Source organism: Eschrichtius robustus, chromosome 3 (assembly GCF_028021215.1).
Source record: "Eschrichtius robustus isolate mEscRob2 chromosome 3, mEscRob2.pri, whole genome shotgun sequence".
NCBI classification, from domain to species: domain Eukaryota; kingdom Metazoa; phylum Chordata; class Mammalia; order Artiodactyla; family Eschrichtiidae; genus Eschrichtius; species Eschrichtius robustus.
Window position 1 is genome coordinate 63,769,519 of NC_090826.1, and position 72,089 is coordinate 63,841,607.

A 72,089-nucleotide genomic window follows, 5' to 3' on the forward strand; every position below is an offset into this window, starting at 1 on the left:
AATATCTATACTAAATATAAAATTTTATCCAACATATTTTAAAATTAAACTTTTTTTTTAAAAGAAACATTCCTAAATTGAAGTGGATTAAAACTGAAATACAGAATTGTGAAAAATTCTCTCTCAGGGATTTTTTTTTAAACAATGTAATCCCTTTGAAGTCATACGAAGTTGCTAAAGGCAGACCAATAATTTCACTGAGAACTACTAGAAAATCTACACAATTTCTAAAAGCTAGCTCTCTAAAGTCATCAGTTATCTGCTGAAGCAATAAGGACTAGGATTGTTAACTTTTAAGAGATGAAATATTAGTTAAAATGTTGAACTGATGGGGTTCATTTTATTAGGTTGTATTCAGATTCTGTGAACACAGAAGACTGAGAATGTACACCTTGTCCAGACAGAGAAATGTTGTTGGGGATCAGCATATTTGGTGGTTCTGTGGGACTGGAGAGACAAAAAGTAGACACTTGAGGGGACAAACTAAGGAGACAGAGAAAAAAATCTGACATATAATGGCATTTCTTCTAAGAAGACTGACTTCTGATAAGTTGCAAAGGTCATCCAGTGGAGAAAAAACGTTTTTCAATAAATTACCCTGAATTGATGGGATATTCATATCTATCTTTAACGCAAAATGTGTCCTATATATAAAAGTAAAACCCTAAACTATAAATTATTTGAAAGAAAATATGGGAGAAAATATATGTGACCTTTGTTTAGGCAAAAATATCTTAGTTACAATGCTAAAAGTGTGATCTACAAAAGTACATATGGATAAACGTACTTCATCAAAATTAAAAACTTCTGCTCTTTGAAAGATACCATTAAGAAAATGTAAAAGAAAGCCACACACTGGGAGAAAATATTTCAAAATACATATCTTATAAAAAACATATTTAAAATTAAAAAGAACTATCAAAGCTCACTAAAAAGGATTAAAAAAGTAATTAATAAAAAGAGATAAAGATAAATAAAAAGAAAACGAGGAAATTAATTAAAAATAAGCAAAATATTTGAATGACACTTTACCATATAGACATACGGATGGCAAATAAGCCATTAAAAGATGTTCAACATTATTAGTCATTATGGAAATACAAACTAATTCTAAAGGAAATACTACTGAACACATATTAAAATAGGTAAAATTCAAATGACTTATGATATCAATTACTGATGAGGACATGAATAAACTGAAACTCTCATACACTACATGTAGAATGTAAAATAGATAATCCACTTTAGAAAACCAATTTCTTTTGTTTGACACCAGAAGTAATAATAATAAAGGAAAAAACAACCCAGACTACATTAAGATTATGATTCCTATTCACCTAAATATGTATTAAGAGAATAAAAATAAAGAAAGGCACATAAATAGTAGAAGATATTTGCAACACATACATCTGGTAAAGGAATTGTATTGAAAACATATGAAGAACTGCAAACATGTGAGCAAAAGATGGACAAATAGAAAAATGTAGTGATTTAAATTTCAATTTTATAACAAGGACATTTTAAAAAGCCAAAGAAAAGGGAGGGGGGCGTGAAAACATGCATTAATTCACTGGCTATCATGGAAAATCACAACCCAATACTGACATATACGCAGGCAGTGACAAAAGTGAAAAAGAAGGCGGTTATAACAAAGTTTTGGTGGGAACATTGAGAAACTAGAGCTCACATAAGATGTTGGTTGAGATAGAAATTTTTTTTTATAACTTTAGGGAAAACTCATTGTTTTTATTAAAACTGAAGATAATAACTCCTAGGTATATGCTTATCAGAAATGCATATGCATGTTCATTGAAAGAAACAAATGTTATCATAATGGTATGAAACTTGAAGCAACCCAAATATTAAACAGTATTAGAATGGATACATTTTGATATATTCATAAAATGGAAATAATGAGAATGAATATACAAAAATTAAAATGAATAAATCATTGCTATACACAACTGGATGGAAGAATCTCATTATAACATTAATGAATAAAAGAAGCCTGGCACAAAAGAGTTTGTATTATATGATTCATTAATATAAGGTTCAAAAATAGGAAGACCTAATCTATACTATACAGAATGTGATATGTGGAATTCTAAGATGACCTGCAAGGTTCATTCCAACTGGTGAATATGCATCCTTGATTGTGGATGCGATTTGTGAAAATGATTTGATTTCTCTCTTTTTTTTTTAATTTTTGAATTTTATTTAATTTATTTTTTTATACAGCAGGTTCTTATTAGTTATCCATTTTATACATATTAGTGTATACATGTCAATCCCAATCTCCCAATTCATCACATCACTACCACCACCACCCCCCCTGCCATTTTCTCCCCTGGGTGTCCATACATTTCTTCTTTTCATCTGTGTATCTATTTCTGCCCTGCAAACCAGTTCATCTGTACCATTTTTCTAGGTTCAACTTATATGCAGTAAAATATATTTGTTTTTCTCTTTCTGACTTACTTTACTCTGTATGACAGTCTCTAGATCCATCCACGTCTCTACAAATGAACCAACGTCATTCCTTTTTATGGCTGAATAACATTCCATTGTATATATGTACCACATCTTCTTTATCCATTCATCTGTCAATGGACACTTAGATTGCTTCCATGACCTGGCTATTGTAAGTAGTGCTGCAATGAGCATAGGGGTGCATGTGTTTTTTTGAATTATGGTTTTCTCTGGATATATGCCCAGTATTGGGATTGCTGGGTCATGTGGTAATTCTATTTTTAGTTTTTTAAGGAACCTCCATACTGTTCGGCATAGTGGCTGTATCAATTTACATTCCCATCAACAGTGCAAGAGGGTTCCCTTTTCTCCACACCCTCTCCAGCATTTGTTGTTTGTAGATTTTCTGATGATGCCCATTCTAACTGGTGTGAAGTGATACCTCATTGTACTTTTGATTTGCATTTCTCTAATAATTAATGATGATGAGCATCTTTTCATGTGCTTCTTGGCCATCTGTATGTCTTCGTTGGAGAAATGTCTATTTAGGTCTTCTGCCCATTTTTGGATTGGGTTGTTTGTTTTTTTAATATTGAGCTGCATGAGCTGTTTATATATTTTGGAGAATAATCTTTTGTCCATTGATTCATTTGCAAATATTTTCTCCCACTCTGAGGGTTGTCTTTTCGTCTTCTTTGTAGTTTGCTTTACAAAAGATTGTAAGTTTCATTAGGTCCCATTTGTCTATTTTTGTTTTTATCTGTATTATTCTAGGAGATGGATCAAAAAAGATCTTGCTGTGATTTTTTCAAAGAGTGTTCTTCGTATGTTTTCCTCTAAGAGATTTATGGTGTCCGGTCTTACATTTAGGTCTCTAATCCATTTTGAGTATATTTTTGTGTATGGTGTTATAGAGGGTTCTAATTTCATTCTTTTTCATGTAGCTGTCCAGATTTCCCAGCACCATTTATTGAAGAGACTGTCTTTTCTCCATTGTATATCCTTGCCTCCTTGGTAATAGATTAGTTTACCATAGGTGCATGGGTTTATCTCTAGGCTTTCTATCCTGTTCCATTGATCTATATTTCTGTTTTTGTGGCAGTAGCATATTGTCTGGACTATTGTAGCTTTGTAGTATAGTCTGAAGTCAGGGAGTCTGATTCCTCCAGCTCCGTTTTCTTCCCCTCAAGACTGCTTTGGCTATTCGGGGTCTTTTGTGTCTCTATACAAATTTTAAGATTTTGTGTTCTAGTTCTGTAAAAAACGCCATTGGTAGTTTGACAGGGATTACATTAAATCTGTAGATTGCTTGGGGTAGTATATTCATTTTCACAATATTGATTCTTCCAATCCAAGAACATGGTATATCTCTCCATCTGTTTATGTCATCTTTGATTTCTTTCATCAGTGTCTTATAGTTTTCTGAGTACAGGTCTTTTACCTCCTTAGGTAGGTTTATTCCTAGGTATTTTATTCTTTTTGTTGAAATGGTGAAAGGGATTGTTTCCTTAATTTCTCTTTCTGATCTTTCATTGTTAGTGTATAGGAATGCAAGAGATTTCTGTGTATTAGTTTTTTATCCTGCAACTTTACCAAATTCATTGATTAGCTCTAGTAGTTTTCTGGTGGCATCTTTAGGAAACTCTATGTATAGTACCATGTCATCTGCAAACAATGGCAGTCTTACTTCTTTTCCAATTTGTATTCCTTTTATTTCTTTTTCTTCTCTGATTGCCGTGGCTAGGACTTCCAAAACTATGTTGAATAATAGTGGCAAGAGAGGACATCCTTGTCTTGTTCCTGATGTTAGAGAGAATGCTTTCAGCTTTTAAACCATTGGGAATGATGTTTACTGTGGGTTTTTCATATATGGCTTTTATTATGTTGAGGTAGGTTCCCTCTATGCCCACTTTCTGGAGAGTTTTTATCATAAACGGGAGTTGAATTTTCTTGAAACCTTTTCCTGCATCTATTGAGATGATCATATGGTTTTTATTCTTCAATTTGTTAATATGGTGTATCACATTGATTGATTTGCATATATGGAAAAATCCTTGCATCCTTGGGATAAATCCCACTTGATCACGGTGTATGATCCTTTTAATGTGTTGTTGGATTCTGTTTGCTAGTATTTTGTTGAGGATTTTTGCATCTATCTTCATCAGTGATACTCATCTGCAATTTTCTTTTTTTGTAGTATCTTTGTCTGGTTTTGGTATCAGGGTGATGGTGGCCTCATAGAATGAGTTTGGGAGTGTTCCTTCCTCTCCAATTTTTTGGAAGAATCTGAGAAGGATGGGTGTTAACCATTCTATAAATATTTAATAGAATTCACCTGTGAAGCCATCAGGTCCTGGACTTTTGTTTGTTGGAAGATTTTTAATCACAGTTTCAATTTCATTACTTGTGATTGGTCTCTTCATATTTTCTCTTTCTTCCTGGTTCAGTCTTAGAAGGTTATAACTTTCTCAGAATTTGTCCATTTCTTCCAGGTTGTCCATTTTATTGTCATAGAGCTGCTTGTAGTAGTCTCTTAGGATGCTTTGTATTTCTGCGGTGTCTGTTGTAACTTCTCCTTTTTCATTTCTAATCTTATTGATTTGAGTCCTCTCCCTCTTTTTGTTGATGAGTCTGGATAAAAGTTTATCAATTTTATTTATCTTCTCAAAGACCCAGCTTTTAGTTTTATTGATCTTTGCTATTGTTTTCTTTGTTTTCATTTCATTTATTTCTGCTCTGATCTTTATGATTTCTTTCCTTCTACTAACTTTGGGTTTTGTTTGTTCTTCTTTCTCTAGTTTCTTTAGGTGTAAGGTTAGATTGTTTATTTGAGATGTTTCTTGTTTCTTGAGGTAGGCTTGTATTGCTATAAACTTCCCTTTTAGAACTCCTTTTGCTGCATCCCATAGGTTTTGGATCATCGTGTTTTCATTGTTATTTGTCTCTAGGTATTTTTTGACTTCCTCTTTAATTTCTTCAGTGATCTCTTGGTTATTTAATAACATATTGTTCAGCCTCCATGTGTGTGAGTTTTTTACGTTTCTTTCCCTGTAATTCATTTCTAAACTCATAGCGTTGTGGTCAGAAAAGATGCTTGATATGATTTCAATTTTCTTAAATTTACTGAGGCTTGATTTGTGGCCCAAGATGTGATCTATCCTGGAGAATATTCCATGTGCACTTGAGAAGAAAGTGTAATCTGCTGTTTTGGGATGGAGTGTCCTATAAATATCAATTAAATCTATTTGGTCTATTGTGTCATTTAAAGCTTGTGTTTCCTCATTAATTTTCTGTCTGGATGATCTGTCCATTGGTGTAAGTGAGGTGTTAAAGTCCCCCACTACTATTGTGTTACTGTTGATTTCCTCTTTTATAGCTGTTAGCAGTTGCCTTATGTATTGAGGTGCTCCTATGTTGGGTGCATATATATTTATAATTGTTGTAACTTCTTCTTGGGTTGATCCCTTCATCATTATGTAGTGTCCTTCCTTGTCTCTTGTAACAGACTTTATTTTAAAGTCTATTTTATCTGATATGAGTATTGCTACTCCAGCTTTCTTTTGATTTGCATTTGCATGGAATATCTTTTTCCATTCTCCTCACTTTCAGCCTGTGTGTGTCCCTAGGTCTGAAGTGGGTTTCTTATAGACAGCATATATATGGGTCTTGTTTTTGTATCCACTCAGCAAGCCTGTGTCTTTTCGTTTGAACATTTAATCCATTCACGTTTAAGGTAATTATCTATATGTATGTCCTATTACCATTTTCTTAATTGTTATGGTTTGTTTTTGTAGGTCCTTTTCTTCTCTTGTGTTTCCCACTTAGAGAAGTTCCTTTATCATTTGTTTTAAAGCTGGTTTGGTGGTGCTGAATTCTCTTAGCATTTGCTTGTCTGTAAAACTTTTTATTTATCTGTCGAATCTGAATGAGATCCTTGCCGGGTAAAGTAATCTTGGTTGTAGGGTCTTCCCTTTCATCCCTTTAAATATATCATGCTAATCACTTCTGGCCTGTAGAGTTTCTGCTGAGAAATCTGCTGTTAACCTTATAAGAGGTCCTTTGTATGTTATTTGTCGTTTTTACCTTGTTGCTTTCAATAATTTTTCTTTGTCTTTAATATTTGTCAATTTGATTACTATGTGTCTTGGCATGTTTCTCCTTGGGTTTATCCTGCCTGGGACTCTCTGCATTTCCTGGACTTGGGTAGCTATTTCCTTTCCCATATTAGGGAAGTTTTCAACTATAATCTCTTCAAATATTTTCTCGGGTCTTTTCTCTCTTCTCCTTCTGGGACTCCTATAATGTGAATGTTGTTGCATTTAATGTTGTCCCACAGGTCTCTTAGGCTGTCTTTATTTCTTTTCATTCTTTTTTCTTTATTCTGTTCCATGGTAGTGAATTCCAGCATTCTGTCTTCCAGGTCACTTATCCATTCTTCTGCCTCAGTTATTCTGCTATTGATTCCTTCTATCATATTTTTCATTTCAGTTATTGTATTGTTCATCTGTGTTTGTTTGTTCTTTATTTCTTCTAGGTGTTTGTTCTTTAATTCTTCTAGGTCTTTGTTAAACATTTCTTGCATCTTCTCTATCTTTGCCTCCATTCTTTTTCCGAGGCCCTGGCTCATCTTCACTATCATTATTCTTAATTATTTTTCTGGAAAGTTGCCTATCTCCACTTCATTTAGTTGTTTTTCTGGGGTTTCATCTTGTTCCTTCATCTGGTACAAAGTCCTCTGTCTTTTCATTTTGTCTATGTTTCTGTGAATTTGGTTTTCCTTCCACAGGCTGCAGAATTGTGGTTCTTCTTGCTTCTGCTGTCTGCCCTCTGGTGGATGAGGCTATCTACTTGATTTCTCTTTTCTGACTAGCTTACATTATATGGTAAATGTGAAAGCATTCTTTGGATTTAATTAAGGGCCTTAATTAGTTGAGTTTGAATTTATCAAATGGAAGGTTATACTGGGGGAACTTGACCAATCAGGTGAGCCTTTTAAAAAAAGATTCAAGGCTCTTGTAGCTTTGAAGGTAGAGAGATTCACTGCTGGCCTTAAAGTAGCAAGTAACCATTTTGTGAACTGCCTGTGGAGGGGATCATGGTACAAGGATCCAAGAGAGTTCTCTAGAAGGTGAGAATTATCCCTAGCTGAAAGCCAGTAAATAGTGACATGAATCCTACAACCACATGAAAGAGGACCCTGAGCCACAGATGAGATCACAGCCATGACCCACAACTTGACTGTAGCCTGGTGGGATTCTGAGCTAACTATACCCAAATCCCTGACCCATGGAGACTCTGAGATAATAAATTTCTGTTATTTAACACCAATATATCTATGGTAACTAGCTATGCAGAAATTTGAAAACAAACAAACAAACAAAACAACTAATACAAACATCCAGGACAATGGTTTCCCTTGGTGAGTGGGAGGTAATGACTGGAAATTGAATCTAGTGGAGCTTCTGGAATGCTGGTAATGTTCTATTTCATGATCTGGGTGTAGTATAAACGGGTATTGAGTTTGCAAAAATCCATCAAGCAAGGCACATGACATATACAATCTATAAGGTATGTTTCACTTCAAAACAAATTTTATGCAAAAAATAAAAACAAAAGCAAAACGGATATAGATATTTGTATGAATGGTGTTATTTTATATGCAAATTAAGTTTAATGCCTATTCAGTAATTCCTGAAATTTATTCTTAAGGGTTCCTAACATGGTTAAATTTCTCTTAATCTTTTCCTGAGTCTTTTCAATCCTGTCACATTTTTTTCTCTTTTTTCAATTCTGTCTTAATTTGTATTCCTTCCCTCCCCCACCCCAATATAAAGGGAATAAAATAAGTAAAAGAACTACAACTAAATTTTGGAATAGAATATTAACATTTTTATGTTTTAAAATACACTGGGTAATTTTTTTTTTTTTTTTGGTAAGCACAAATTAACACTAATGCATTTCCATGTCAACTTTGCCAGCTGTATTGATGCTGTTTGAAATAGCTCAAGGAAGCTTTACATGAAAGAGAGTTGCTTCATATTCTTGGCTCTGAATACGTTTGCTCAACCCCTTTTTGAATGCTTCATTAATAAGACATAGATTCTCCATTTTTCACATCTCACCACCTAGCCTTATATTTTTTCTACAAAATGTACTAAATTTTGTTTTCTATATAAGATATGACACATTCAGTGCTAGTGTTAATTTTCTAATATTGGTGTTTATCCCTTCTGCTTTCTCGTATTTCAAAAAGTGTGCTATGTTCTGGTAGGTGATATTTTTATACTATCTTAAGGTCCAAGATGATCACATATCTAAAATTTGAATAGACATTTTTTAGCCCTTGGCCTTTTAAGGCAATAATGCACATTAGCAATCAGTTGTCTATTTGGGCCACTTTGGCTATAGTGCAATTGAGATCAAAGCAATGGTAAGGAAGCTGCCTAAAAATATCCTCCCCCACTCACTGATTTGCATATTTCACCAGTTTTTGCTAACATATTTGGCAGGAAGACAGAGGAAGATTTTGAAAGAAAGGCCCAATTTAGATATGCACATTAGCAGATTTTAGTTTATCATATTACCAATGATATCTTTAATCTTGAGGATATTAGAACAAGGGGTTTAATAAAAATGGAAGATTAAACACACAGGTTCATAATCCTCCCTTTATTTCCAAAAAGCCAGAAGAATTTATAAAATATTTAAACATGTTTTAAAAATACTACGATGAGCTTGAAATCAAGAAAAAGAAAACCCAAAGCATCAGGAATGATATAATCTAGGGCGGGAGTTAAAGCTTGGTGGCTGTCAGTGGATTATGACTAAACACATATTTTGGTGCCGTGGTTTGGTATGCATAGGAGAGGAGTTAAGGCAAAAGACCCCTTGCACATCAGGGAGTCCAAATTATTTGAATCTAAGAATACGTAAAGTCCTACTCTAATTAGTGAACAGATAAAAAATGAATAGATAATGACCAGAATTATTGTTTGAAATGAGTCACCTGCCCTGATCCATGAGATTAGGTAAAAGTAATCAAATAACTAAGATTAGAAACTTTTGTTTGAAACAGGTTTTGAAAAAAAAACAGACGAGAGAAACCAATTTCACAAACTGTCACTAACAAAGCCGTTTGACATGGTTTTGCCATTTGGGACAAATCAATGGTCCAGAAAAGAGACCAGAGGAACAGTCCTGTAGATAGATTTATGTTACCCTGTGACAAAAGTAGCAGTGTACATTATTGTTATTATATTATTATTAACATTATGAATATTAATGTATGGTAATGGTACACCTGGCATTTCATTTTAAAAGGAGGAGAAATTTAACTACACACCTCTCAACATTGCAGAAATAAATCCCAAATGTGAGTTTTTAAATATATTAATAAAGATTGATAGGAAGCAGTGTATTTTATTTATAAGTGCAAATTAAATATAATATAGGAAACCATCTTGGTTGCTGGATACAATTTGTTTTCTTTAAAAATATATGAAGAAAAATCGAAAAGAAAATTTAATCAATATTCAATTAATATTTATTAAGCTCCTACTAAGAGATAGGCACAGAACTAGATACCGAGAATAAAGTATGGAAAAACATAAACCAAGTACCTGCCCTCATACTTACATATTATTAAAGGAAAAACAAAAGTTAGATTAAATTACTACACCACAAAATAACTTCTGTGTGGCAAAGGACATTAAAAACCAAATTCTTAAAACTCACAAAGATGATGTTAAGTTAAAGAAACCAGGTAAAATAGAATATATTCTGTACAATTTAATGAATATATATGTATATATGTAATATACACAACAAAAGAAATAATATATACATAATAAAATATATATAACAAAAGTGAGGAATTACATTAATTTGGCAAAATTAAGATTTTGATAATATAAAATATTCAAGAGTGTCAAAAAATAACATTCTCATACAGCCACTTTGTACAGTCACTCTGAAGCGTAATTTGGAATATTCAGGTCAGATTGTATGAAACTGACCATTTAAAAATTTCATATGATTCAACCCAAAACTATAAATTTTAAAATTTGCATACATTACAACTCAGAAATTCCACTTATGAATACACAACTTAGGAAAATTAACCTCCATTCATTCATGCAATGTGACTTTTACAAGGGTGCTTATCATTTTATTTTTTGGTAAAAGTAGGAATGGGGAATATTTAGAATGTACTTATATATGCCAAAATAATGTGGTATATTTGCAAAATTGGCTGCTATACCGCAATTTAAAAATAAATGAGAATTTCTCAAAAGCCACATGGAATAACCTAGACAAGTGGTATATAAATAGTTTCCATTTTTATTAATTAATTAAAATATTTAAAAAGACGCCATACTAAGAAATATCACTTATGGATACCTACATAAAAAAGTAAAATAATAGAATATATTATACATGTCAAAATAATGAAAGAGATTGCCTATAGGCAGATGGGAATGTGGGGGTTGGGAATTGTTAAAGCGTGCCTTAGATATATTAATAATGCTTCGTTTCTTATAAAAGAGCTGAGAGGTGAACACAATTAAAACTTAGCAGTTGTTACATCTGTATAGTGGGAACATGCTAAAAATGTATATATACAGGCTTGGCCTGTTAGCTCAGCTGGTTAAAAATGCATATATATATATATGTGTGTGTGTGTGTGTGTGTGTGTAGATAAATAGATATACAGATTATATATTTTTCTATATTTTCATATTACTTTAAAAGAAAGAAAGAAAAGGAAAAATTATCAAATTTCAATTTTGGTGGTTGGAGAGAATATAACAAAGAATGACTGACCGTTGGTTCATGGCTCATGGAGGAGGCTATCATTAAGGGGAATTTAAGGTAAACTGTCAATTTAACAAAAGCCTTTAAAGTTACAATTTTTGATGATAATGTAGAAAATGGCAGATTTCAGTGGAAGTATCAGATATCCAATTAAAGAAACTGTTGATTTTTGTATACCAGTGAAAGTCATTTATAACAAAACCTAGAGGAAAAATTTCCCCAAATCACAGGTGTATTGTGCTTAAGGATACACTGAAAGCTTGCTACTTTCTTATTTTATGAATTCTTTCGCACCAAATATTTGTGAAGCTACTTAGGCTCTCTTTATATAAGTCCATGATTACTGTTGATATGGCTGGTGTCTTCTGCTCCTTCTTCTTGCCTTGCAGTTTCAGTATGCGAAGCTCCACACCATTTTGAGATTATCAGGCAAAGACAACACCCAAGGGTATAGAGCAGAGACCAAGGAAGCTTGATCTTTGATGACACATTTGAATTGCTACACCCCTGGCTTAATCTCCTTAAAATTGTTTGTTATGTGAGAAAAAAATGTGTAAATATTTGCAGCTTTATTCATTACTGCTTCTAATCAATCACCTCACTGACAACATTGTGCCAGTGGGTATTTGTGGTTGGTGAGTTCCATCTTAGAGATCTCACCTGTCTTACATGTTATATAATATAAGCCTTTTCTAATATCCTAAAGCAAGTTAGTATGATCATTTGCAAGATGAACAAACTTGCTTTAACCTTGTCTTGGGAAAGACAGGAGGATATATCAATGCACATTGATTCGTAAGCAGGGAGGAAATCAACTACATTGTGTTATTGTAGTCATAGTATAATTGCAGAGTGGATGACCAGGTAAATGATATATAAATCCATGAGAAAGAGCATTTCAGAATATTACATAAATCTTTTGGGGTGACCTTGAACATGCACTGAATGGTACAATGAAAACTTTTTAGGTCTTGTCGGCTGGCCTGGTTTGTCTGACTTGAGCAGATTTATCAGCCTCAGCTTCTCATCTGTAAAATAAGGTAATAGCCTTATTTCACAAGGTACTACATGGAAAAAACATATATACATATAATATATTGATAGATATAAATATGATAGAAGTATTGTTATTTTTACTTAGCACCTAGTAAATATTTATACTGGCTTTTTTCCCTTCATAGAAAATCAGTTTATTTTAAGAGATAATTTAAAAATATGACTATTAAGCAGATTCATTGAAGAAATTCCCACTTCTCTCTAGTCAAATATATTTTAGTATTTCCATAAAGCAAACTCTTGTTAATCTCAGGTTCTTTATGGTAATAAACATAACAAAATTTTTTTGATTCCTTTTGCTCAGGATGTTATCCAGTGAAGGCACAGAACAACAAATGTAAGTAGCATTGGGTATGAAGAAAGTATTCATGAAGATTTACAAAAATTGTACTTAATTATTTGAAGTTAAACGAGAGATATGGAGACCAGCTTAAAGATATATTTTCATCTTATTCAATATCACTTAAAAGTACAACAAATATGCATGTATTCCAATGGTCAGTATATTTTAGAAGCCAACTACACATAACAGGCACTAGGTATAAAATAAGTATAGCTCAGGTTAAAGCCTCAAATTTTATTTAGTGAGTAGTCATAGGAGGTGAAATGTGGGGTAATAAAAATCACAGCTTGCTACCAGGATCCAAAGAAAATTAAGACCTATTAGAATACAGAGTGGTTATGGAAGACTGTAAGGAAGGTTGTATTTATTTGATTCTGAAGAATAGTTACTTTTTGGAAAGATAAGGTGAAATCAAGAGCAGTCTCTTTTCCTGATTTTATTTTCAAAGAAAGAGCCATTTACTTGTTGGTTCCTTCTAGAAGCCTTTTATTCACAGCATAGTTTGAAAATAATTATAACTTGCAGAAAAAACAAACAAACAAAAAAACACTTTCTCATGACCATTCTGCAAAACAAAAATGTTGTATTTTGTTAAAAGTTAAAAACAAAACAAATACACTCAACTGAGAATTTTTTGAGTGGCAGTTTGTTTCGTTGGTTAAGATGTAGGTCTGTGAGCTGACAGAACTAGTTTGAGTCCAGGCTCTATCACTTACTAGATATGAAACATTTTATTAGTTATGTAATCTCTGTGTATATCAGTTTTCTCATCTGTAACATGGGATTGTTTTAAGTGTTAAATGAGTTAATGATGTAATGCAGCACCTGGCACATGGTAAACAATAAATCTAAGTTTATGCTATTTTTCTAGTTATATCAGGAGAAAAAGCCTATTTATCATTTCATATCATTGCATTGCTTAATGTTTGTACTTTTAATTATTTGGGTACTAATATTTCTTGCTAAAAGTGTAATATGGGTAGCACATAATGTAAGCAAAGATTTAAGAGGAAACAATTCTAAATCCTCTTCAAAATGGTAAAGTTAGGGTTGAAACATATAAAACCAAATTTTGAATCACTAATACCTATAAGTACTGAATATCAGTTTTTGACTTCCTTCTTTGAAGAAATAAAATAAAAAAATCAAAGATGCCATTGTGACACAAATCAATATCTTCATATAAACAAATTTTCTTAGTAGTCATACTACACAAGAATACCCAAAAAATAGAACAAAAATATTGGTAGTTCCTTTAAAATATTTTTTTTAAATAAAGTTCTTTCTATTTTAGTGGTGATACACAGACAATTACATTGGGTCCACTGGAATAAGTCAAGATGCCATCATAAGTGAATTCTTTTTAGAACTTAGAATGTGTTTATTGCTATTTTCATGGAACCTATTTTGCTTAAGGCAAGATACCATTGTTCTTTTTGTACCTAGAATTGTTCTTGTACCTGGTAGTTGTTCAATGAATATTTGTAAAAGAATGAAAGTTCAAAGTAAATGATACTTTGAAAATACTAAACTTATGGGTTTTCATTTCTCCAGTGTAAATCATATTCCTGGCAACAATTCTTACATTACTGCCCAAGGAAGAGACAGGAGGTCAAACATTATCTCACAAAAAAGAAAATGACATAAACAGAGTTTTTTCCAGACAGTTAAAGAAACACTTTTTGATTGATGAGAAATTTTAGGAAGAAGAAATGCTTGGGGAAACAAAGTAATCCAAATCTCATTTGACTTGATTTTACATTAACAGTTAAAATCCTGAAGGATGATGTCCAGGAGAGACATGTATACAAAGCAGAGACCATGTTGCTTCGCTTCCCATTTGATAATTTTTGCCAAGTAACATTAACAAAATTTTAGATTTTGTGGCTTCTAAATTCAACAGAAATACTTGGACTTTGTTTTAAAGGTTTCTAGGTTCTATCCTTAACATACTAGCCCAGTATTTATCTTTAATAGTTCTATCAATTATTCCAGTGCACTGTCTATGTTTAGGAACAAATGGTCAATTAAAATAGTAAATGTTGTATAAAAAGATCATTCTCTTTGGATCTTTGCTAATCAGTGTCACTTAAATGAATTATGGACATGAATATCAGAAGGTATCATACTTCTAAACATATCACCATTGTTTTATCTAAAAAAAAAGAGAATTTGAACATTCAACATTTTGAATAATAAATGCAAAGATTAACAAATGCAAATTTCAATCTTACACTTCAAACTTAGTACTTGTTACTTTATAATAATGTGGTCTGAATGGAATATGTTATCTTGATACCTTATAAATAGATCACACAATCTAAATATAAATATTTATTTTAAATTATATTCTGAAGATGTCTTAGTTCAGGCTGCTATACCAAGATACCCTAGATTGAGTGGCTTAAACAGCAATCATCTATTTCTCACAGTTCTGGAAGCTAGAAATCTGATATCAGAGTGCCAGCATGGTTAAGTTCTTGTGAGAGCCCATGTCCTGGCTTGTAAATAGCTACCTACTCATATCCTCATATGGCCAAGAGGGGGATCATCTCTCTTGTGTCTATTTTCATATGGCACTAATCCCATTCATAAGAATTCTACCTTCACAATCTAATTACCTTCCAAAGGCCCTACCTCCAAATACCATCATATTGGGGATTAGGCTTCAACAGATGAATTTGGGGCAGTAGGGGCGGGCACAAACATTCAGTCACACCAGAGGACCATTGGTGTTTATTTATTTATTTTTTTTATGAGAGAATTCTATGGGCAAATATTTTGGGGGAAATATCACAAATTAAATTCATCTTTGAGCTAGTCCCATTGCAAATATTACAGGCTCTGTGACTTCCTTCAGTTAAAACAAACAAAAAACAACTTTAAAAATGCCATTTGGATTTATTTTTTTCCTTGCACACCAATAAAATTCTGTTTTAAGTGGACTCAAGTGTCACCCATAACACACTTTTGAGTACAATGATTTATGCTATTAATTTTCAAACCATGTTCCAAAGAACCCTAGGATTCTATGAGGCATTTCTTTGGTTTCCAAGGACAAAAGTATGATCACTCTGTGTATGTTTAATTTATATCTGATCTGCCACCTCAAACTATGTCTCAATATCACCACAGAAGCTGAGCTTCTAAAGCATAAGAAATTGCCCAGCAGGGTTTCCAAATTCCAAAAGTTTAAGAAGCATTGATGCAGATGATGAAAGCTAGAAATCTGAATATTAATTTCATCTCTGTCATTTACTGTGCAATCTGAAATAACTAATTATTTCAGAGTTATTATCTTTCTGTTTTTTTTATATTTGTAAGTAAGCTAAGAAAAGGATTCCTTTGTCCTACTGTCTTACATTTAAAGTTTATTGACAATTAAGTAAATTATTGTGTACATTAAAAAATATTGACTAATAAATGCTTGTAAAGCATTTAGTAAATAGAAATCACTATGTAAACACATATGAAAATCATTATATAGAAGGAGAAAATGAAGATGTAAACATCATATGACAAGAAAAGGCAAGCAAAATTCTGAGGTGCTCTCATATTTCATAATTAACAAAAAGTATGTACTGGAAACTTTAATGCTTGCCTAAGCAAACATTAAACAACATTTTTAAGAGCCATTCATTTACATAACTCTTAGGTAGAGCATATTTAGCCTTCTAATGGATAATACTAATGTTAATGGCTATCATATTTTACATTTACATAATATATTTATTTTGCTGTGCTGGGAGTACTTTCATGACATTGATATCATTTTTCTTTTGATGATATTCTTGTGAAGTAACAGCACATGTAGCTCAGAAATAGATCTAAAATATAGACTAGAAAACAGTGGAGATAATCATAACAGGAGAAAAGTATTTACTAGCACACACAAAAAAGTGCTAACTTAATAGTTGTCTTACTTTAGAAACACATGAAGAGATGCACAGAAAATATTTTATAAATTTAAGATAGCAAGTATTTGTCTTATATTTCCTAACACTTATTTGACCTATGTGCTTAATTTTTGTTCATGCATCACTTGCCCTATTAAATATATATTTTCCATAAATAAATTGCTCTTATTTATGATAAATTGTATTTATCATTTTGCATTGTATGTCCTTATATACATTTCATATCACATTTACTGATATTTGAAAGTCTCATCTTTATAAATTGATCAAATTCATTATTAATTCTATTCAAGATTAATGTCTTAAATTTAAACTACGAATATTGAATATTTCTTTAATCTATAAGCACTTACCAAAAATGGAAAGAATAATAAGACATTCATATTAAAAAAACAAGGCAAAGATTTTTGTGGGTCATTATAGAATAGAAAAATGTAGCAGTAGGTGAAACAGGTGCTTCAAGCTTTCTAGACTCCAGAACTGTCTGCTGCATCCATACACTTTAAGAAGCAAAGAACTTGAACCAGATCCATTGTTTAACACCAGAAAGTGTAGGAAATTCCACTGTCTATAAAAATGACTTGATCAAAACTATGGAGAAACACTCTCAGGAGAGAGGTTTTAATAAAGCTTCTTACTCAGAAAAGCTGGATCAGTATTTTTCAAACAGCAAGCTGCAGCCCATTATTGGATTTGAAATCAATTTAGAATGGCATAATCAGTATTTTAAAAAATAAAACAGTATATAATAAGGAACATTAGAGTACATAACATGTAACCTTGCATATGTTTTGTTTTGTGGAGTTTATTTTCCTGATATGCACATATACACATATACAATTGTGCACCAGGTTAGAATGTAAATTGAATTTGTCTTGGTTTCTGTCAAAAAAACCTTGAAAGGTAGTGGACTTGAGTTAGTAGGAAAATATTCCAACAAGTCTGGAAAGCCCAACTTCCTTCTTAGTAGAGATATCTATGCTATCAAAATTATCATTAGAATTTTATTAGAATAAAATGTCATCCTAGTTGCCTTCATATACCAGGTTTTGGACTGCAGCCCTTAAGGACAGAACATTCACCATGAGAGTAGGATGGGGGTGTGTAGAAAAAGAGAACAAGAGGAAACAGATGAAAATAACAAATGTAAGACAAGCTCCCATTCACAATTCACCTATAAACTAAAATTCAAAATGCAAGAGAAAAAGCAAAGCTAAGAAGGATAAAGAATACCAGATGTAAACTTATCCCAACCGAATAAAAACAATAGAAAAGTAAGAAATTACCTAAAATAAGGATATTGTGAAAGAATGGTGTTCTGGGAACAGAGCAACCCATACAAAGCTCTCGGTTCTTCCAATCTGAACTCCAAGTTAACAGTCTCTGTGAGCCAGGAAGCATACAAAACAATGGTAATCTAAGTTGAAGAGAGGTGTTGGCTTCCAAAGGGTTTCCAGTAGAGATATCTAAGGAAGATTTGTTTCCTCCAGGTCTCCCCTCCCCCACTGCAGAGGGAGACTAGATGTCAGCTTAGTGAAATACAAGCCTGGGAGAAGATCAGAAAGTATCATACATCATATCCTAGGAAGATTTGGCACCTCAGAGGTGTTTGGAGTACTGAGGTGACATTAAATGATCTGCATTCCCTTGTATTCTACTCTAAGAAAGAGCTGGAAGGCTAGATGAGCCTTTTCTGCTACTGAAGCTTGAAAAGTATAAAACAAATTTGGAACAGGGATGCTTGCCTCAGGTACCTGCTACTGTGCTCTGGCTTATGACAGCAGATACTACTTTGCCTGCCATAATTTAATATATTTTAAGAACAAATCCTAACTCAAAAAGAAAGAGGGCTTAGCAATCACAGAGAAGAACAAAAAGGAAATTAGAGAGAGAGAGAGAGAGGAATATGACTGTGAAATAAAGCTACAGAGGGAGAGAAATAACATTTTCAGCAAAGGATAATAATATAAGCACTTTCCAGTGTTCAGGGAAAAAAAAATTCAGAAAAATAATAATAGTAGAGGAATTTAAAGAAGAAAACAGTCACTGCTGAGGCTTGGAAGAGCACAAGTGAAATTATCTTGAAATACATAGCAACATATAAAGACAACAGAATCAAAAGGCAAAAGATAACTTGAAAAGAGATTTAAAAATCTATTATATAAAATTGGGTATTCTAAGGCAAAAGAAAACAGACAAAAAAGAGGTAATATTTAACAAATGATAGAAAATATTTTTTTGAGTTGGAGAAAGAGCAAAGTGTGCAGATGGAAAAAAAAATAAACCAAGTTGCATGAGAAAACTCATTCACTCAAATACTGGTGAATTCTTGAACTCTTTGGATAAGCAAAAATTTCTTATGCATTCCCAGAAAAGAAAAAGAACGAGTTATCTTTTGGATTATAATAAAATTGGAATTAGACTTTTCATCTGTGCCACTGGAAAATAGATGGTGGAATGTCATCCCAAGAACACTAAAAGGAATGAACTGCAACACAAGAATCCTAGTCAAGACATCATCCTTTTGCTAGAGTAGAATAAAGACATTTGTTGGGGATACATAAGATTCAGAGAATAGATATCAATTATTTCTCACTAAGGAAATTACTGAGATGGCTATACAAAAGTCATTCACAATTCCATTCTTATTTTCCTACATGATACGTAAAGCCTGTAAAATTGAATTCACTAATTTCCTATGTAGATAATGGTGTACATACTACATAATTCTAGCCAATATTATTTAGCAGAAAACTGCTGTTGTCAACTATTCATTTCCCTCCTGTTTCATGCTTATAACATGAACTGAAAACCCTGGAAGTGAAGTGGTCATCTCAATACCAACTCTTTATTCTATGAATGACAGAGACAGATGATATTAAGATCCTGGTTTCCTGAGAGATCAAGATGGCAGAGGAGTAGGAAGCAGAGTTCACCTCCTTCCACAGAAACATTGAAAATACATCTACAAGTGGAACAATTCACACAGAACAGCTACTGAGCACCGACAGAAGACCTCAGACATCCGAAAAGACAAGAAAACGTCCATGTAACTGGGTAGGACTAAAGGAAAAAGAAAAAGAAGGAATCAGGATGGGGCCTGTGTCCCAGGGAGGGAACTGTGAAGAGGGAAAGTTTCAAGTACCTTGGGCAGTCTCCTCACCAGTGGGGAGATCAGCCTGGACAGAGGGGGAGCTTCAGAGCCTAAGAGAAGAGAGCAGCAACTGGTTTCTGGAAGGCAAAACAGAGAGTAACCTGCCCAGAGGGTTGGCACCACCACCCTGTGATCCCCAAACTGAGACATTCTTCTGTCAGTGAGGGTGGGGGGGTCAGACGCTGAAACTCAGACTCTGGAGCTCAGTCCCAGGAGAAGGACCAGGGGTAGGTGTGGAAACAGCCTGAAGCGGTCAGGCTGTGGCAACTGAGGATGTACTAGGAAGAAGCCTGGGCCTGCCAGAGAGGCAAGTCACCATTATTGGGAGGCACACGGGGAGAGAGGCGAGACCACCACAAGAGCTTCCTTCCCTGGGAGCACTCCCAGGCAACAGGACACTGCCTAAAGGAGCTTGAGGGGTGGGTGTGAGTCACAGCTGCCATCTTGAGCTCCAGAGGTGGGCATCGGCCACCTCTCTTCCAGACCTGTGGGTAGATGCCAGACCCCATCCCTGCTGACCCAGAATGGCGTGGACAGCTCCAGCCACTAGAAGAAACTCAGCCAGCAGGCCCCAGGACCTACCCATTTTGTCCCGGGAGGGTGAGGATAGCTTCAGTGACTAGGAAATCCATCAGTGGGTGCCAGAACCCACGCTGCTGTCCCAGGATTGCACAGATAGTTCCTCCACTAGGAATTCCCCCCCAGAGGAGTGGCTGAAACCACAGCTGAGCTCCAGGAGCTGTGTGACTAAGGAAGAAGAGCTGAAATCTCTCCTCATGGCTGCATGAAATGCAGAGTTACACCTCCACTGACAGCTTCCTAAATTCAGCACCTGTGAAATATCTGAAATGGCAACAAGTGCTCCTGCAGCTGAGACAGTTCTGGCTTTAGCATCTGTGGGGTTAATGGGCATGTACACACAAGGGTTGGGCCAGGTGCATGACTACTGCAGTCCTAGGACCTGACCTCAGTGGATCTGTGCCAGTGGCTGGGGAAAACAATGCGTGAGAGTCACTGGGGTCAATTGCCAGCATACCCAGAGTTAAGGTGGGCCTGAGAGCAGTGCCAACAACAGTGTACTTTGTGAGACCACACAACAGGCTAAAGGGAACACAACAAAGCACATTCACAGGTGAACAGCTCCAGAGGAGGAATACTCAGTGGCTTCTCTCTCAGTGGGATTGCTCCAATCCTGCCTACTTCACACCACACATCAGAATCTCAGCTAAGAAACAGATCTGGAGGCCTCTACTCCAACAACTAAGGAGCAGACCCCCACACCTGACAGGGCAGTGACAACCACAGAGCAAAGGGGAGGCCCTAATCAATATTTAGGGCAGGCTCAGGTCACCACAATACTAATCAAACCCTCTATCAAGGGGATAATGGCACAAGCCTCTGGACCAACCTCTCACCAGGGAGCAGACACCAGAAGCAAGAGGAACTACGATCCTGCAGCTTGCAGAAAGGAGACCACAAACACAGTATGTTAGACAGAATGAGACGACAAAGAAATATGTTGCAGCAAAGGAGCAAGTTAAAAACGTACAAGAACAACTAAATGAAGAGGAGATAGGCAATCTATCTGAAAAAGAATTAGAGTAATGATAGTAAAGTTGATCCAAGATTTCAGAGAAAGAATGGAGGTACGGATCAAGAAGATACAAGAAAAGTTCAACAAAGACCTGGAAGAACCAAAGAACAAACAAACAGAGATGAACAATAAAATAACTGAAATGAAAAATACACTAGAAAAAATCAGTAGCAGAATAACAGAGGTAGAAGAAAGGATAAGTGACCTGGAAGACAGAATGGTAGAAATCTCTGCCATGGAACAGAATAAGGAAAAAAGAATGAAAAGAAATGAGGACAGTCTCAGAGACCTCTGGGACAACATTAAAGGCACCAATATTATAATTATAGGGGTCCCAGAAGAAGAAGAAAAAGAGAAAAGGCCTGAGAAAATATTTGAAGAGATTATAGTCAAAAACTTCCCTAACATGGGAAAGGAAATAGTCACCCAAGTCAAGGAAGTGCAGAGAACCCATACAGGATAAACCAAAGAGGAACACACTGAGACACATATCAATCAAACTAAGAAAAATTAAATATAAAAAACCAAAATATTAAAAGCAGCAAGCGAAAAGCAGCAAATAACATACAAGGGAATCCCCATAAGTTTATCAGCTGATTTTTCAGCAGAAACTCTACAGGCCAGAAGGGAGTGGCATGATATATTTAAAGTGATGAAAGGGAAAACCTTAAAACCATGAATACTCTATCCAGCAAGGCTCTCATTCAGGTTAGACAGATAAATCAAAAGATTTACAAACAAGCAAAAGCTAAGAGAATTCAGCACCACCAAACCAGCATTACAACAAATGCTAAAGGAAATTCTCTAGGTGGGAAACCAAAGAGAAGAGAACAAAAAAGGAAGTGAAGAAAAAAGACTTTCAAAACAAACCTAAAACAATTAAGAAAATGGTAATAGGAATATACATATCAATAATTACCTTAAACGTAAATGGATTAAATGCTCCAACCAAAAGACACAGACTGGCTGAATGGATACAAAAATAAGACCCGTATATATGCTGTCTACAAGAGACCCACTTCGGACCTAGGGACACAAACAGACTGAAAGTGATGGAATGGAAAAAGATGTTCTATGCAAATTGAAATCAAAAGAAAGCTAGAGTAGCAATACTCATATAAGACAAAATAGACTTTAAAGACTGTTACAGGAGACAAGGAAGGATACTACATAATGATCAAGGGATCAATCTAAGAGAGATATAACAATTGTAAATATATATCCATCCAACATAGGAGCACCGCAATACCTAAGGCAAATGCTAACAGCCATGAAAGGGGAAATCGACAGTAACACAATAATAGTGGGAGACTTTAACACCCCACTTACACAAATGGACAGATCATCCAGACAGAAAATTAATAAGGAAACACAAACCTTAAATGACACATTAAACCAGACAGACTTAATTGATATTTGTAAGACATCCCATCTGAAAGCAGCAGAATACATTTTCTTCTCAAGTGCGCATGCAACACATTCTCCAGGATAGATCACATCTTGGGTCACAAATCAAGCCTCAGTAAATCTAAGAAAACTGAAATCATGTCAAACATCTTTTCCGACCACAATGCTATGAGATTAGAAATCAATTACAGGAAAAAAAAAAACTGTAAAAAACACAAACACATGGAGGCTATACAATATAACCAAGAGATCACTGAAGAAATCAAAGAGGAAATCAAAAAATACCTAGAAAAAAAATGACAACAAAAACACGACGACCCAAAACTGATGGGACTCAGCAAAAGCAGTTCTAAGAGGGAAGTTTAAAGCAACTTAATCTCACCTCAAGAAACAAGAGAAATCTCAAATAAACAATCTAACCTTACACCTAAAGCAACTAGAAAAAGAAGAACAAAGAAAACCCAAAGTTAGTAGAAGGAAAGAAATCATAAAGATCAGAGCAGAAATAAATGAAATAGAAACAAAGAAAGCAATAGCAAAGATCAATGAAACTAAAAGGTAGTTCTTTGAAAAGATTAAACAAAATTGATAAACATTTAGTAGATTCATGAAGAAAAAAAGGAGAGGACTCAAAGCAATAAAATTAGAAATGAAAACGGAGAAGTTGCAATGGACACTGCAGAAATACAAAGCATCATAAGAGACTACTGCAAGCAACTCTATGCCAGTAAAATGGACAACCTGGAGTTGAGGGTGTTGGGCAGGGGGTATCAAAGAGACACAAGAAAACTTTTGAGAGTAATGGATATATGTTTACTATCTTAATTTTGGATTCTGGTGATAGTTTCATGAGTGTATACCATTCAAAACATAACCATCTTATACTTTAAATATGTACCGTTTATCAATTATACCTTAATAATCTGTGAAGAAAAGACAAAAAAGACACAAATGATTTTTCCTGGATAAAAGAACCAACATGTTTTGACAGGTAATTTGATACTCTGAACACAATTCTTATATCAAAGTAGTTGTTACCAGAGGGGGAACCCCTTCCAGGGCCTCAGATTGGGCTCTTGTCTAACACTTCAAAATGAATTGTCTAAGGAGACAAAAGTACTGACAAAGCAAAATACTTTATTGGGAAGGGGTGCCCGGGTGGAGAGCAATAGGTTCAGGGAACGCAGGAGAACTGCTCTGCCACATGGCTCACAGTCTCAGGCTTTATGGTAATGGGGTTAGGTTTCTGGGTTGCTCTGGCCAATCATCTTGCTTGTGCCTGTATTTGGTCTGACTCAAGGTTCTTCCTGGTGGCACATGCATCTCCCAACCAAGATGGATTCCAGCATGAAGTTTTCTGGGATATTGGAAGAACATATTATGGGCTGATGTCTCCTCCCTCCTTTTGGTCCCTTTTGGATTCTCCCGGTTAGTTTTTGTCAGGAGTACTGTGTTCCTTATCAGAACCTCCTGTTGTGAGACAACTCATGTAAGCAGTTATTATCGTGCCTGGCCAAGGCAGGCGGTTTCAGTCAATGGTTGCCTAACATAATTATTTGAAGTCAATATTTATCACCATGTTGTTTCATAGTGATGAATGCCAAATGTAATGGTCAGATAGGAAAAATGTCTAGATAACCACTTAGTCCGAGCACATACATAGTCAAAGGTGGTTGCAGTTCAAATATGGCATTGTTATTGTCAACAGATAGTTATTGAGAATTAACTGCTCGTCTTGCAATAAATTTGAAACTAGAGATTATTTTCTATTACAATGATGCAATTCTTCCCTTAGTTTGAAACCTAAAAAATAACAAGAGCTACCTATTATGTTAGACTGTAACTAAAATGACAAAACATCTGAATCAAAAGGGAAAAAATATCTAGCTAATTAGGGATCTGGCCATGCAGATGAAACATCTGAATGTTTGAATGGTTTTTTTTTGTTGTTGTTCTATAGCTCCCTGTTATTCAATTCTGTTGAAAAGTTCAGTGTATCCAAGGTAGTAAGGAAATTAAAATAAGTACTTTGGATCTGCATACAGAAGAAACATTTGGGTCAATAATATTCTCATTGATTTTAAATGGCTTTACGTTATAATTTCTAAAGTTTTAATAAATTGGCAACTGACTGATCAATATGATTAAAGGAGTCTTTCATTTGGATAAATGAATCATTTGATCCAAGTTTAAGAAAAATCATGCCAAGAATTGCTTCTCAAACTCTAATGTTCATATGAATTAGCTAGATAGTTTGTTGAAATGCAGATTCTTATTTGGTAAGTCTGAAGTGGGGCTTGAAACACAACATTTTTAATCAGTTCCCAATTGGGTATATTAGTTTCCTATTGCTGCTATACCAAACTCCCACAAACATAATGGATTAAAACAATACACTTCTGGGTTAAAACAATATACTTCTATTTTACAGTTGTAGAGATCAGAAGTCCAAAATCAGTCTCAGAGAATTAAGAACAAAATTTTTGCAGGTCTGCATCCCTTCTGAAGGCTTTAGGGGTATATTTGTTCACTTACCTTTTTCAGCTTTTGTTTGTGTTCTTTCACTTTGCATCTTTCACCTTGCATCACATCTACCTCTGCTTCCATAGTCGTGTTCCCTTCTCTGACTCTTACAATCTTGCCTCCCACTTGTAAGGATCCCTGTGATTACTTTGGGCATACCAGGATAATCCAGGATGTTAATTTAGTATAATAACATTTGCAAAATCTCTTTTGCCATGTCATATATCTTACTCATGGATTCTGGGGATTATACTTGGATATCTTTGGAGCATAATTATTTGTCCTACAACCAGTTGATCCCGAGGCCACCAGTCCATAAGCAACACTTTGAGTAAAAAGTCTCTATAGTGAAATAGAGTCTAAAGATAATCACCTTGGTAGTTCTGCTAGACAGATAATTACATTATTTTTTGGTTCTGTTGTTTATTTAAATGTAGTAAAGAAACTGAGCTGAAACCAGGGGCCTTCTGTCCTGTCACCTGAATTTAAAATATATATATATATGTGTATATATATATATAATATATATTATATATGCACTTTATTTAAAGGATGATGGATTCAAAAAATATTTGATGGTGAGTAATTATATTCCTTGGATATCATGTTTCCAAACTAAGCAGTTTTAAAAGTCTTTCTGTGAAAAATATTTTTTGTGTACAAGAAAAGGAGTGAGAGAAGGATGTGAAGACAGAAAGAAAGGGATGGAAAGAGAGAAAGAGAGGGAGGGAGGGAGAGAGAGAACAAGAGAGCTTAAAGTATGCATACTGCAGTTTCACGCATAAGGAGCTTGGTAGTTACCACTCCATCTAAACAAGTAAAAAGCTAAACAGACTGTAAAATTAACACTTCCTGCATCCATAAAGAGGGGAAGACACAGGGCAAATTGCTGCCCCCGAGACTGGAGAGAGAGGCAGGTGAATACAGGTCATCAAGGCTTACCAGAGCAAGGACTCACAAGCAGAAACTGTTCTGGGAACCAGTGCTGGGGTAGGAAAGTCTGAAGTGTAATAGACAATTGCTGGAGGTTCAGTATGGACAACTCCGAGAGTTAAAATCACCAGGGGAAGTTTTTGGAAGCCTACAAAATACTGTGATATTTACCTCCAAGTGCTCCATCAGGTTCCCATAGCAAATATTGGAGAAAATCCCCTTGGGCCTCTGACAGGGGGAGGGAAAACAAACCATTTTAAAATATACTAGAGTATATTTTAAATAGACTGTTCTTTTCAACAATACCTGTTATCAGAAAAAAACTATTAACCAGAAGCTAACCTGGAGTATTATCAGAATCTAACTAAAGTGGGGAAGGGAAATATCCAACTCTAGTCAACTCTAGCCATCCTGTACCCCTAAAAGCGGGGGGGGGGGGAGGGGGGCGGGAGAAAAAAGATGAGACATACATGTAAAGTTTATAGTCCAGAAGCATAAGCTCACTAAATGATTGAGACATAATCATAAGACTATGGTACACTTCACCTCCCTGGCACCTCACCACCACATTACTAAAAGCCTTTTTTCAGCAGTTCCTTTTACCATTACATCATGTATGGCTACCAAGAAAAAGTTACAAGTCATACCAAAAGGCAAAAAAAACACAATTTTAAGCAACAAAGCAAGCATCAGAACCAAACAGGGTAGGAATTTTGGAATCATCAGACTAGTGATTTAAAACAAAGTGTATGATTACTATGTTAAGAATTCAAAGAATAAAGTAGACAACATGCAAAAGTAGATGACCAGTGTAAGCAGAGCGTTGAAAATCTTAAGAAAGAAGAAAAGTAAATGCTAGAGATAAAAAATGCTGCAACAGAAAAGCAGAATGCAGTTGATGGGCCTACTAATTGATTGGACATGGCTGAGGAAAGAAACTCTGAGCTATAGGGTATATCAATAGAATCTTAAAAATGTGTGGGATGCAACAAAAACAGTGCATAAAGGGAAATTTCTAGTATCAAATGCATATATTAGAAAAGAAGAAATCTCTAAAGAGAAGTGCAAATTAAATCTAAAGTAATCAGAGGACCGTTTAAAAAAAATCAAAATTAGGGCAGAAATCAATGAAAACTGAAAATAGGAAATCAATAGAGAAAATTAATTAAACCAGAAGTTAGTTCTCTGAAAAGATCAATAAAATCAACAAGTGTCAGAACCAGACTAGGCTAACTAAGAGGAAAAAAGAAGAGAGAGAGAGAGAGACAGAGACAAAGAGGAAGTAAATTATTAATTAGACCCCCTAGAAATTAAAAGGATAACAAAGTAATACTTTGAACAACTCTAAGCCCACAGATTTGATAACTTTGAAGAAATGGACCAATTCCTTGAAAGACACAATCTGTCAAAACTCACACATGAAGAAATAGATAATCTGAATAGGCCTATGTTTATTTAAAAAAAATGAATAAATAAGTAATAACTTCAAAAAAGCACCAGATCTAGATGGGTTCATTGGTGATTTTTACCAAACATTTAAGGAAGAGATAATACCACTTCTCTACACCCTCTTTCAGAAGATAAAAGCAGGGGGAATAATGCCTAATTTATTCTATGAGGCTAGCATTATCCGAATACTTAAGCCAGGCATTACAAGAAAACTACAGACCAATATCTCTCATGAACATAAATGCAAAAATCCTCAACAAAATATTACTAAGTTGAATCTAACAATGTATAAAAAGAATTATATACCATGACCAAGTGGAATTTATCCCTTAAAATGTTTAACCTTTGAAAATCAATTAACTTAATCCATTGCATGAATAGGCAGAAAAGAAATATCACATGATCATAACAGTAGATGTGGAAAAAACATTTGACAAAATGCAATTCCCATTCATGATTAAAAACTCTCAATAAACTAGAAATATAGGAGAACTTCCTCAACTTGATGAAGACTGTCTACAAAACCCCTACAGTAAACTTTATAATTACTGTTGAGAAATTTGAAGTTTTCCCACTAAAAACAGGTAGAAGTCAAGGAATCCACTCTCACCACTCCTTTTCAATATGGTACTGAAGTCTTTGATAATGCAGTAAGACAAGAAACAGAAATGAAAGGCATACAGAAGGGAAGGAAGATGTAAAGTGTCTTTGTTTACATATGATATCATTATCTTTGTAGAAAGTCCTAAAGAAATGACAAAAGAATTCCTGGAACTAATAAGCAATTATAGCCAGGTTTCAGGATACAAGATTAATATACAAAGCAGAAACTAACACACCATTGTAAAGCAATTATGCTCCAATAAAGATGTTAAAAAAGAAAGATTAATATACAAACGTCAATAGCTTTTCTATATACAAGCAATGAACAATTAGAATTTGATATTAAAAACAATAAAATTTACTTTAGCACCCCCCAAAATAAAATACTTAATTATAAATCTGATCAAGTATATGTGAGATCTATTTTAGAAAACCTACAAAACTCTGATGAATGAAATAAAAGAACTAAATAAATGGAAATATATTCCATGCTCATAAATGAGAAGACTAAATATTGTCAAGATATCAGTTTTTCCCAATTTGACCTATAAATTTAAATCAATCACAATAAAAATTCCATCAAGTTATTTATATGTATATTAAAAAATTAATTCTAAAGTTTGCAGCGACAGGAAAGACTCCCAAGACAGCCAACACAATATTGAAGAAGAAAAAGTTGAAGGACTGACACCACCTAAAGTAAAGACTTACAATAAAGTTACAGTAAACAAGATATTTTGGTGTTGTGGTGAAAGAATAGACAAATAGATCAATTGAACAGAATAAAGAGCCCAGAAAATGGTCTAAAAAATATAGGTAATTGATCTTTGACAAAGGAACAAAGGCAATACAATGGAGCAAAGACAGCCTCTTTAACAAGTAGTGCTGGAACAACTAGACATCCACATTAAAAAAAAATAATTTAGACACAGACTTAACACCCTTCACAAAAATTAATTCAAAATGGATCATAGACCTAAATTAAAATACAAAACTATAAAACTCCTAAATGGTAATATAGGAGAAAACTTAGATGTGCTTGGGTATGGTGATGCTTTTTTAGATGTAATACCAAAGGCATGATTCATAAAATAAATAATTAATAAGCTGGGCTAAATTAAAGTTAAAAACATCTGCTCTGTGAAAGACTATCAAGGGAATGAAAAGACTAGCCATATTGGGAGAAAATATTTACAAAAGATACATCTGATAAAGGACTGCTATTCAAAATATAAAAAGAACTCTTAAAACTCAACAATAAAAAAACAAAAAACCTAGTTAAAAAAAAAAAAAAAAAAGGACCAAAAACCTTAACAGACACCTGACCAGAGAAGATATACAGATGGCAAATAAGCATATGAAAAGATACTCCACATCATATGTCATCAGAGAAATGCACAATAAAATAATGATGAGATACCACTACACACTTACTAGAATGGCCAAAATCCAGAACACTGACAACACTAAATGCTGGTGAGGATGTGGAACAACAAGAACACTCATACATTGCTGGTGGGAGTGCAAAATGGTACAGTCACTTTGGGAGCCAGTTCAGCAGCTTCTTATAAAACTAAACATACTTTTATCATAAGATCCAGCAATAACACTCTTTGGTATTTACCCAAGGATTGAAAACTTATTTGAATACAAAAGCTTACACACAGATGTTTATAGCAGCTCTTTTCCTAATTGCCAAGGCTTGGAAGCCGCTGAGATATCCTTCAGTAGGTGAATGGAAAAATAAACTGTGATACATCCGGACAATGGAATATTATTCAGCTATAAAAATAAATAAGCTAGCAAGCCATGTAGAGACATGGAGGAACCTTAAATTTAAGTATATTCCTAAGTAAAAGAAGCCAATTCTAGAAGGCTACATAATGCATGATTCCAACTATATGACATTCTGTAAAAGGCAAAAATATGGAGATACTAAAAAGTTCAGTGGTTGCCAGGGATGTGTGGAATGGGGGAGAGATAATAGGCAGAGCACAGAGGAATTTTAAGGCCGTTAAAATACTCTGTACAATAAAATGATGGATATGTATTATACATTAGTCAAAACCCATAGAATCTACTACACCAGGAGTGAACCCTAAGATAAACTATGGCCTTTGCATGATTGTGATATGTCAATGTAGGTTCATCCTTGTTAAAAAATTCTGGTGAATGATGTTGATAATGAGGAGAGGCTATTAATGCAGTTTTCCCATCCTCTAGCCTCTTCTTTCCCACCTCCTCCTCTCATTTTTCCTCTCTTTCTTTCTCCTCCTCCTTCTTCTTCTCCTTCTCCTTTCCTTTCCTTTCTTTTCCTTCCATTCCTTTCCCTCTCTCTCTTCCTTTCTCTCTCTCTCTCTTTTTCAATTCTGTTTATTAGTGGCCACATGAATACCTAGCTTGTAGTAAATGCTCCATAGTTATCTAGCTTGCTAAGATCTAAATTGTGGGTGATTGTCGAACAATATTAAATCATGTTTATGCTTCAATTGTGATCATTATATAGTTTCTTTTTGATTAATTAATACTTAAATTTATGCTAATAAATTATGCTGTTGTCAACTTATATTTCACAGAAAATTTCTAATTTGACCTGCTGTATTATTATTATTATTTTCCTTTTTAACTGATATTTTACACAGAAATAAAATTATGCAACTTAAAGCACAGAGGGAAAGAAGACTGAAAAAGAGGAAATAAAAAAGCACAGCCTCAGTGAACTGAAAGAAAATATCATACTGTTTATATATATGTATATTTAGAATCCTAGGAAGAGAGAAGAGAAATAGAAACAAAATTTTTTAAAAATAATGACTAAAAACGTTCCAAGTTTGTTTGAAACTATACACCCACACATGCAAGAATCTCAAGGAATTCTTCTGTTTTCTCTACTGAATATATTCCAGTTTACTGAGGTCTCTTCTTTCTGGCCATTGGGAACTTACTTGAATGATTCAAGGCCCTGTTGAGCTCTTTTTGTTTGACCTCCTAAATTTTTATTCAGTGTGTATGTAGACTGATATTCAACCAAATACTCTAGGGGAACATTAAGCAGATTTCTAGCATTCTTTCTCTGTCTTGGTATGATCCTTGGTAGTCTGACCAGCAAAATCTAGATACCTCCTTTTTTCCAAACTCTAATCTGTGTCTCCTCAACCCACCCAAATTGCCATGTTTTGTTGGGTTATCTTCCCTTCGCTGTGGTCCAGAAATTGCCTTTAGGAAGAAAGCTGAGGATATTGTAGAGCTTTCCACCTTAGTTTCCTTTGTTTCAGGAATCAGAGTCCTGTTCTGCCTTTGTCTAATATTTGAAAACACTTGTTTTATATATCTTGTCCATTTGTTTATAATGGGAGGTAATTCTGGACTATATTACTTCTTCACGGGTGGAAGAGGTATTTCAAATGCAATTTTTAAATAAATTAGGTTTTTTTTTAAAGAAAGAATTAATCTTTATAGATAAAATAAATCTAATGAAGAAATCATAATTTCTAACTACTGTAGATTTCATCATATATTACACTTAATAAGTAACCAGGGGGGTTTTGTTTTGCTTTTTAAAAATAACAGATTTTCTCTCTCAGTTTATTTCAAGAGACTGATTAAACATTAATTGGAGGAATACATTTTCTTCAATATATCAATAAAACAATTAAATGGCAATTAACTTTGTAAACACATCTTCTGCTAACACTGAACACATGTAATCATGTGGATCCATTTATGCATACCTTCTGAAGCCAAAATACAAGAATAACAATACTGGACACAAAACTGAGATATAATGAAGGCTTCAAATTTTACCATTTTAACTTTTAATTTTAATTGTAAATAATAATAAGGGAAGTTAAAATGTAAGTAATTTGGGCTTCCCTGGTGGCGCAGTGTTTGAGAATCTGCCTGCCAGTGCAGGGGACGCGGGTTCGAGCCCTGGTCTGGGAAGATCCCACATGCCGCGGAGCGACTCGGCCCGTGAGCCACAATTACTGAGCCTGCGCGTCTGGAGCCTGTGCTCGGCAACGAGAGGCCGCGATAGTGAGAGGCCCGCGCACCGCGATGAAGAGTGGCCCCCGCACCGCGATGAAGAGTGGCCCCCGCTTGCCGCAACTGGAGAAAGCCCTCGCACAGAAAACGAAGACCCAACAAAGCCATACATACATACATACATACATAAATAAAAAGAATGTAAGCAGACAAGAATAGCATTAAAAAAAAAAAAAGTAAGTAATTTTACATGGCATCTGCATCACCTATTATCACCAATTAAGAGATTTATTTTACAGAATTCTGGAAAATGTGCCTGATATATACAAAATAGCATATGATGATATGTCTTTTTTCCTTAAAATATGGTTGAACGATAAAACATTGTGCAGGAATCCTCAAATCCACCCAGCAACTGGACGTTGCAAATATCAGTGCTGTTATGTTGTTATTTGAAAAAAATCCTGGAAAGATTTTAAGGAGACACAATTACTGCAGGTTTAGAGTAGAATTACCATTGATCTCTGCGAATGGTCAATTATAATTTTGTCCCTTCTTTCATACTTTCAAGGTATTGCTGGATGGCTCATTCCACTGATACGTTATCAACTATGGAGCTAGAAACGTGAAGAGGACTCAAAAGTCTCAAAAATGGATTAGATGCAGGAGCTGTGAAGGAGGGAAGAAAAGCATAATGAAGGTAAGTAACATTTCTTACAAAATGTCAACTCTTTGAAAATTAATGCTATTATCTATACCCATATTTTGAAGCAAGAAGATATTATAGTATCTACTAGACTAGCCATGTCATAGGCGCCATTGTAAGTGCCATATATATATATATATATATATATATATAAAACAATTCATATGTTCTTTGCAACAACACTACTAGCAAGATATTATCTCCTCTTTACATTTGAGGGAACTGAAGAACTGAGATGTTAAGTAACTTGCAAAACATCTCACAGCTAGCTGGTAAGTTCTGGAGCTATAGATAGAACAGTACAACTTAGCAGCTATCTCTACTGAAACCACAAGGCGGTGTTACTAAACATTGTTACAACTCAGGGCTCTTAAACCTGCTCTGTCCTGCTCTCTCCAATAACAGAGAGGGACATATATAAGCTACAGAGAGTATTTTAAGACTGCTCCTACCAGCATTCTCAGAGGAGTATTGCAAAGTCCTGGACACAGATGAATGCCACTCCACCTAAAAGTTAACTGTTGAGATCCTGGATCCAAGGTCATATGCTGGAGCCTCCATTGAACCTGATTTCTTGGACCTCATATGCTAAGCCTTATGTGTTCTTCTTCCTTGCATTGTACCATCCCAGGTTTCTTCCTTGTACCTCAGAGACCCTATTTTTATTTTCTTTTACAATAGAAATATGTGCCTTAAAAACCAGAGTCTCAAACATTGGTAACTGAAAAATAGATTTGGTTCTAGTGTGCTGAATTTTCAAACACTTCTTTGAGGTAAGGAAAGAGCTATGATGCAACTGATATTAGGAGTGAAGGGTGTACAAAAAGTCTTCCCTCCTAAATGAACTTGAATCTTCAATTTTAAGGTCTATTATGGCAAGAACACTGACTGCTCTGTTCACTAATGCATCCCTTGTTCCTAGAAATTCCTGTCATGTAATGGTCACTCAATAAACATTTGCTGAATTTTGAATGAATGAACACTGTAGGTAAATTAAAGGTAGAACGAGAACACAGATAAATTTCAATAGTAAAACAAATTGAATGTTAATTCCCTGGCTATAAAAATCTGAATTTATGTATACAGAACTCTTTTTACCCCTTTCCTTATTCAAACACTTTCAAAAGCAAATTGATTCCTTGGCCCACCTTCTGAATCCATTATTTTGTGTAGAACACTCATATGCAATTGATTTTTCTTCCACTGTAGCATTAAGACAGTGATTATGGAAATATGGAAGAAAAATCAACCATTTGTTTTATACAAACTTTGAAAAAATAAAATCAGAAAAGCTATGTAGCATCACAACTACAGTTTTCAGTGAGAAATGAGAACCTCTGGAAGAAAACTAAAGTATAACATGACCAAACCTCCCTTAACAAACCAGTTATAACATTAGCAAAACTCTTTGAAGATTTAGCTAATATCTAGTTTCCAGGCTATCTCCCTTACAGTTGTACAGTCAGTTAACTGAAGAATAGCTATTAAATTTGTTGTATCTAAAGTCAGATGATGCAAAATTTTTGCTCTCAGCTGAACTGTGTCCACCTTTAAACACTGAAGAAGCTTATGGCAGCCTGGTTGCTGGACTTCAAGAATACACATTCACTAAAATAAGGAATATAGATTACAGTATCCTGATAGGAATAATCCATCATATTTTACTTCAATGACATTTTGAGACCTGCAGTTTGACATTCTCTCATAGCTTTTATTCCCAAGCCTATAAAATTACTATACTTTTAGAATGCTATCTGTATTTTAAACACTGTGCTCTTTGAAAGACATATGGCTAAAATGTTCCTTATATTTTTCTCTTAAGGAGATTTTATTTTACACTCGAACTTATGTGCTAGCTCTGACAATTTTTGAAAAACTGCAAGCCTCTACAATACAGAGAAACACAAAATAAGAAGGAGGTAAAACTCATTTGCTCCTCTTTAAAAAACACACATTTCTCACTAGAAAGCAGGATGACTAAAGCTTAAATGTAAAAGTTATATAAGAAAGATAATTTGGTCAATGACTTGACATGCTCCTCTCCTACAGAGGGTGCTCTTTTGGGAAGACTGTCATTTTGGCAACATTAAGTCTGCATTTGTAGATAATGTAACAGTATCTAGTTGACCTATTGGAACTGAGATGATTCACAGATAATTTTCTATAACCAGATTATTAGCTTTTAACAATTATCAGGGAACATGGAGGTAGAAAAGAGAATTGAGGATGTACACATAAATAGGGTTCCTGTTTTACTAAGAGGAGGTTAGGACCATTAAAAATGGGCTACGTGGAGATAACCATGCAATTAACTACACTACAGAACTCCTACCTTAACGCTTGTCTCCTCCTTTGTCACACTACATGAAAAACATTGCTAGGAAGTCACGGGAATGGTGTTGGATTAAGATACATGGATTTAGTAGTGCTCCAATAATAATATGACTATATTTCCTTACAGAAAAAATGCTAAGTATGGACATGAGAAAATTTTAACAACTCAGGCATTTAACTATATGGCAAGAGCGCATATTAAAGACACAACTAGAATAAGGATATACAAGAATTCCCTAAGGGCTATTATTCATTACATCCAAGTTTTTGTTTGAAAAGTATTTAGACGTCAAAGGACAAAGTTTATCAGAATCACTAGAATATTTTAAAGTGTCTTAGTTTAGGCTTATTAGGTAAAGTTTAGGTATGATAGCTAAAGTAAAAGTAATTTGTTTTCTGGTGGTTAGTAAACTGTGTATTCTCTTAGAGTTGAAATTATTTTAGAAGATTCTAGGAGACGTACAGGCGTCAAATACTCATAGCATGATCTCTGTATTTGTACCCACTGAGAAGTTAAATGTAAGAAATGCTTCATTTGAGTGTCCTTGTAGTCACTGTATTAGTTTGCAATCTTTCAATTTGCAGTTATTTGAGATGTATCAAGTGTGATGGGTTCTATTCACTAAGCTGTCCTTCTTAATGGTTGCTTCTCATATGGTCAAGGGCATACTAAACATGTTCTTGGAATGATTCCCTCTTTCAATCACTGTGCCAATAATCACTTAGAATACAAGTGGATTCTTTTTATTTAGAACAACCAGGTGGCTGAAGAGAGTCAGTTAATAAGCAATCAGCAAAATCAAAAGCAATAATGAAGCCCTTCAAGGTTTTGTGCTATACTGCCTGATACATAATCTCTATTTTGTGAGTAAATATATGGTATGCCTAGCAGTTGAATGAGTTTGCTGATGCCACATTCCACTCTTTGTGAGTTTATTCAGCTTTGAAGATCTCACTGCCAGGAGAGATCTAACATCTGTTTGAAGGCACTACCTTCTGTTGTAGAAGACTCACTGTTGCAAAGTTGGGTTTTCTACAGATACTACACTTTTCAGTAGTGCCTGTTAATATATCTTTTATCTGTACAAAGAAGTAAGAAACTGTAACCCAAAAAGTGAATTCAATCCATTCACCTAATTTGGCAAAAAATATACATTCCGTAGTTAGAGGAATTATATCTGAAAGCTGTGCTGGGACCTTTGGATGTTAAAAGATTTTTCATGCTCATAACAATCTAGTTTGAGTGGGTAAAAAAAAGACTTCATCATGTTCTATATTACTTTTACATAGATTGGAATGTTACTTTTCTGATTGCATAAGTCAATATTTCTTTTTTTTCCCTTAATATTGTTCTTTTGGGTATGCCAGATCCAGGGTCAATGTGAATAAAATTCAAAGTTTAAATCAGAAAGGATCTTCAAAAGACTTGAGGTAGTCTCCATTTCTCTACTGTATTTTAGATACATTTAGTTTGATTAGGTTATGATTGTATTCCAGATTGAATACAATTTCATATTTAATGGAAAAGATATAGGAACCTATGAGGCCCAGATGACATTGTGAATAAGAAAAGTTTGTTGTCTCAGCTGCTTTACCTTATTTCAGTCCTTTATCTCATTAAGTGCCCACTACTTACTCAATATAGAGAATCAATCGATGTTCCCATTTTGCTCCTGTAATTTCAGAATTCCAAACTTCTTGATTACTGTTAGCTTTATTTCATAAGGAACCCCTTAATATATGTAATATTCTTATTATCATTTCAATATTATAGTGTATGTATGTGTATTCATTTTCCCTGGAAAATATGTCAGAATTTCATCTCATATGAATGCATTTACTCCCTCATGATGTCAAAGAATCAGGATCTTAGAAGTTAAAAACAGAAGGAGGGCAAGACAACATTGTGTAGGTGCATAAAAACATTCCCTGTTTCCTAGGAAACTTTATGGAGTGGGGTGAGAGATGAGCCTTCTACTCTTCGCATTTTCTGAATATGCCATGTGATACCATATATTATGAAAACACCCAAAATATCCTCTATATTCTCACAACTCCTACTCCATGTTTTATATTTGATAAATTCTAGATTGGGCTACTCAGTGTGTTAGTTTTATGTTCATCCACAAATGGTAAACCCATCAGTTTTTCATTTATTTATTTATTTTTAGCTATAAGGCTCACTCCATTTAACCTTTTGCTATAACATCCTCAAAAGCAAGTATTTTTGTATTTTTTATTTTCTAACTGTGTATCAATATTTAGACAGAACTTTAAGTTAGACAAACAAATTTGATTCTGCGGATTATGTTTAAATGCCAATTCTCTGCTCTACTTCCATTATGGACCATTTAAATTCCAAGAAATATTAAGACAGATAGAAAATTCTGATCTTAAATATTTTTGTCCTATAATATTTAAAATACCTTTGGATCAGAAATTGTAATGTGTGTGCCAAGGAACTTCTGTTCTTTGGAAAATGGATAGATAGATAGATAGATAAATAGAGATAGAGATATTATGAAAAATGAAAGTTGAATAAATTTGAACAACATTTTGTTAACAAAGTCAAATGGATTTCTTTACTAAATGGCTTATCAGGATCTTTAATACATTTTTCAGACTTGCAAATTTCCAAGATAGAGAAATAGTATGAAGCAAATCTCAAATAACCAGGAAAAAAATTTGAAACATCTTTTATGTTTTCTGTATCTCTTATAGAATTCATTCTGATAATATGGTCTTTGATAGAACAGATACAGAAAAGGAAATTCTCATGTACAAGGATTTTGGGTCAAAATTTGCATTTTCATATAAATAATTCATCGTCTATATTGATAAACTCATTTTAGTTAACATATATTTAAGTACCAATAATATTTCAAGCAGTTATCAAATAATTTGAATGATAAATATCTCAAGTTCTTTAGTACAATTATCTTGTTCTTAGAGTCATGTTTTTGTCTTTCTGACAAACTCTTATACAAAAAAGTTTCCTTAACCTGGTTATATTCAGGTAAAAAGAAGTACCTCTGTATTAGTCACTAGTGTTCCAAGACAACTGAAAAAAATGTGGTGTAGGGAATAGATATAAAGTTAATCCAATCTGGAAGTTCCAGATTTGGTTTACAAGTATCCTAGCGGCAGCGATTTATTTCTGTACATTGCAATGTCAGAACAATGACAGAGCTAGTCCAGAGTGATGGCATTGAAGATTGACATCATTATTTTCTATTGCTTACAACTCATGGAAACTGGCAATTTTGTTGTCAGAACTGGAACAGTGATATAACTCAGGAGGAGAAATTTGATTAGTTCCATGTGATAAAGTTACTAGAGGGGTGAGGAGAGACTGGAAAAATTAAGATATTTTACTCTTAACTAAGCACATTTAAGAACAAGTAATCCCTGAGCTGGCATCATGTATGTTTTAGGACTCAAAACCGTGTGTAGAAATGACATGCACTTTTCTAAACTTCAAAATATTTGAAAATAAAACACTCAACTACTTGAAGATTTCAAGAAAGAATACAGAAAAATGAGAGAACTTGTCTATATGAATCCATAATGATGTGGCAATAATAGTCACATAAAAGTCATAATGAAAGGAGATAATTTGATTCAATACTTTACTTATGTTACTGAAAAAAAAAACCCACAAACAAAAACAGCAAAACAAAAACAAAACAAAACAAACAAGTAAAACAAACCAGAAACTAATTGAACAGGTCCACATGTTTCTACAAACAAATCCACCATCCCATCTACAGATCTGAACCCACATTCTCTGCCTTTCCTCATAATTCAATGAAGGAACTAGTCCCCTCATTTCTAAGATCAAACCCTCTATGTGTGTAGAGATTCTATTTCCTGTCACTTCTTTGGAGAAACTCCTCATTTCCTTTCTCTTCCCTACATCAGTAACTTTCTCCCTTTCTACTACATTATCATCAGCAGCATAAGGGCATGAGAACCTATCTTCCATATCAAATTTAAAAAAAAAATCCCTTGATCTCACCCCTATAATCTCTATCTTACCCATTTTGCTCAATTTTACAATAGAAAAAGAAATCTTCAAAAGTGTTGAGTATGTCTGTCTTCTCCTGGGTGTCTTCTTGAATTAACACTTAACCAGACTTTTGTTTCCAACATTCCACAAACCTACTTTTGTTGAAAGTCACCACTGGTCACCTCATTGTTATTCTAACATCAGCACTTAGATTTCACCTCACTGGAGTTCTGACAAGATTTGAAATAGCTAATCATTCTCTCTTCTCTGAAACAATTCCACTAATTGGCTTTCATCCCATTCTCTGTGTTCTTATCTCAGGTTGATTTATCTCTTTGCTGGATATCTCTCATTTTTCTCATGTGTAAAATTTGGAGTTCTCTACAGCACAATACTCAGGTCTATACTCCTCTTTGTTCTTAATCATTCTCCTAGATAATTTCATTCAGTATTATAGCTTTACAGAAATCTTTATACAGATTATTCCCAAATAATGTCTTTAGTTCTGACTTTAGATACAAAATCCAAACACCTTCATAAATAAATTGATAAATGGACTTTATCAAAATTTAAAACTTTTGCTCTGTGATAGCACTTTTAGAAGAATGAAAAGACAAGCCACAAATTGGGAGGTGTTTCAAAATCACACATCTGACGATGAATTTGTATCCTAAATATATAAAGAACTCTCAAATAAAACTCAATACTAGAAAACAAACAAACAAAACAATAAAAGGTAGGCAAAAGATATAAGCATATATTTCACCAAAGAAGCTGGATGGATAATAAGCACACAAAAAGGCACTCAATTTCATTAGTCATTAAGGAAAAGCATACTAAAATCATTGAGATACTACTACACACCTATTACAATGATAACAAAAAATTAAAATAAAAAAAATTGGCATTACCAAATGATGGCAAGATTCTTGAACAACTAGAACCCTTACCTCTTGCTGATGGGAATGTGAAATGGTACAGCTCTTTTGAAAAGTTGTCAATTTCTTATAAAGTTAAAAGTATGCTTATAACCCAGCAACCTCACTCCTTGGTTATTTAACTATGAAAAATAAGAATTTTTGTTCACACAGAATCCTGTAAATGAATACTTATAGCAGGTTTATTCATAATCACAAAAAATTGGAAAGAGCCTAGATGTCTATAAGCAAACTGGTATAGCCATAAACCTCTATACTTCCATGCCTCAGGCTAAAATCCCTGGAGCCTTTGTTGACACCTGCTTTTCTTGGACACTGTGCTTTCAACTCCTACAACAGATACTGTTGTTTTACTTTCAAAATATTAATACATCCAGGTCCTTCTCATCATCTCTAATCTATGCCACCACCATCTCTTACCTGGACTATAGCAATGATCCCATCTTGAACATTTGTGGGCTCAGAGTAAGTGAGAGTACAAGAAGCCCATATAACATATATCTAAGTATATTAAAAAGTTCTTAAAAAGTTTAAATAAAATATGGCAGCTAAGGAAAAAACAAGTTGTTGCCCTTTGCCCCTGGCTTCCAGTTCTTAGGCCTGCCTTCATTTCTTCTTACCCGCCCCTCACCCTGCAGTATCCTATACATGAGGGCTCTCATACAAATACATTGACAATCAAGCTTGCATATTCAAATTTAATCTACAACTTCTAAAAACAATTGTTTCTTAGGCATCCCTCAGACTTGGGGTGCATATACCCAGGAATGCTGTCTGGTGCAAAATTAAAATACAGAACACCTCATTCAAAAAGTGGGAAAAAAATGAGATACTGTTAAAGTTACTAAATATAAAGGTTTTTTTTTTTTTTTTTTTTTTTTTCTGCAGTCTCTCTCCGGTTGTGGTGTTTTATTTGCTATTTAATATCATTCTAAATAAAGAAAAATTAATGTTGTATATCAGCATAGATTTTACCATTCATCTTATATTATGCAATGCCAGTTTTAAATGCAGATACAAGAACATTTAACTCATATGCAGAATCATCGGAATTACACAGCTCTTATTTTAGCTTGTATATACATATGCATTTTGTTCTTCCCAAAAGAGTGAAAATGCTGCATGTACCAACTCAGCTGTTTTTCTCTCACTTCCTGACATGTGCACATTCTACCAATACTTTCTACCTTCAGCTACTGATAAGTAAGAGAAGACTGAAAGGAAAAATGAACTATAGGTTGCCCTTTCTTTCTATTCTCCTCTATGTTACCATTTTTCCATGTAAGTTGTTGGCTAATACAGAAAATAACAGGAGTAATAAAGGAAATAATAAAGGTCCCTGGTTGTTCCATTTCTTAGAATACCATTTCCTTCTTTCCACAAGCAAAGTTCTGATTCAAACTGAGAACATGATCTCTGTGGCCGTCAACATCCACCCCACTTCCTCAGTCATAAGTGTAAGATACTCTTTATTCTCACTTTGCAACTTGTTGAATTCGCAAACATCATGGGCCTACTGGAATTGTGTGTTCCTGAAGCGTCATGAACTCTACAGATGAATAAGTTACAAGGAATGCCTTACATGCAGTTTGCATGTATCTCTTCTGCTTATACACAAGCTCCATTATCCCATTGGACTTCACTTACAAAGCACAAGTACAGAGGTAAAATTATTAAGAATTTCAAAACGGTGACAGCAATAAATTAATCCAAATGAGGGACCTTCTAGGTATGGGGCCTTATACAACCACACAGGTTGTACACCCATGAAGCCAGCCTTGTCTATAGCAGTGGTGTGTTCTGCCCTTGGAAAGACAAACAGGGAAAATTGTCATGACAATTCAAGATTTCCAGGGTTCCAAATGTTCAGAGAATGGGAAGGGGAGACTTGTGCTCTGCTGTGGGAGCTGGGGACATTGCCTTTGCTCCATGGATTCTTCAATGAGAAAAGGACAAGAATAATGCACAAGGCAGGAGTTCCTCTTCCAGTTTAAGGACAACAGGTTTCTGTTTCTAACACTTTGTTGGGGAAGATCATCGAGAAAATGTGAGAGCCCATTGATCCAAGAGCAAGATCCAAGCAACGAGCCTCTCCACTCCCTCCCTTAACTTTGGAATGTATATTCTGCCTGCCTTCCTCATTCCCAGAAGCTGCCCCAAGGATAGAACTTTGAGATAGCAATGTGATGTTGAGACTCTCTGGATAGTATATATGACTGAACCCAGTTAAGGCACCTATATAAACTTTTAAGACTTGGTAGGTGGGTGCAGAAATCTGTTCATCTTGTGGCTGCCCATGACAAGCCTCATAAGTTCCCTTGCTTACTAAACCTGCCATCTACCACTGTGGAGTGGTCTGCCTCTTTCTTCAGTCTTTCCCTATCCTCTATATGGGACCAGTTTGCAAACCAAAACCCTACTATATTTTATCCACGTATCATCAAAAGTAATCCTTTTTAAATATATGTCTGATCATGACATTCCTCTAGACAAAATCATCAATCGCATTGTCACAATCAAGACTAGAGTCCTTATAATGGTCTACATTTCCCTTGATGACCAACTGACAATATTTCTTACCATTTTCTATTCTTTAACCCCACTCCAGTTACACCATCCTCTTTCGAGTTCCTTGAATGCATACCTAAACTACTGTTAGCTCTGTCTTCATTGTTAGTGACAGCAATCTTCTTGGTCTCTTCAGGTCACAATTGCTTTCCAATCATCTAATATCGATATTGCAAAGTGATCTTAAAATGACAAATCTGGGAGTTCCCTGGCAGTCCAACGGTTAGGACTTGTCTCTTTCATTGCCATGGCCCCAAGTTCAATCTTTGGTCGAGAAAATATGATCCCGCAAGGCTTGCGGGGCAGCCAAAAAAAAAAAAAAAGGACAAATCTGAGGTCATCTGACTGCTCTGATATTTTCAATGACTTTCCATTACCTGTAGGATAAAGTCCAAATTTCCTTACAAGAGAAATAAATAATCCATTCATAATAGTTGAGTATTTGGCACATATTAAGTGTTAAATTAATAAAAGTTATTTTTATTGAGGAAACATCTACTGATGAATTCAGCACCCTCTTCTATAGGACATGGTATAATTTTCATCTTTCTATTGTAATAAATTAATGGACTTTACCCCAAGTAATACTGCCTTTCTTATATCCTTTTCTTCTGATCCTTCTTCCCCTCCTTCTTCTCTTTCTCTTTGATTTCCCTGTCTCTCACACCTTCTTGCTCATTCTCTCTCTCCCATCCCTACTCACTTAGTGGCATTTGCACAATAACTGTTTAATAAGGAAATTGTTGCAGATCTAAGAGAAAGCTCTTTTAAAGAGTAATAAATGTTAAGCATTAATAATACCATATTGAAACTGAAAGGGCTGATAATCAGCAATGCAGATTAGTAAAGACCTACAGCCTCTGGGTGTGAAAGAAATTGAGTTCAGTGTAAAATCAATCAGATGGTAAGTAGGTTGCCACTAATAATGACAGAAATACTAAGCTCCAGGTTTAAATTCATAACGTTTTGGACTCGATACTTTCTGCTGCCGAATACTTTGGCTTTTGCTAGCATAAGTGGGCATTAATGACATATTAGTTGGGGTAACTACAATTTATGCAGCATTCTCACTAGATAATATATTTCTCTCTATATTATTTTATCATCTTCCACATATCTCAAAGTTTATCTAACTAAGATATTAACCTGAATGCATTTTGTAATATTCGAAAATCATTCCTGTGTAGCAGAGCTGAAATACCCCCTTTCTCTTGGAGTCCATGGTAGACAAATTCCAAATCACTTAACTTTTTACGATAACATCAGAAAAGAATTATCTCAATTACAAGTTTTTAAAGTGTCAATTTTATGAGACTAATTGAGATTCATTTTGATAAATATCTTTTGATGAGAAATAGATTGTCCTCTACTATGTATTAAAGAACAGCTTGTTTCCTGTGGATTAAATTTTTATGGTAAAATGCAAATAACTTTCCATTTCTTATAATTTATGATATTATCACTGTATCCTGTTACACAAAATGACAATGAGCAAAACACTCCTGCTGCTACAATCTGTGCTGAAAAACTTCCTCAAAATATATTGTCTCCAGTTCTATCAGTAGATATAGCTGTAAGAGGTAGGAATTTTCTCACAGTATTTAGTGGATGATGCTAATACTTGGTCTTAATAGGCATTAAATATACAACATGTATTTGCTCAGCTGAAATTATAAATAGCCAAAGCTCTCTGAATAAGATTCATATGCTTTTAAGATTCATTTCTGCTTGTGAGTGTTTTCTGTTTATTATTATTAACATTTATTTCTCATTTATATACAAATAAATTCAATAGGAATTGCTATACTTTACAATCAAAATGATACATAATCCAAGTCTAAGTATGAATGTGTGTAGGCTCCTAACAACCACTTTATGATTTGGAGAACTATATGTAATTGGAAGAATAGAAGTTTTAAGGAATGCAAATAACTCATAAGCTCAGTGTATCTTCAGACTTGAGGATGCCATGACACACTGAGTAATTTACATCTGGCTTTGAAACTGGGACCATGCACTTAGAAATATTTTAATGGAAACAAGAATTTCTTCTTCCTGAAAATCTAGATTGTTAGATTGAGGGAATATAACATGGCTTACAGTTCTAGCTCTGGAGACAGATTGCTTATATTCAAAGTTGTCCTTTTCCAATTATATGATCACAGGTCTCAATTTCATTATGTGTAAGATAGGGAAGACAGGTATCTTGAGGAGATTAAATGAGAGAACACTATATATCTGAAACTGATAATTCTTGACATTTCATAAATGCTCAATAAATATTAGTTATTGCCATATTAAATTGATTCTAAGGTGCATTTTTTCTTACATTTTAGTATGCGTCTCTGAAATAGGATGCATACTGCAGTCTATAGTTTCTCACAATTACAGTAGGCCAAAATGCAGTCATAACGTCAAGTTTATCAAGGCAATCCAGTGGTTAGGACTCAGTGCTTTCACTGCTGAGCCTGGGTTCCATCTCTCTGGCTGGGAAACTAAGATCCTGCAAGCCTTGTGGTGCAGTCAAAAAAAAAAAAAAAAAAGATATAAACATCAACAGAACTAACATCAACACTTAAAGATTGGAGACATATCTCTTCTTTTTTTAAGGTCTTAATTTCTCACAGAAATTTATTTTTAATTTAGAGTCTTACACAATTTTTGATATGACTATTTCAAATTATTTTATGTTTTTAGATGGTATTATAAGTGGTGTTTTATTTTCCAATTTTTTATTGCATATATATATAATTGATATATATATAATTGATTTTCATGTTGACCTTATATCTTGTGACATTACAAAATTTACTTGTTGGTTCTAGTAGTTTTATTTTGTAGATTATGTAAGATTTTCTCTGCACCTATTCATGTAGTCTGCAAATAAAGACAGTTCTACTTTTTTCCTCCAATTTTTTTTTGTACACATTGCCTTACTGCGATCTTAAAAGCATCATGTACAATGATAAATAAATATCATTTCTGTGCTCCTAATTTTAGAGGAAAAAGTCTTCAGTCTCTCACCATTAAGTAAAATATTAGCTATAAGTTTCTCATAGATCTTTTTTATCAGGTTGATGAAATTTATTTCTAATTTTAGTTAGATAAAATTTTTTTATCATTATGGGTATTGAATTTTGTCAAATACATTTTTTACATGAGATTGTCATATAATTTCTTTTTTAATCTGTTGATATAATAAATTACATTGATTGGTTTACAAATATCAAACCAACTTTGCATCATTGAGATAAATCTCAGTCATGATCATTGTGTAATATCTTCTTTATATATACATAGTTATACTTAATCTGCTAATATTTGGTTAAGGGTTTCTAACATTGGTATTTATGAGGGATATTAGTTCTCAGTTTTTATACCTTGCAATGTCTTTTTCTGGTTTTGGTATCATGGTAATGGAAGCCCTATGTACTCAACTGGGCAGTATTTCCATTTTCTCCTTCTCTGTTTTCTGAAATAGTTTATGTAATATAAACTATACTAAATACCAGTTTAGTCCCTTGGACCTAGATTTTTCTCTTCTGGAAATGTTTTTGGTTAAAAATTTATTTTACAAACTCAATATTTTTAATAACTAGAGATTATTCAAACTTTTATATCACTTTTAAAGTCAGTTTTTGCTTATTGTTTTGCAAAGTATATGTCAATTTTTAAAAATTGTCTGAGTCAGTTTAGGCTGTTATAATGAAATGCCACACACTGAGAGGCTTAAACAACAAATATTTATTTCTCACAGTTCTGGAGGCTAAGAAGTACGAGATCAAGGTACCAGTCAATTTGGTTACTGGTGAGATCATTTTCCTAGTTTGCAGACAGCGTCCTTATTGCTGTATCCTCACATGACAAAGAGAACATTATGTCTTTCCAGTCTCTCCTTATACAGGTTCTACCCTTATGATCTAATTGTCTCCAAAAGGCCCCACCAAATATTTACAGAATATTCCATCCAACAACAGCAGAATATAGATTCTTCTCAAGCAATCATGGAACGTTCTGCAGGATAGGTCACAGACTAGGCCACAAAGCAAGTCTTAGTAAATTTAAGAAAATTGAAATCATATGAAGCACCATTTCTCACCACAGTGCTATGAAACTAGAAATCAATTACAAGGCAAAAACTGGAAAATTCATAAATATGTGGAGATTAAACAACATGTTACTAAAACAACCAATGGGACAAAGAAGAAATCAATACAGAAATCCAAAAAATAATCTTGAGAAATATGAAAATGGATCTAATGTAAAACATTGTTACTGCAGCTGATAACACTACATTATATAATTAAAATTTGCTAAGAGAATAGAACTTAAATGTTCTCACCAAAAGAAAAAAAGTGAGGTTATAGATGTGTTAATTAACTACATAGTGGGGATCCTTTCACAATGCGTATATATATTAAATCACCATGATGTACACTTTAATATATTATAATTTTATTTTCATTTATACCTAAATAAAGCTGAAAAAAACAAAGCAAAACAAAAATACAGCCTTGTCCCCATGACCAGGTGTGGAAATGAAAAGTGTAGCATTTATATTTTCTTCCATTTTGTGTTGTATGTGTTTCCACATTTAAATGATTTCCTCTGATGTCTTCTCCCTCCTTCTTCTCTTTTTAGAATGGTATGGTGGTGAACTTGACAATTTAACCCATTTTAATTAAAAATTTATAAAATGAGATTATGTGTCAATCTAAAGGAGGAATGGAAACCACCCAAAGTTTTTCTTCCTAATACCTGAATACTAATACCTCCAGAGAACTTGGGTTGTTACACAGGTGAGCACTTTTATTTCTTATGTGGTTGTGTTATTTTTTTATTGATGCTATAACAAACCATCAAGCTTATTTCCTTACAAAAGCACAAATTTATTTATTTATTTTTTACAGTTTTTTAGGTCAGAATTGGAACAGGTCTCAGCAGACTAAAGATGTTAGCAGACTGCCTTCATTTATAGAGTTTTTAGGGGAAAATCCCTTTTCTGCTCATTTGGCTTGTTAGCACAATTCAGTTCTTTGTAGATAGAGCACCAAGACAGATTTTCTTGCTGGCTGATATCTGAGAGAAGTTTCTAGTTGTTAGACCCACTCTATTCTGTAGGCAGTGATCTTCTCTCTCTCATCTTCAAAGTCAGAAATGGCAGGTCACATCCTTCTCATGTCACCTCTCTCTGATCAGAGCCTGGAAATAGTTCTGCTTTTAAAAATTCAGGTATTTAGATTGTGTCCATCTAGTAAATTCAGGATAATCTCTCAGCCCAAGGACTTTAACCTTAGTTAAAGTCATGTCTGCAAAGTCTCTTTTGCTATGTTGGGTAATATATTCATTGGTTTGAGGAATTAGTTTCTAAGGATATATTTGGAAGACCTTCATTGTGCCTCCCATAGAAGGGATAATTGCATTTTGTTGGTTTTGATCATTACAGCCAGAATATTGGCCTATGACCTGGGTCACACCAATCCAATGCACGGGCCAGATTTGAAACAGGTATCTAGTGACATAAACAAACAGGAATCTTGCAGCACCGTCTCTGGCAAGGGTGAGATTTGTAGGAAATTTAGTTCCTGGGGAGCAGTGGTAGCAGTGCTCTTTTCTTTTCTACAGATTTTCTACTTTCCACAATTAATCCACTTGTTATTTGTGTTGTCCCAGTGCTATAGTCAGGACTATATTACATATTACATTTTAACTCCAAATTATTTGTCTCTGAGAGTGGAACACATTTTATTGTCTTAGGAATACTATGCCTCTACCAGACCTGACCCTATATGTCAGTAGCCTTTAATCACGGCACTCTTGGCATTTTAGATGGGAAAGTTTTTTATTGTGCAAGACTGTTCTATGCATTGCAAGGTATGTATTGTCCTCAATCACTACACAATAAATGTCTCCTGAGCCCAGTCACTTGACAACCCAAAACAACTCCACACATTTCAACTTTTTCCTTAGTAGGTTATAGTAACCCTGGTTGATAATTACTGTTCAAAATATTCAATACATGTTTGATAAAAGAGGTAAAGTGAAGTCCAAAGTTAGTAATGTTTATTTCCTATTTATTCGTTTCTTTGATCATTTGTTTATCATACTAGTATTTAGAAATTCCAGTGTGACAAATTCTATGCTGGACACTACATATGCTAGCCAAAGAATGTTCTTGACTCAATGTCTCATCCACTTCTATGTTCTCCTACTCAGATTAGAGGAGTAATGAACACTGTTACTCAGATTTTAGGGCACTGAATGTGCCACATGCATCATTCTGTTCTAAAAATATTGTTGATGCACATAGTTCTCTCTCTCCTAATTCTATCTTCCATGCCTTATGTCTTCTGGATAATCACTGCATTGTATTAATTTTTCCTTTTCCATTTGTATGTGCTGTGACACACTTCCTTCAAGTGACAAACCTGTAGCAAGACTGGAAGAAAATGGGGAAGAAGGGGCTTTGTTTGAGCCTTGAATTCAATTCACATTTTCCCATGGAACGTTATAAAAAATCTTGTAGTAGGATAAAAGGACTATTCAGGCTAATATTTTCTCTTATTTCTCATTTGCTTATATGCATAAAACCCTTGGGGATGCCACATGAGCAGTGATCAATCTAAGCCAAGATTGCAACCCTCTAATAGTATGATTCTTTCCACACTATAAACTGGCCATAGTTTATATTACTTGAAGTCCCTCTACTGCCCACCCACAGAAGTTCCCATAAGATAATGTTAATTGTTGAAATATGAACGTCTCTACGCAGACTCCAAAAACCATCCAGGAAAACAAGGAAGGTAATACAAATAATATGGAACCCACACATAAAAAGAGATGTAGAAATGGGGAAATAAACATCCAAGACCTGCAGAATAGGCTCTGGAGTCCACACCAGACCCTAGGATCAAGCAGGGATTTCACAAAAAATGGAGAGGACTGAGGGGTGCCAGTGATGAAGGAACATGGAAACATCAGCCAGGGCTCACTCTCAGTGGGGAAATAATGAGAACAGATGTGAAATCTTGTGGATCAGAGCTCAGGTGAATGAGGATTTGCGAAAGAGGAAACTAGAAAGTGCCTGGAACCAGAGTCTGGGGCAGGCATAGCCTCTAGGGAAGAACAAGACCAGGTGGATGAGGGTAGAGTAACCTGGAACCTTGTCAGTAGAAGGGAAAAAGGAATATGTTGAAGATAAGGGTTCTATTGAAACAAGACAGTCTTAAAGAATCATGAAGAAGTTTAAAGAAAGAATCTTTTATTTCTAAAAGTGTTGATATCATCAAAGGGGAAAAACACTTCTTTTTATTTTACTTTTAAAGTTTGCCTCTGTTTGTCATCTCAAGGGTTTCTCCTGTCAGCAGCAGTGGTAGTTATATGAATGAAGCTGAATACGCACAGATATATTTTAAAACCTGGAAAATTTAACCTAAAGTACATTTTAGCTTTGGAGTGCCCTCAAGGGTGGAACTGAATTGCTCAGGAGATGAATAATGGGATTCATTACTATGACCAGTTGAAATCTAACATAACCCAAAGTATTCCCATGCTGCTGAGCAGCTTAGAAACTGTGGAGAGTAATGCAGCCCTGCTTCAATTGATTTCTTACCCTACCACTGAAGCCATCAACAAAGGGGTATTTATTTCCTACAAAGAAAAGGTATGCCTGTGTTCACTGATAGAGGGAATAAAGGCCATCCTCTTGCGTATTTAAAAGATCTTTGTTTTAGCTCACTGTATTTCTATGATGCAAAAAAGTGCTAATTTATCATTCATGCTGTAAAGTTAGACTGGATCAATATCTTATGGGTAAATATTTACTTATACAAGTTGTTTTTGTTAATGTATCCAAATAGTCATATGAATGATAATGTTAGATCATCAAGAGTCACTTTTTTGTTCTTCACTCTGTTCCACACGCAAATTAAAATCTTCCATGTAAAACATAAATTCAACACTGTGAGCTCACCTTTTCTTTATGGTATCAAAAGTCCAGAGCCAGATTGCTTCTACTGTAAGTTTTAGCAAATATTAAGTGAAAAAATTAATTATAATCATACACAAGCTTTTCCAGATAATAGGAAAAGAAGGTTTTTCTGCCTTTGTTTTTATGAGGCTAAAATTGATGCAAACACCTAACCGGTATTGTGTAAAAAAGAAAAATTTTATCTATGAATATATGTAAAAATAGGATGAGGTTCAAGAATCTGTATTTAGGAAGCCTTAATAAAGAACAATTACCACATTTAACAACAACAACAAAACCACTGTGACTTTAGGATATTAAAGTGTTTTGTCCTAGTCCTACTTATTATTCAAAGTTTGGATCAGAACCCATATAAGCTGATGTCCAATTCTAGTCGTTTAAAGTAAGCCACCTGTTTCCATTCTATGATTGAATCAGTTTAAGATATTACATGCCATTATCACAAGTCAACTCACAAGCTCTATGGTTTACAACAATTAAGGATGGTTTGTTGTTCACCTAAACTGACAAATACCAATAGCCTTCCACCTGGGGATTAAGGTTCATTGGCCCCTTCTATCATATGCTCTGCCATTCTCTAGGGCCTTTGGTCCTATGCTTACAGCTGACAGAAAGAGGAAGAGAGAGACAGGAAAGCTCATCTTCTTCTTACCTATTCTAGCAAATGTGACACTAATTACTTACATTCACATTCCATTACTGAAAGGCAGTCAGATGATTTCAAGAGACCCAGAATGAGGTCTGGGAAGTGGAATTCCTAACTAATAGCTCTACAAAGTTTGCAGTAAAGTGCTAGCTATGTCTTATGGTAACCATACCATAGTTCTAGTTTATACCTGTTCTAGTTTATACCTGTTGTCCTGTTTAAGCCTAACTATTATCATCCAATCCAGGACACTTTTATAGTGTTGCCTTTCTCAAAAGAGTCCTGATTTGAATGACAGATTATATGATCATTTTATGTTCTGCTACAATGCTCTTAGACAATTGCAGAAGACTTTTGTAATTGTTGTTTTTAATATATAAAAAGGAGATGAATAGGGCAACATTATAATGTTTTATTGTAGATATCATTAACATATTTACTATACCTAGTTCATAGAAAATACTTAACATCTTTGGCAATCCAGAATGATGTGACTATTTTTAAAATATTCTCCAGACATATTTAAAAATAATTATTTAAAAAATTTCATCAAAATTTTATCAGAAATTTATCAAAAATAGCAAGTTCGGGGGCTTCCCTGGTGGCGCAGTGGTTGAGAATCTGCCTGCCAATGCAGGGGACACGGGTTTGAGCCCTGGTCTGGGAAGATCCCACAAGCCGCAAGCAACTAGGCCCGTGAGCCACAACTACTGAGCCTGCGCGTCTGGAGCCTGTGCTCCGCAACAAGAGAGGCCGCGATAGTGAGAGGCCCACGCACCACGATGAAGAGTGGCCCCCGCTTGCCGCAATTGGAGAAAGCCCTCTCACAGAAACGAAGACCCAACACAGCCATAAATAAATAAATAAATAAATAAATAAATAAATAAAATTTTTAAAAAAAATAGCAAGTTTGGGATTTTTTTGACCCTAGATAATGTATCTTTGAACAAATTCATATGCAGATTAGAAAACACAGCCAGATGTTCCAAGACACAGTGAATATTTTAAGAACATATTGAAGGAAAATTTAAATATACAACAAAAGTATTTCTAAAAGGAAGAAGACAAATGAGGCACTTTGCTGCCTGAAGGCAAAAGAATTGAATATATATCCCTTTAAATTCCCTTACAATCCCTTAGTGCTGTCATAAACTCTCTTGCAGAGTATAATTTTAGTATATAAAAATGTTTTAAAATGATATGCTAAAGCAAGTGAAGATTTAGTAATAGACGCTTTAAGCAATAACATGCCCTGTGTCTTGAATACTAGCATCCTGTGATAACATGTAAGATTTGCTTGTGAAATCTATCTGAGAAACAGAATTTAACATGATGAAGTGTTGAGTTCCCAGGGTAAAGGCAATATTCTATCTCTTGAAATATAATGAGGACTACACTTCATTAAAGTGCAATTGTCAACTTGGGGGAATGATACAGCTTTGCTATGTCAAAATAAACAAATAGAACAGAACATGAATTAAAAAAATTATTGGGACAGCCACATGAATAATTTAATAAGATGTCTCTACTATGATTGTTCTGGAATGAAAAAAATATTAAATAAAAATGTGGTAAATATGACCCATTCAACTTATTTTCTTCCAATCTGCCCACCCTTAACCCAATGCCCTCTTTGTTTCTCATCCCTATTCCAAAAGTAAAATAAACATAACTCTCAGATGCCAATGTCACAGTGAAGATTTTATAAAATCTTAAATGTTTTGAACTCCAAAATAACGGCCTGACCGGTGCATTCTGAACTGAAACCTCATAAATTCTTAAGTGTACTATTCAATGGCAAATGTTCTGAAGACTTCCTAATCATGACATGCCATAAAAACAGGAAAAGAAGAAATGGGTGTCTTTATCCTTTAAATAGAAAATGTCAAAAAATTTTCTTATTTTTAATGTCTTGGTGAACTGTACAATCTGTCACTTTTGAATGGTCGAGGATTTGCACATTTCCAAAGTTTTATGGTCTGTATTTTGGGAATTATTGTCCATTACACCACCTTCATTCACTAAGATGTCACTAATTATCCTTTGAAATCTGAGTGTATTAATTAGAAATATTTTTTAACATAGTACCTATAAACATGTTACTAGGATATATAAGGCAATATAAGAAGAATGATTTTACCAATTTAATTGGATTATCATGAAGAAAGTTATATAAAAGTGACAGTAAGTATTATAAAATCCAAACCACTCATTTTTTATTTTTTTAATTCTTTTGGCTGCGTTGGGTCCTTGCTGCTGCGCACAGACTTTCTCTAGTTGTGGCAAGCGGGGGCTACTCTTCATTGTGGTGTGCAGGCTTCTCATTGCAGTGGCTTCTCTTGTTGCGGAGCATGGGCTCTAAGTGCATGGGCTTCAGTAGTTGCAGCATGCAGGCTCTAGAGCACCTGGGCTTCAGTAGTTGTGGTGTGTGGGCTCAGTAGTTGTGGCTTGTGGGCTCTAGAGTGCAGGCTCAGTAGTTGCGGTGCATGGGCTTAGTTGCTCCACGGCATGTGGGATTTTCCTGGACCAGGGATCAAACCTGTGTCCCCTGCATTGGCAGGTGGATTCTTAATCACTGTGCCACCAGGGAAGTCCCCAAACCACTCATTTTTAAAATCAAAAGGCACAAGCGTTTAACTAACTTCAATAATCACTTTAAATTTTGTTGGCAGAGTTGGGCCTGATATTAGTCATCAATCATTTGTAATGTACCTTGAGTCCAGCACTTTGTGTCTCTTATCTGATTTAATCCCTACATCAACCCTGTAAAAAAGCCTGGCCATTAATATTTCCATTTGGCAGACGAGGAGACAGAGATATTAGCGTCAGTAATCTGCCCATTTTGCAAAGATACAATAAAAATGTGAAATTCATGAATCATGTAGAGGATGCCTCCTTTCAGGTATTTGCTGTAATATGTTAGGTGGCCTGTTAACCATATTTTACCCTTAAATTTCTAAACATGCTTATTGTACCGCTGTGCTATCTAGCCCGAAGACAGAATGCTTTGCTCAATAAGCCTACATTGTGTATGTCACCTTGATGTAAATAACCTGAATTTTTAAACATGTTTGTGTAAAATATAATTTGTAAACAAGTAACATTTTTTGGGTTAATGCATTAATGAGGGTGATGGAATACTAAACCAAAAGAATGAAAGATGTGTCTAAGATGCCCAGAATTCCAGTTAGCTTAAAATTCCAGTTAGCCTGCCATCAAATATCTGCAAAGAATATCTGTCTGCCTGAGTCTCTTTTGAGTGCACTAAGATGTCTACAAATCATTTAATAATATGTCATAAAATTACTCCAATCTCCTTGCTCTCCTTAGAATAAAGAACATCTATGAGTAAAAGATCAATGAATATTTTGGCTTGAAGTAAATGGTGATTGAAGGCAAATAGAGCAACTGACTAATCGAATCCTCAGAGTAAGGTAATGCTTGACTTCCTTTTGTTAGCTCACACAGTCACTTAATACCCTGATTCATTAGTTCTAAAACTTGAGTGTGTTCATTATTGTTTGGATAGTTTGTTTAAACACCATCTCTGGGTCCCAATTCCATAGTTTTTGATATGGTAGGTCTGGTGGAGTTAGAGAATTTACATTTCTAAATTTCCAGGTGATTCTGATATTGATTTTTCAGGACCACCCATTGATAATTAGCCTAAATATTTGTTGGATTTAACTGTTAAAGAGATTGAATGTTTATGTAGTAAGCAATAAGTGGTTGCTGGTTTTCTTAGTTGCCTCTTCTGATTAACATACTTGAACCAGGTATTTAATAATTCTAAATCTAAATTGTGTATGTTCTCAAACATAATAATTAGCTTTATGCTGAAATTACAGCAAATAGTAATCAAATGAATCAAGATTTGAACCATCATCTCTATGACTATAAAAACTGTGCTCTTTTTACCCTACCACATGTTTATTTTTGAGAAACAGAATAATACCATTAGAACTTAAGTCAATATTTTGAAATAAAATTCATATCGTAAAAAATATATAAATTGAATTTTATTAAAAATTCTGTTTGAAAACTAAGAAATTTTTATGGTTAATATACATTTACATATAAAACTTTAAAAACTGTGACAGCATTATAGCATCATAAGACATTTCATGTTTGTTCCCACCCTCAATAACAAAGATTTGGCATGCATCCATAAACAAAATGCCTCTGTAGTAGTTGTGGAATCTAGCATGAAACACAAAAGGACCCAGGAGTAGTCTCACCCACATGTGCATCAGGAAATAGGCAGACAGACCCCAATACCAGCAGTGGATCCTGTAGTAGCTTATGAACTCACTCTAGCCCCTCTTGGCCATAGTCTGGGTGTACCTGGAGAACACTAACCTGGGAAGTCATCCAGGAAAGAGAGTCTTTATGGAAGCCCAGGTTCTCATAGAACCAAACTAAAATTCTGGAGCTGAAGAATTCAATGAGTGAGGGGGAGACCTTCAAGATGGCGGAGGAGTAAGATGTGGAGATCACCTTCCTCCCCACAAATACATCAAAAATACATCTACATGTGGAACAACTCCTACAGAACACCTACTGAATGCTGGCAGAAGACCTCAGACCTCCCAAAAGGCAAGAAACTCCCCAGGTACCTGGGTAGGGCAAAAGAAAAAAGAAAAAACAGAGACAAAAGAATAGGGATGGGACCTGCACCAGTGGGAGGGAGCTGTGAAGGAGGAAAAGTTTCCACACACTAGGAATTCCCTTCACTGGCGGAGACAGGGGGTGGCGGGGAGAAGCTTCGGAGCCACGGAGGAGAGTGCAGCAACAGGGGTGCAGAGGGCAAAACGGAGAGATTCCTGCACAAAGAATCAGTGTTGACCAGCACTCACCAGCCTGATAGGCCTGTCTGCTCACCCGCCGGGACAGGCGGGAGCTGGGAGCTGAGGCTCCGGCTTTGGAGGTCAGATCCCAGGGAGAGGACTGGGGTTGGCTGCGTGAACACAGGCTGAAAGGGGCTAGTGCGCCACAGCTAGCCGGGAGGGAGTCTGGGAAAAGGTCTGGAGCTGCCGAAGAGGCAAGAGACCATTGTTTCAGGGTGTGCGAGGAGAGGGGATTCAGAGCACCGCCTAAAAGAGCTCCAGAGACAAGCGCGAGCTGCGGCTATCGGCACGGACACCAGAGACAGGCATGAGATGCTAAGGCTGTTGCTGCCGCCACCAAGAAGCCTGTGTGCAAGCACAGGTCACTATCCACGCCTCCCCTCCCGGGAGCCTGTGCAACCCACCACTGCCAGGGTCCCGTGATCCAGGGACAATTTCCCTGGGAGAACGCAAGGCATGCCTCAGGCTGGTGCAACATCACGCCAGCCTCTGTCGCTGCAGGCTCACCCTGCACTCCGTACCCCTCCCTCCCCCCAGCCTGAGTGAGCCAATGCCCCCGAAGCAGCTGCTCCTTTAACCCCGTCCTGTCTGAGTGAAGAACAGATGCCCTCAGGCAACCTACATGCAGAGGCGGGGACAAATCCAAAGCTGAACTGCAGGAGCTGTGGGAACAAAAAAGAGAAAGGGAAATCTCTCCCAGCAGCCTCAGGAGCAGCGGATTAAAACTCCACAATCAACTTGATGTACCCTGTATCTGTGGAATACCTGAATAGACAATGAATCATCCCAAAATTGAAGCGGTAGACTTTGGGAGCAATGATATATATATTATTTTCCTTTTTCTCTTTTTGTGTGTGTATGTGTATGCTTCTGTGTGTGATTTTGACAGTATAGCTTTGCTTTTACAATTTGTCCTAGGGGTCTGTCTCTCCTTTATTTATTTATTTTTTTTAGTATAGTTTTTAGTGCTTGTTATCATTGTTGGATTTGTTTTTTGGTTTGGTTGCTCTCCTTTCTTTCTCTTTTTTTTTCTTTTTTTTATTTTTAATTTTTTTATTTTTAATAATTATTTTTTATTTTAATAACTTTATTTATTTTTCTTTCTTTCTTTCTTTGTTTCTTCCTTTTCTTCTGAGCCATGGGGATGACAGGGTGTTAGTGCTCCGGCCAGGTGTCAGACCTGTGCTTCTGAGGTGGGAGAGCCAAGTTCAGGACAGTGGTCCACCAGAGAACTCCTGGCCCCACATATATCAAATGGCAAAAGCTCTCCCAGAGATCTCCATCTCAAAGCTAAGACCCAGCTCAACTCAGTGACCAGAAAGCTACAGTGCTGGACACCCTATGCCGAACAACTGCCAAGAGAGGAACACCACTCCACCCATTAGCAGAGAGGCTGCCTAAAATCATAATAAGGTTACAGACACTCCAGAACACAACACCAGAAGCGGTCCTGCCACCAGAAAGACAAGACTCAGCCTCATCAACCAGAGCCCAGGCACCAGTCCCCTCCACAGGGAAACCTACACAACCCACTGAACCAATCTTAACCACTGGGGGCAGACACCAAAGACAACGGGAACTACAAACCTGCAGCCTGCGAAAAGGAGACCCCAAACATAGTGAGTTAAGCCAAATGAGAAGACACAGAAACACACAGCAGATGAAGGAGCAAGGTAAAAACCCACCAGACCAAAAAAATGAAGAGGAAATAGGCAGTCTACCTGAAAAAGAATTCAGAGTAATGATAGTAAAGATTATCCAAAATCTTGGGAATAGAAGGGAGGAAACACAAGAAAGGTTTAACAAGGACATAGAAGAACTAAAGAGCAAACAAACAGTGATGAATAACACAATAAATGAAATTTAAAATTCTCTAGAAGGAATCAATAGCAGAATAATGGAGGCAAAAGAATGGATAAATGACCTGGAAGATAAAATAGTGGAAATAACTACCACACAGCAGAATAAAGAAAAAAGAAGGAAAGGAACTGAGGACAGTGTCAGAGACCTCTGGGACAACATTAAACACACCACCCTTCAAATGATAGGGGTTCCAGAAGAAGAAGAGAAAAAGAAACGGACTGAGAAAATATTTGAAGAGATTATAGTGGAAAATTTCCCAAATATGGGAAAGGAAATAATCAAGTCCAGGAAGTGCAGAGGGTCCCATACAGGGTAAATCCAAGGAGAAACACTGCAAGACACATATTAATCAAACAATCAAAAATTAAATAAAAAGAAAAAAATATTAAAAACAGCAAGGGTAAAACAACAAATAACATACAAGGGAATCCCCATAAGGTTAACAGCTGATCTTACAGCAGAAAATCTGTAAGCCAGAAGGGAGTGGCAGGACATATTTAAAGTGATGGAAGGGAAAAACCTACAACAAAGATTACTCTACCCAGCAAGGATCTCATTCAGATTCAATGGAGAAATTAAAACCTTTAATTTCTCTTACCAAAAGCTAAGAAAATTCAGCATCACCAAACCAGCTTTACAACAAATGCTAAAGGAACTTCTCTAGGCAGGAAACACAAGAGAAGGAAAGACCTACAATAACAAACCCAAAACAATTAAGGAAAAGGTAATAGGAACATACGTATCGATAGTTACCTTAAATGTAAATGGATTAAATGCTCCAACCAAAAGACATAGACTGGCTGAATGATTACAGGAACAAGACTCATATATATGCTGTCTACAAGAGACCCACTTCAGACGTAGGGACACATACAGAGTGAAAGTGAGGGGATGGAAAATGATATTCGATGCAAATGGAAATCAAAAGAAAGCTGGCATAGCAATTCTCATATCAGACAAAAGACTATTGTAAGAGACAAAGAAAGACACTACATAATGAACAAGGGATCAATCCAAGAAGAAGATATAACAATTGTAAATACTTATGCACCCAACACAGGAGCACCTCAATACATAAGGCAAATGCTAACAGGCATAAAAGGGGAAATTGACAGTAACACTATCATAGTAGGGGACTTTAACACCCCACTTTCACCAATGGACAGATCATCTAAAATGAAAATAAATAAGGAAACACAAGCTTTAAGTGATACTTTAAACAAGATGGATTTAATTGATATTTATAAGACATTCCATCCAAAAACAACAGAATACACATTTTTCTCAAGTGCTCATGGAACATTCTCCAGGATAGATCATATCTTGGGTCATAAATCTAGTCTTGGTAAATTTAAGAAAATTGAAATTGTATCAAGTATCTTTTCCGACCACAACACTATGAGACTAGATATCAATTACAGGAAAAAATCTGTAAAAAATACAAATACAAGGAAGCTAAACAATACACTACTAAATAACCAAGAGATCACTGAAGAAATCAAAGAGGAAATCAAAAAATACCTAAAAACAAATGACAATAAAAACACGATGAACCAAAACCTATAGGATGCAGCAAAAGCAGTTCTAAGAGGGATGTTTATAGCAGTACAATCCTACCTAAAGAAACAAGAACTATCTCAAATAAACAACCTAATCTTACACCTAAAGCAATTAGAGAAAGAAGAACAAAAAACCCCCAAAGTTACCAGAAGGAAAGAAATCATAAAAACCTGGTCAGAAATAAATGAAAAAGAAATGAAGGAAACAATAACAAAGATCAATAAAACTAAAAGCTGACTCTTTGAGAAGATAAACAAAATTGATAAACCATTAGCCAGACTCATCAAGAAAAAAGGGAGAAGCCTCAAATCAATAGAATTAGAAATGAAAAAGGAGAAATAACAACTGACACTTCAGAAATACAACGGATCATGAGCAAATACTACAAGCAAGTAGATGCCAATAAAATGGACAACTTTGAAGAAATGGACAAATTCTTAGAAAAGCACAACCTTCCGAGACTGAACCAGGAAGAAATAGAAAATATAAACAGACCAATTACAAGCACTGAAATTGAAACTGTGATTAAAACTCTTCCAACAAACAAAAGCCAAGGACCAGATGGCTTCACAAGTGAATTCTATCAAACATTTAGAGAAGAGCTAACACCTATCCTTCTCAAACTCCTCTAAAATAGAGCAGAGGGAGGAACACTCCCAAACTCATTCTATGAGTCCACCATCACCCTGATACCAAAACCAGGCAAAGATGTCACAAAGAAAGAAAACTACAGGCCAATAACACTGATGAACATAGATGCAAAAGTCCTCAACAAAATACTAGCAAACAGAATCCAACAGCACATTAAAAGGAACATACACCATGATCAAGTGAGGTTAATCCCAGGAATACAGGATTCTTCAATATACTCAAATCAATCAATGTGACACACCATATTAATTAATTGATGTATAAAAACCATATGATCATCTCAATAGATGCAGAAAAAGCTTTCAACAAAATTCAACACCAATTTATAATAGAAACCCTCCCGTAAGTAGGTATAGAGGGAACTTATCTCAACATAATAAAGGCCATATATGACAAACCCACAGCCAACATTGTCCTCAATGGTGAAAAACTGAAACCATTTCCACTAAGATCAGGAACAAGACAAGGTTGCCCACTCTCACCACTATTATTCAGTATAATTTTGGACGTTTTAGCTGCAGCAATCAGAGAAGAAAAAGAAATAAAAGGAATCCAAATCGGAAAAGAAGAAGTAAAGCTGTCACTGTTTGCAGATGACATGATACTATACATAGAGAATCCTAAAGATGCCACCAGAAAACTACTAGAGCAAATCAATGAATATGATAAAGTAACAGGATACAAAATTAATGCACAGAAATCTCTTGCATTCCTATACACTAAGCACGAAAAATCTGAAAGAGAAATTAAGGAAACACTCCCATTTACCATTGCAACAAAAAGAATAAAATACCTAGGAATAAACCTACTTAAGCAGACAAAAGATCTGTATGCAGAAAACTATAAGACATTGATGAAAGAAATTAAAGATAATACAAGCAGATAGAGAGGTACACCATATTCTTGGAGTGGAAGAATCAATATTGTGAAAATGACTATACTACCCAAAGCAATCTACGGATTCAATGCAATCCCTATCAAACTACCAATGGCATTTTTCATAGAACTAGAACAAAAAATTTCACAATTTGTATGGATACACCAAAGACCCCAATAGCCAAAGCAATCTTGAGAAAGAAAAGCGAAGCAGGAGGAATCAGGCTCCTAGACTTCAGACTATACTATAAAGCTACAGTCATCAAGACAGTATGGTAATGGCACAAAAACAAAGATATAGAAAGCCCAGAGATAAACTCACGCCCCTATGGTCACCTAATCTGTGACAAAGGAAGCAAGAATATACAATGGATAAAAGACAGTCTCTTCACTAATTGGTGCTGGGAAAACTGGACAGCTACATGTTAAAGAATGAAATTAGAACCCTCTATAACACCATACACAAAAATAAACTCAAAATGGATTAAAGACCTAAATGTAAGGCCACACACTATAAAACTCTTAGAGGAAAACATAGGCAGAACTCTCTATGACATAAATCACAGCAAGATACTTTTTGACCCTCCTCCTAGAGAAAAAAAAAAATAAAAACAAAAATAAACAAATGGGACCTAATGAAACTTCAAAGCTTTTGTACAGCAAAGGAAACCATAAACAATATGAAAAACAACCCTCAGAATGGGAGAAAATATTTCCAAATGAAACACCGGACAAAGGATTACTCTCCAAAATTTACAAGCAGCTCATACAGCTCAATATCAAAAAAACAAACAACCCAATCCAAAAATGGGCAGAAGGCCTAAACAGACAGGTCTCCAAAGAAGATATACTGATTGCCAACAAACACATGAAAGGATGCTCAGCATCACTAATCATTAGAGAAATCAAATCAAAACTACAGTGAGGTATCACCTCACACCAGTCAGAATGGCCATCATCAAAAAATCTACAAATAGTAAATGCTGGAGAGGGTGTGGAGAAAAGGGAACTCTCTTGCACTGTTGGTGGGAATGTAAATTGATACAGCCACTATGGAAAACAGTATGGAAGTTCCTTAAAAAACTAAAAATAGAACTACCATACGACCCAGCAATCCCACTACTGGGCATATACCCTGAGAAAACCATAATTCAAAAAGACACATATACCCCAATTTTCATTGCATCTCTATTTGCAATAGCCAGGACATGGAAACACCCTAAGTGTCCATCGACAGATGAATGGATAAAGAAGATGTGGCACATATATACAATGGAATATTAGCCATAAGAAGAAACAAAATTCAGTTATTTGTAGTGAGGTGGATGCACCTGGAGACTGTCATACAGAGTGAAGTAAGTCAGAAAGAGAAAAACAAATACTGTATGCTAACACATATATATGGAATGTAAAAACAAAAATATATATGGTTCTGAAGAACCTAGGGGCAGGACAGGCATAAAGATGCAGTTGTAGAGAATGGATTTGAGGACACAGGAATGGGGAGGATAAGCTGGTACAAAGTGTTATAGCGGCATGGACATATATACACTACCAAATGTAAAATAGATATCTAGTGGGAAGCAGCTGCATAGAACAGGGAGATCAGCTCGGTGCTTTGTGACCACCTAGAGGGGTGGGATAGGGAGGTTCGGAGGGAGACACAAGAGCGAGGAGATATGGGGATATATGTATATGTATAGCTGATTCACTTTATTATAAAGCAGAAACTAACCCACCATTGTAAAGCAATTATACTCCAATAGATATGTTAATTAATTAATTAATTAAGTATGTAAAAAAATGCAATTCAATGAATGAAATGAAAAATACAATAGAGAGCATCAAACAGAAGATGTTCTTTAAAAATTAGTATAGATCAGGCAGAGGAAAGAATCAATGATTTAGAAGACAGGAACTTTGAAATAACCCAGTCAGAGAAGAACAATGGGAAAAGAATGAAAAAGAGTAAGAAAGCCTATGTGGTCTATAGGATACTACCCTCTCCCCACCAAAAAAAAAAAAAAAAAAAAAAAAGCCAATATACAAATCATTGACATTCCAGAGGAAGATAAACAGAAGGGGGAATAAAGCTTATTTAAAGAAATAATGGCTGAGAACTTTCCAAACCTAAGAAGAGATTTGGACATCCATGTTCATAAAGGTAATAAATCACCCCATTATTTCAATCAAAAATTATCTTTTTCAATACACATTATATTAAAACTGTCAAAAATCAAAGACAAATGGAGAATGCTAAAAGTAGCAAGAGAAAGATTGTAACTTACAAAGGAATCCTCATTAGACTATCAGCATATTTTTCAGCAGAAACCTTACAGGACAGGCGAGAGTGAGATGATATATTCAAAGTGATGAAAGAAAAAAAATGCCAACCAAGAATACTTTATCCAGAATAGTTATTTTTCAGAAATAAAGGAGACATAAAGACATTCCTTGATAATCAAAAGCTGAGAGAATATATCACCACTATACCCGTCTTAAAGAAATGATAAAAGGGAGGTGGGATCAAGAAGACAGAATAGAAGGACCCTGAGCTCACCTCTCCTCTTGAACACATCTAAACTCAACTACATATAGAACAACTCTTGCTAAGAATGACCTGAGGTCTTCTACAACCAAGGATTTAAAGAAGGAGCCACATGAAATCTGGTAGGAGGGGAGAAGAAGTGATCTAATCAGGATTCCCAACCCTAGTGGGTGACCCAGAAGAGGAGGGGACCATCCATGTGATGGACCATCTCAGAGATCTTGCTTGGGGAGCAAGGAGGTGTAGCCACTTGTTTGGCACTCCAGCTTTAGGGTCTGAAATGAGGAAGATGAGTCCCCTTAGCTTGTTTGAAAACCAGTGGGGCTTACCCGAGTACTGTAAGAAACCAAGACTCTGCTCTTGAAGAACACATATACAGATTTCCTTGTTTCTAATCCCATCATGAAGGAAGTAGATTAAAAACTGCTGGGTGCTCTGGCTGGCTTGCCAGGATCCCTCCAACATGACCCCCAGCTCACACTGGGCTCCTGCTCCAGCACCTCCTGCACCAGTGCTGCTTATAACAAACCCATAACTGACATCACACTCAATGTTGAAAAGCTGAAATCTTTTGCTCTAAGATCCGGAACAAGACAAGGATGCCCACTTTTGCCATCTATTTCTCATAGTATTGGAGATCCTACCCACAGCAGTCAGGTAAAAAAAAAGAAATAAAAAGCATCCAAATTGGAATGGAAGAAGTAAAACTGTCACTATTTCCAGATGACCTGATATTATATACAGAAAACTCTATAGTCTCCACCCAAAAACTGTTAGAACTAATAAATGATCAGTAAAGTTGAATGATACAAGATTAATATACAGAGATCTGTTGCTTTTCTGTACACCGGAAATGAAGCATCAGAAAGAGAAAGCTAGAAAACAATCCAATTTACAATCACATCAAGAAGGGTAAAATTCCTAGGAATAAATTTAACCAAAGAGGTGAAAGACCTTTCTCTAAAAACTATAAGATATTTATGAAGGACTTGAAGATGATAAAAAGAAATGGAAAGATGTCCTGTGTTCATGGATTGGAAGAATTAATATTGTTAAAATGTCCATACTACCCAAAGCAATATACAGATTTAATGTAATCCCTATCAAAATATCAATTATATTTTTTACAGAACTAGAACAAACATTCCTAAAATTGGTATGGAAACACAAAAAACTCTGAATAGCCAAAGCAATCTTGAGAAAAAAAAGAAGAAAGCTAGAGGTATCCTGCTCCTTAATTTCAAACTATACTACAAAGATACAGTTATCAAAACAAAAGGTACTGGCACAAAAACAAACACATAGGTCAGTGGAACAGAATAGAGAGCCCAGAAATCAACCCACACACACTATGTTCAATTCATCTATGACAAAAAGGGCAAGAATACACAGTGGAGAAATGATAGTCTTTTCAATAAGTGGAGTTGGGAAAACTCAACAGCTACATGTGAAAAAATGAAATTTGACCATTTTCTCACACCACGTACAAAAATAAATTCAAAATGGGTCAAAGGCCTAAATGTACGACGAGAGCCCATAAAACTCCCAGAAAAATCCTAAGCAGTAAATTCTTGACATAGGTCTTAGCACTATTTTTGTTATTTTTTAATCAGTGTCCTCAGGCAAGGGGAACAAAAACAAACAAAAAAAAATTGTACCTAATCAAACTTCAAGGCTTTTGTGTAGTGAAGAAAACCATCAACAAACAAAAAAGGCAACCTACTGAATGGGGGAAGATATTTGCAAATTATATGTCTGATAAGGGGTTAATATCAAAATTATATAAAGAATCCATACAACTCAATACCAAAAAGACAACCTCATTAAAAAATGTGTGGAAGAACTGAAAACACGTATTTCCAATGAAGACAAACAGCCAACAAGCACATGAAAAGGTGCTCAACATCACTAATTATCTGGGAAATGCAAATCAAAACAACAATGAGCTAACACCTCACACCTGGCAGAATGGCTGCTCTCAAAATGACCACAATTAACAAGTGTTGGTGAGGATGTGGAGAAAAAGGAACCCTAGTCCAAAGGAAATGAAAATATGATTTTGAAAATATATCTACACTCCCATGTTTATTGCAGCATTACTCAGAATAACCAAAATATATAAACAACCTAAGTGTCCTTTAAGGAAGAATGGATAAAAATATGATACTCACACACACACACATACACACAAACACGCAACAGAATATTATTCAGCCATGAGAAAGAAGGGAATTCTTCTATTGGGACAACATGGATGAACCTTGAGGGCCTAAGTGAGATGTCAGACAGGGAAACACAAATATTGTGTGATGTCACTTATATGTGGAATCTAAAAAACCCAAACTCATCGAAACAGAGAGTAGAATGGTGGTTACCAGGGGCAGGGTGGGCGTGGGGAAAATAGGGAGAGGTTGATCAAAGTGTACAAACTTCCAGATAGAAGATGGACAAATTCTGGGAATCTAATACACAGCATTGTGGAAATAGTTAACAATATTGTTTTATACACTTGAAACTTATTAAGAGACATCTCAAACGTACTACCACAAAAAAGAAATAGGGATTCTAGGGCTTTTGCCTTTCCATATAAATTTTAGAATTGATTTGTTTATATCTACACAATAGCTTGCTAGAATTTTGATAAGGATTGTGTTGAATCTATTGATCAAGTTTTAAAAAAATGACACCTTAACAATATTGACTCTTGTGCACTTTTTAAAAATAAATGTATTTATTTTATTTAATTCATTTTATTTTTGGCTGCATTGGTTCTTCGTTGCTGTGCGTGGGCTTTCTCTAGTTGCGGCGAGCGTGGGTTACTCTTCGTTGCAATGCACAGGCTTCTCATTGTGGTGGTTTCTCTTGTTGTGGAGCATGGACTCTAGACACTTGGGCTTCAGTAGTTGTGGCTCGTGGACTCAGTAGTTGTGGCTTGAGGGCTCTAGAGCGCAGGCTCAGTAGTTGTGGTGCACGGGTTTAGTTGCTCTGTGTCATGTGGGATCTTCCCAGACCAGGGATCGAAACTGTGTTCCCTGCATTGGCAGGTGGATTCTTAACCACTGCACCACCAGGAAAGCGTGTACACTTTTTTTTTAATACTTGAGTATTTCATTTTCACATTTGATATTGTAAAATAATAATTCTTAAATTATATTTTAAATGTTAATTTTTTGTTGCTTGTATGAAAGATGGGATTGAGTTTTGTGTATCTACCTTATATTCTGCACCTTGCTTCACTCACTTATTTTTTTCTTAACTTTTTATTTTATATTGGAGTATAGCCAATTAACAATGTTCTGATTGTTTCAGGTGCACAGCAAAGTGACTCAGCCATACATATACATGTATCCATTCTCCCCCAGACTCCCCTCCCGTCCAGGCTGCCACATAACATTGAGCAGAGTTCCCTGTGCTATGCAGTAGGTCCTTGTTGGTTATCCTTTTAAAATATAGCAGTGTGTACATGTCAACCCAAAACTCCCTAACTATCCCTTCCCTCTACCCTTCCCTCTCTGGTAACCTTAGGTTCATTCTCTAAGTCTGTGAGTCCGTTTCTGTTTTGTAAATACATTCATTTGTATCATTTCTTTTTAGATTCCGCATATAAGTGATATCATACTATATTTCTCTTTCTCTGACTGACTTCACTCAGTATGACAATCTCTAGGTCTTTATTGGAAGGTAATGACTGAAGGGGCACATGAGAGATGCTCTTATGTTCTGTAATATCCCATATCTTGACCATGCTGATCCTTATATGAATGTGTTCACTTTGTGAAACTTTTTAAACTACATAATTAAGATCTGTACCTTTTAGTATGTATGTTACTCCTAATAAAACACTTTACAATAAAAATTAAAAGAAAAAAACACTAGAGTGTCTTTATATAAAGGCTAAAAAAAGTAAAAAGCAAACTATGTTGTTTCAATATGTGTCCATAGTTCATAAATATATGAAGAAAAACAAGGTTGTGATTATCCCAAAGGTCAGAATAATGCTTAAACCTGAAGATAGCCTTTATCAAGAAGGAGCGCATGAGGGTATTTACCTTATATTCTGCAGCCTTGCTTCACTCACTTATTATTTCCAGGAAATTTTTATAAAATCTTTGTGATTTACTCCATAGGCAGTCAAATAACTTTATTTCTTTATTTACATTCTGTATACATTTTATTTATATATTTATTTATTTAGTCTTGTTGCACCAGCGAGGATTTCAGTAATATTCTTGTAAATAAGACAGTGAAAGAAAACACACTGTTCCTGATCTTAGGGAGAAAGTGTCCATCCAGTCTCTCATAATCAAGTATGATATTTCCTGTACATTTTTTATAGATGTGCTTTATCAAGTTGAGAAATTTTCCTTTTAGTCATAGTTTGCTAAAAATGTTTATCATAGATGGAGGTTGGGTTTTGTCAAAAACTTTTCCATGTTAACTGATATAATCATTTGCTATTTCTTCTTTACCTTATTGATATGATGGATTAGTTAGATTATATTCATTGATTTTCTAACATTGAACCAGTCTTACATATCTGCATTAAATCCCACTAAGTCTTGGTGTATAATTATTTTTATACATTGTTAGATTTGATTTTCTACAGTTTTGTTGAATATTTTTAAACCTTTGTTCATGAGAGATTGCTCTGTACTTATTAATTTAAGCTGCTAAATTTTAAAGCAATATGCTATGCTGAAAGAAATTACTGGAGCAATATTCTCACCCATAGTTTTAATTTTTCCCTGATGTCTTTCAGTTCATTTATCCTGGTGGGTATGTAATGGTATTGCCATTGTGTGTTTGTGTTTATATGTATGTACTTTTCTGTCTCTGTGTTCTTTCCCACACATACTAAAACACACTAACACATACATGTTTGGGTTTGAGTTTTAAAATAATTATAAAAGAATACCTAGATAAGTATCATCTATATGTAGGAATACAATATTGTTACGACCTTGGAGCTCCTTATGTGCTCCTACTTGAAAAAGGCTATCTTCAAGTTTAAGCATTATTCTGACCTTTGGGATAATCACAACCTTGTTTTTCTTCATATATTTACGAACTATGGACACATATTGAAACAACATAGTTTGCTTTTTACTTTTTTTAGCCTTTATATAAAGACACTTTAGTTTTTTTTCTTTTAACTTTTATTGTAAAGTGTTTTATTAGGAGTAACATACATGCTAAAAGGTGCAGATCTTAATTTTACAGTTTAAAAAGTTTCACAAAGTGAACACATTCGTATAAGGATCAGCATGGTCAAGATATGGGATATTACAGAACATAAGAGCAACTCTCATGTGCCCCTTCGGTCATTACCTTCCAATAAAGATAACAATTATTCTGACTTCCTTTGCCATAAAAGTTTTCCCTGTTTTTGAACTTTATATAAATTGAGCCATATTTTATGTGTTCTTGGGCGTATAGCTTATCTTAACATCATATCTGTGAGATTCACCCATGTTGTGGTACCAGTCCTACATTTTTTTCTATAATAAATAGTATTTCATACCACAATAGAGTATTTATTCTACTGATGATGAACATTGTAGCTGTTTTCATTTTGGGATTATTAAAAACCATATTTCTATAAACTTTCTTATATATGCCCTTTGTGCCTATATGCATGCATTCCTGCTGGGTTTATAATTAAGTGTGAACGGACTGGGCCATATGCGAAGTACATGTTCAGCTTTAATAAACATTACTAAACAGTTTTCAAAAGCAGTTGTACCAAATTACATAACCCCCAGCAGTTTGGCTATTTCCTTTTATGTCACATGTCTGCCAGCACACGGTATTTTCAGGACATTTCCTCCCTATTCCTTCAAATAGTTCTTTTTTTTTCTTTTTAACAAGTTCTCAGAGTAGAAGTTTAATTTTTAAAAAAATCAATTGCATTTTTTATACAATGACAAATAATTGGAAATGAAATTTTAAAATAATTCTAATTATTGAGGAGGCAATAAATATTAAAATATGTAGATATAAATTTGACAACAGTCATATAAATCCTCAACACTGAAAACATTGCTTAGAGAAATTAAACAGCACCTAAACAATGGAAGTAAAACAATACAAAAGTATTTGTTGGATGACCCAATGTTAAAAAGATGTCAGTTTTCACCAAATTAATTTATAAACTCAACACATTCCCAGTTACTACTCTAACAGGCTCCTTTCTTTCTTTCTCTTTCTTTCCTTCTCTCTCTTTCTTTCCTTCTCTCTCTTTCTTTCTTTCTTTCTTTCTTTCTTTCTTTCTTTCTTTCTTTCTTCCTTCCTTCCTTCCTTCCTTCCTTCCTTCCTTCCTTTCTTTAAATGTATCTCATAATTCTAAATGTAGTATTTTTGGTGTGTTAAAATTGAAAACTTTTCTGGTTTCTATATTTTCTTCTCCCTGAGTTAGTAAGAAATTTGTTTCCTAATTTCAAATAATTGGGAATTTTTGGTAATAATTTTGCTGGTAATTATAGCTTAATTGCATTGTGATTAGAGAATATTTTCTAATCTCAAACTTTTGCATGTTGGGTATTATCAAACATTTTACTCTATCAAGATGATAATGTGGTTTTTCATTCTTTAAATATTTTTATTTGATGAATTATGTTGACTACTTATAAAATATTAAACCAACCTTGCATTTCCTGGGTATACCACACTTAGTCATAATATATTGCATTGTTATATATTTTTGGATACAATTTACTAAAATTTTGTTATGAAAAGAAGAATATTAGTCTAGTTTTGTTTGTTTTCTTATACTGTTACTTTCTGGATTTGGTATATGGGGGAAGTTTGCCTCATAGAAGGGTTTTTAAAAATTCCTGCCCCTTTAGTTTTCTTAAAGAGTTTGTGTGGAATTCATGACATTTCTTTATTTAATATATGGTAAAATTTATGAAGTTTTCTTTAAGAAAGATTTCTAATTGCATATTCAGTTTTTAATAGGCATAAAACTATTAAGATTGTCTAGTTCTTCTTGAGTAAGCTTGATTACTTTGTGTTCTCAAGGAGTATATTTATTTCTTTTAAGGCTTAAAATGCATTCGCATAAAGTTGTTTATATTGCCTTATTCTTTTTTTAATGGTGGCATACTTTATTGATTATATTTCACTGAATTATTTTCAAGGGTGTTCTTTTTCCTCTAGAATGTGCGTTTGAAAGACTTCCATATTGTCAGCATATAGCATCGTATTTATTGTCGTTTTTAATGTATTTGCTTAGGAATACTGGTATAGCCTTCTATTGAGGGATAAAAAGTCTCCCAGCAAACTTGTTACATCTGTCTTTAACAAAAATACTTCTAAGTCTTTACTTTGACAGCCAAAACTACTTTAAAATATGTATTGTTTTATATTCCATTATTCAATATTTTATCCAAACATAGACATATGGTTATGAATTTGCATTGTGTACACTTTACCTGAGTTTATCTTGCTTAGAATTCCCAAATCCCTGAAATAATGCTGGCCACAGCTACTTTAATGAGAGGTGGCTATAGAAAATAATTTTGATACCAGAGCTTCACTGATGATGTCAGTACAGGAAGAAAGATTTTATGTCTGTGAATATAATTTGAGTATAGTCTCACAAGGAGACATTGCAAGCAGAAAGATTTCCATAATAATATTTACATACTATACTTAAAAATAGTCACATTTTAACTTGATTCACAATTGTCCATGGAGTTGGCATTATAAAACATTATAAAAGGTCATCCCTAGAAAATGGATCTATATACTAAGTATGTATTATATATGCTATATAATAAAATATATAACATTATAAAATATATTTTATTTAAAATATAAATATAAATAATGAAAATAAATTATATATATGCATACACACACACACACATATACATATATATATATATATTTTGGCACACGCTCCCTTATCAACACCCTGCACCACAGTAATACCTTTGTTCCAATTGATGAACCTGCATTGATGCATCATTATCACCCAGATTCTGTAATTTATATTACAGTACACTCTTGGTGTTGTACATTTGATGGGTTTTGGCAAATGTACAATTTGATAAAGTTATAATGTATGATGTTACCACCGTTGTAGTATCATAGAGAATAGTTTAACTGCCTTCAAAATCCTTTCTCCTCTGAAAAACCATCCTTCCCCACCCACAACCCCAGCAGCAGCTAATATGCTTACTGTCACCATAGTTTTGCCTTCTCCAGAACGTCATATTGTTGGGATCATACAGCATGTAGCCTTTTCAGGTTGGCTTCTTTTACTTAGTAATATCCATTTACAGTTTCTTCGTGTCTTTTCAT